We start from the raw sequence: 72,089 nt of genomic DNA, 5'->3' as shown, positions 1-72,089 counted from the left end.
TTGAAGTCTCTCAATGTTGCTCAATATTGGGAGAAGATCCAACTTCTCCTACCCAAACTACAAATTGACTCATACTATCAATTTAAGATGCTCATGTAGGCATGTCCACTAACTCCCTTTCTTATTGATCATGATATAGGGTTGTCCCCTTCTCAAACTTATGTAACTGAGGATCTATCTCATACAACACAACTGTGAATACCATTGAATGATATCCCACACTACTCTTCTTCACCATTGGCACTATCTGAGCTCCATGGTCTCTAATGATAAAAAGTTTATCCTTCTCCAACAAAGGAAATGTTTGTGTTGTCCTCATAAAATCCAAGCCCAAAATCATCGCATAATCCTCCAACAGTATAACTCTCAAATACATCCTACCAAACCATGAGCCCACTCTCATCAGTGCATCCTTGAGAATACCAAATGTTGACCTCATCTTAGAGTTCATTACTTTGTAGGCAAACATCATTCCCTTCAATATGTTCTCAGGTTAGTTATGGTCACTCAAACCATTGTTGTTGGCAGAGGATAGAATATATGAAAACACCAAGACAAGCCTACGATATTGACACTAGAAATCCTTGATCAAATCTCGCAGGAGAAACTTATACTACAATGGAAGTTTCTTATTACTCTAATGAACTTTTGAGCCATGCAAAATAGGTAATTTTCTCTTATCCATAGAATTTAATATTGATGGCATTATTCCCATATTCAATAACTATACTGGGTATTTCTCTAATCTAATCTGATATCTTGATATTCAAATGGCTGGGAGAATTTTGCAGCTTTTTGAGTTTGTTGACAAGTACTAAGGAAAGTATGACAAAAGTATTAAAATAGTGAGAGAATATTATGGGTCAATTATTGGATATGATGTAAGTTATTTTCAACTTGAAAGCAACATAAGGCAAACACTACTTGAACTACATGATTGACAATGCAGGTCCACTTGGTGAGACAGTGTGGGCCATGAATGAATTCAATTGCGATAACAAACATGAGTCTAATCAAATTAATTCAAACAACAGTAACTCCCAGATCTTCAGAAGAAGGTGGAAACTGACAATAGTTTTCCAAGTACAAATACAGTCATGGTAAGTGTAAAAACAAGTTATCAAAACAACAATCACTGATAATTTTGAAGACATACAACAAAATGATTATGTAGATTTGATTTCTCAAGGATACTAAAATACATGCTGATAATTGCCTGTAATAAAGCAGAAGTATTTTTTCCTTGTATGAAAGCATAATTTTCAAATATTCTTAACTAAATGCATGCAAAATTCTGCAAGTTGTTTCATCTATGGCAATAGTTAATTATGTTGCTCGTACAAGGAGAAGTTGCTTGAGAGTGACAAGGGGTGCCCAGCTGCAATGCCCATCATTAGATGAGGACAAGACAGGTGATGTGAATGTCAATAATGCCCCAAGGAATGTTGTTGAGGATGACCATGCGACTGAAGTTGATGTTGTCACACCATCACCCACAGAGCCACTATCAACAACAGTCCAAGGGGTAAGTTCAACTAAAAATATCAACGCTATAAGAGGGTGGAAAAAAGAAGAAACGTTAGTTGCAATTGATGACATAGAGTTTAATGGATACTCAGTTTAGGCATCTGCAAAAAAACGTGGTATTCCTCCCTCATCAATACATTATTGGATAAATGGGCTAACTCATACAAAACGTAGAGGGCCTCTTACAGTTATGACTGACAAGGAGGAGGTCGAGGTGGTTGAGTGGTGTAAAGAGATGGTCCAATTGGGGCATAGGCTAGAGTTGATGCAACTCAAATCCACGGTTGCTCAAATCGGTCAAGGGAGGCCAAACCCATTCAAAAATGGGTTTCCTAGTAAATCATGGTGGTTTGGGCTTAAAAATAGGCATCCAGACCTTATATTGCATACAATTGAGGGCCTTGACAGAGACAGAGCATTAAATTTGTGCACTACAGTTGCGCAGAAGTTCTATGACAGTGTTTCTAGTGCTTACGATAAACATTCTTATAGTTATGACTGACAAGGAGGAGGTCGAAGTGGTTGAGTGGTGTAAAGAGATGGCCCAATTGGGGCATGGGCTAGAGTTGATGCAACTCAAATCCACAGTTGCTTAAATCTGTCAAGGGAGGCCAAACCCATTCAAAAATGGGTTTCCTAGTAAATCATGGTGGTTTGGGCTTAAAAATAGGCATCCAAACCTTGTGGTTGAGTGGTGTAAAGAGATGGCCCAATTGGGGCATGGGCTAGAGTTGATGCAACTCAAATACACAGTTGCTCAAATCTGTAAAGGGAGGCCAAACCCATTCAAAAATGGGTTTGCTAGTAAATCATGGTGGTTTGGGCTTAAAAATAGGCATCCAGACCTTATGTTGCATACAACTGAGGGCCTTGACAGAGACAAAGCATTAAATTTGTGCACTACAGTTGCATAGAAGTTCTATGATACTATTTCTAGTGCTTACGATAAACATTCTTATGGAGCAGACCATATATGGAACTGCGATGAAACATGTTTACAGGCAGGGAGGAATTGTGGCATGTAGGTAATTACCAAGAGAGAGAGCCAAAATATGCCAAATATTTTGCCTAAGAGCAAGGAGTGGATAACTATTTTATGTTGTGTAAATGTAATTGGTACTTCAATCCCAAGATTTCATCTATTAAAACGTAAAAATCAACTGAAAAACTATACACATAACTGTGAACCAAGTGCATGCATGGCTACACATCCCCATGCATGGATGACTAAAGAATTGTTTTTAAGTTGGCTTTTTCACTTTGTTGCATCGATACCAGGCGGTGCCTCACCTAATAACATACACTTATTGATATTAGATGGCCATGGGAGCCACATGGTTTTACAAGCAATTAAGGTAGAAAATAATTTAGGCATAGACCTGTTGACATTTTCCACTCATACCACTCACAGATTGCAACCCCTTGATGTTAGTGTGTTTGGCCCTTTCAAGAAATATTTCAGGTTAGAGCATGTTGCATGGATGACAAAGAATCCAGGGGTTGAGGTGAAAAGGATTGAGCTAGCAGAGCTTGCAAGTAAAGCTTTTAAAAGAGCTCTGACACAATCAAATATCAAGGTTGGCTTTAGGAGGAAAGGAATCTGGCCAATGAATTATGATTCTCTTATGCATGATACTAGTTGTATCTAGGCATTTCATGTGGATGGTCAGGAAGAATGGCATGTCCAAACAGGTGTTGAAGTGCAAGAAGTAGATGAACAAGATGATGTGGTTGCAGTTGGTAATATGATTTCCCTCTCTCAAGAAAACTTCTATGATGAAGATGATGAAACTGTATGTGAAACACAATATAATCATGAACAAATTCATAGTAACATGGAGATTGTTCTACCAACTCAAGAACATGAAACTTCTATTGTTGATATTGTTAATGACATTGTTGAATATGAAGTTGACAATGACCAATTGACATTGCCAAGCCAAGTAACCCCATCGTCATGGCTAGCAGAAGCCATGATTAATATGAATGAGCATAGTGTCTCAACAACCAATGAACATGCCCTCACAACCAGCAGAATTGAACAGTGAACTTGTTCATTTTTTTGTGGACAATAGATCAATGGAAGAAGATGAATCACATAATGAGGCATCAAATGAAGCTAATTATATAGTTCAATCAGTTGTCTCAAATACTGAAAGGGAAGTACCAAGCAATGACATGAAGGTGGGAGGGGTGGAGAAGATACTTGGCTAGTTCCTAAAGCTACCAGTAAAGAGAGTATCAATGAAAAAAAGCAAGGTACACTGGGTAGTCTTCATTTGGGCCGAAGTTCATAGTTACTCACCTCAGAAGACTATATAAACTTGGTAGTTAAGTCTGAAAAAAAGACATTTGAAATGCAAGAATTAAAACAAAAAAATAAGGATCTAGCCAAGGAGAAGAAGGCATCAAGGATTGTTGCAACACAACGTCAAGTAGATGAAAGGCTTGAAAGAGATAAAGAAAGGCAAGATAAGGACCAACAAAAACAAATGGCAAGACAGGAAAATGAATCAAGAAAGACAGGGCAAATGATTGAAAAGGAACAAGGGATGATCAATATGGTTGACAATGATGCAAGCATAGCTGATGAAACAAGGATTATTTCAAACACATTGGATAATATTGCAGATAATACACCATTCTTCCAAGACCTCATAAACATGCAAGTGCCTCACTATCAAATTGAGGGTTTACCCACTTGCCTTATTCCTCCCAGAGGAGGTGTCAATTCTATATATGCTCATCACACACCTCCACTTAATGTAGGGGCTAGTAGTGCAAATGTGAGGCATGGGTACTCAATTCCTCCATGATTGGAAGATGCAAATTAGACTCAATCATATGGCAGCAATCAACCATTTCCTAATCAACCCTTTTTAGGTAGGCCAACCTACCTGGCTCAAGCAAGTAACTCAGGGAGTTTTGGCACTCAAGATTCTCAAGGCCATAAAGAATAGGGGTGTCATATGTTTTCGGTTGTAACCACATTATGATGTGGATAGGTTGTTTTATTTCATACTGTTTGCGGCATTGTAACCAAAATCCATTTTAGAAGGAACATCTATAGTCTATTATGATGTAGAAATCTTACCAAACGGGATTTTCTGCTATGCCTCTACACACCAATGATTTAAAATACATTTATAACTAAGTTGTAAATATGATGACAAATGAGTGAATAATGAAATCTTGAACAAGTCACTTATTTTAATACAAAAATTCCATAAAACAATGAACAACATAAGTACATAGCTATTAGTTTCATATTCACAAAGAACCTAGCACTCCATACATCAACAAATATGTCAAAGAACCTAACATTCCATACATCAACAAATATGTCAAAGAACCTAACATTCCATACATCAACAAATATGGAGACGTAGCAATAAATAAGCTCCTCAGGATGCCAAGTTACAAAAGGACAACTTACTTCCAATTAAAAAATAATACAAATGGGTAATGCATTCTCGGCATTGAATTTCCCTTATAACCCAATTTACTTCGAATCCAAACACAATGCAAAGCTGCTCTTACAAATCAATTTACCTCCAATTCTACCAACTATGGACATTGAATGACTCTTATATGTTGAAAATGCAACAAGATGATGGAGCTTAGTGAAAAGAAGTCGCCTTCACTAAGTAGGCCCGCAGGCTATTTTTGGCGCAAAGTCTATTTTTAGACTATGCATATTTTTAGACATATGGATCATGGTCTATGAGTTGTAGGATGCAATTTATGGATGATTGGTCATGTTGGTAAAAATAGATGGACCTCTATTTTTAGACATATGGGCGGAGTCTATTTTTAGACTGCCAGTCAAAAAATAGAACAGTCGAATATTATTAGCTCTTAATAATATTTGGACTATAAACATTATCTTATCCTCTTGCAGCACTTCAGTTCGAGCTACGGATGTGGCACATGCAAATGCCAAAAGGAAATATGCTTTTCCTATGGGTTAGTTGAGCTATTGCATGATGGACTTCAGTTAGAACTCAAGTGATTGAGTTTGGTGGAGTTGATTGAGGAGTTGATGGAGTTGTGTTCAGTTTGACTTAGTTGAACTAGTTGTATTTAGTCTAATTGCCAAATACACTAGTGATGAGTGATGTGAATTAATTATTAATTAATTCACTAATTATTAACTCATAAATCAACTAAAGAATACATCAGTTAACTCAGTGCATGGACAATTCAGTGGAGACAAGTGTTAGAGGTGGGTGAAAGGGTGAGACTACTATCAGTTGTGACTATAGCTGTGCATGAGACTTGCACAATCATTGATTGAGATTGCCAATGAGGATTGTGCAGTACAAGCCAAAGGAAATTTGAACTTGGATCTGATATATTCTCAACTTGGATTGCGCAGTAGAGGCAGGCAAACAGTGGAGGAGATTTGAACGCGTGACTTGTTCAGATCTGAGCTGGTTTGTGTGTAGCATGTGGAGATAGTACTGAGTACTTGTGAGGAGTATCGTACTATGTATTGTTACATGTTCTCTATCATTATAATGTATAGATAGTTGGGGGTTTTCAGCTGTATGCTTTCCCCATTACATACTGTGTTGATATGTGTGATTGATGTTTCAATGTGCGCATGCGATTGTTTTTTTTTTTATTCCGCAAATTGATGATCAATGGTAGAGGAGGTTATGTATTATGCATGCATTCCGTAAATAGTGTATAATTGGGATAATCTCTATGAATAAGTGTTATATTATTCAAATTTCTACATGGTATCAGAGCGAAGTTGATCATCAGATCTATTATTCAGAAAGTGATTACATTTTATTTCTTCAAGCAAAGTCTGTAATCGGGCCAAGTAGCCTCTGGATTCATCCTTCTTTTGGAAGGTGAGATATCCGGTAAATTCCCATACAAACAATCTCTATACGAGAAATACCTTGTTCTCACGAATTTTAGATCAGAAGCGGTTGAGTTTTGAGCTGGTGGAATTCAAATTTGCAGTAGTGTTTTCTTGGTGTCGAAGTTGAAATGTCTTTCAACTGATTGCGATTGGAGTATGCCCTTGAAGGCAGCTTGAATTATATTGCATGGAAAGACAGGATAGAGGTGGTGTTAGATGACAATGGGTTGAAGGAGTTCATAGATGCTGAGGTCCCAAAGCCTACTGATGCTGCTCAAGTTGAGGCTTGGCAAAAGAAGACAACAAAGTGTCGAAGGATTCTGTTGGAGGGAGTGAAGGATCACATTGTATCTGGCCTGCATGGAAAGGCTTCTCCATACTTGATGTGGAAAGCGTTGACAGATTTATTCCAAAGCAAGAGTGGCCAGAGGAAGTTGGCGCTCAAGGATAAACTCAGAAACATTAAGTGTGAGAAAGGAGATAGTATGCCCAAGTATCTCACGAAGTTCACCCAATGCCGGGATGAGCTGGGAAGTGTGGGGGTGACTGTCGATGATGAGGACTTGGTGAGCATGGATCTCCTTGGTCTTCCAAAGAGTTGGCATTCCTATCAAGACTCTGTCAATGGTCAGGAGAAATTTCCAGGATGGGATAGACTTTGGTCTGATCTTGTGCAAGAGAAGATCAGGCGGAATACCAGGGACGGATCTTCATCAAAGGCATCTGATGAAGAAAATTGCGCTTTGGCTGCCAAAGCAAAGAAGGGGAAGAACAAGAAAGCTTCTCATTCCAGTGCGAAAGGCAAGAAGCAGGACATGTCCAAGGTGAAGTGCTTTCACTGTCACCAGCACGGACATTATGCCACAAATTGTCCGTAGAAGAAGAAAAATAAGCAAGCTGCTAGATCTGCAGCGGGAGAGGCCTTAGCCTCGCAGTTTGAGCTAGATTTTTCGCTGATCGCATGCTTGGTATCAAGTGTGATGGGATCGGTATCGTTCTTGGATAGTGGTGCGTCTTTTCACATGACAGGAGATCGAGATTTGTTTTCTAATCTGGATGAGAAAGATCTTGGAGTGCACATCGAGATGGGCGATGATGGTAGATATAGTGCGACGGGTATTGGTACCATTTCCTTTGAGAGGGAGTCTGGTAAACTCTTCGTATTGAAGGAAGTGATGCATGTTCCAAGATTGAAGAAGAATCTTATCTCTATGGCGATGTTAGAAGACAAGGGATATGATGTTGTCTTAAGCGAGGGAAAGGCTTTCCTGCACAGTAAGACAACTGGAGAAACTCGGAAGATAGGGGTTCGAGTCAAGAACCTTTATCAATTGCATGTAGATGGTTGCGCAGCAATGGCATGCAAGGTAGAAGGATTGGTGAGCCGGGATGATGACGAGCTGTGGCACCAGAGATTGGGCCACCTTCACCATGGAGCCTTGAAGATACTGCAACAGATTTCTACTAGGCTTCCTAAAGGCACTCTTGCGTAGTCAGATCAGTGCAAGAGGTGTACTTCGGGAAAATTTGTGAAAGCCACCTTTCACGAGAAGGATAGTCATGCCACGACGATCCTTGAGATAATTCACACAGACGTGTGTGGACCTTTCTCAGTAGCTTCGACAGCAAATCACAAGTACTATGTGATCTTTGTTGATGATTTCTCTCAAAAGTGCTGGATCTTCTTCATGCAGAAGAAGAGCGAGACATACTCAAAGTTCTGTGAGTTCAAAGCACTGGTCTAGAAGGAATCGGGGAAGAAGGTGAAGGCTCTTAGGAATGATAATGGTGGTGAATTCATCTCTGGCGAGTTCAAGGACTTCTGCAGCATAGAATGGATTCGAAGAGAGCTCATAGCTCCCCATAACCCACAACAGAACGGGGTTGCTGAGCGGAAGAACAAAACGATCGTGGGTGCTGCACGGGCGATGTTGCATGGTCAGGGCCTACCCCTTCACTTGTGGGTGGAGGCATGCAATACTGCAGTATATGTGCAGAACTGTTGCCCTCATAAGATACTTGGCATGAGTACACCCAAGGAGGCTTATTCTGGTAAGAGGCCTGATATTTCCCATTTGAGGATTTTGGTTCTCCTGTTTACATGCACGTGACAAAGGATGCCAGGAAGAAGCTAGAGCCGACCGCAGAGGTTGGGATATTTGTGGGGTACACTGATATGCCCCACAACTATCGTGCGTATTTGTTAGACAGTAGCAAGACTATTGTGCGACGAGATATCAAATTTCAGGAGGAGAAAGCCATGAAGTGTTTGCTTGAGAGGGAGCCACACTTGCATGCAGATGAGGAGCTATTAGTTCCTAAGGATGAGCTTAAGGATGTGGATTAGCCACAAGATGAATTTCATGGAGTGGAAGAGACCACTCATGTAGCTCCAACCATCAGAGGGCGAAAGCGCACTACAGAAGCTGAGTGACAGGCTCAAGATGCAGAGAAGGTTGTAGGACCACCTATAGCACAACGCAGACAGAGACAGTCACCTGATCGATACACTGGATACATGGCTCTTGTGAGCAAATGTGTCATGACTGAGCAATCCTCTTTCGAGGAAGCTGTGGAGGATCCCGCATGGGTAGATGCCATGGTGGAAGAGTATGATTCGATTGTCACAAATAGTGCATGGGAGATTGTCCCAAGACCGAAGGGGAAATCAGTGGTGGGTTCGAGATGGATCTATAAAGTGAAGCAAGCAGCTGACGGGAGTGTGGAGAAGTACAAGGCAAGATTTGTTGCCCAAGGCTTCTCATAGATAGAGGGGGTCAATTATGAGGAGACCTTTGCACCTGTTGCAAGGTATTCTTCCATATGGACGATTCTTGCTCTCTCAGCGTAGATGGGGTGGCACATCCATCAGATGGATGTGAAGATTGCGTTCCTCAATGGAGTCATTGAGGAGGAGGTGTACATAGAGCAGCCCGAAGGTTTCGAGATTTTCTGCAGCGAGTCGCATGTGTGCAGGCTCAAGAGAGCATTGTATGGGTTGAAACAAGCACCCCGTGCTTGGTACACACAGATAGATAGTTATTTCACCGGACTTGAATTCTCCAAGAGTGAGGCGGATCCTAACCTATACCAGATTGTGGTGGAGGGTAAGTTGCTAATCATTGTACTTTATGTATATGATTTGATTTTGATGGGAGATGAGCTGTTGATACTTTCATGCAAGGAGGATCTTGCTAGAGAGTTTGAGATGAAGGACTTGGGCCTCCTTCATTATTTCCTTGGATTAGAAATTTGGTAGCGCAGTGATGGACTATTTGTTTCTCACGGTAAGTATGCCCGGGAGATACTAGAGAAGTTCAACATGCATGGCTGCAAGCCTGTTGATACTTGTTGTGAGGAAAAATGCCTATGCAGGACAATCCTATCCACCTAAGGTGTGACAGTGCCTTAGCAACAAACAGAAACAGTTATTCTAGTATTCTTCTTTTATGAATTAAGAATGAAGAGAGATGGATGGACTAATCGATGTCTTCCGTTTGTCCCTCGATCCGGTTTCTCCTCTCTTTGAGAGTTCCCAGCTACTTGCCTTCTCGCTCGCCTAGCTTCAACAGGTTCCTGCAAGATCACAAGAAGGGAACACTACACAAAGACATAGATTCATATTCATAACTAGTTCAGGATTAGAAATAAACTAAACATACTAATGCAATCATACATCAAAGATACATCAATATATAGGAGAAACCAAGATAGCTTTATTGATGAATAACAAGGTTCAGGAGGCGATACAACCAAGAGAGTTCCAATCCAGCATCTACCTCCCAGCGAATGAAATCCTTTCTTCACCTCCCTTCAAAGCATTAAGCACCCAATGATTCCAATCTCAAACCAACAGCAATTCTTTGCAATAACAAAATTCCAACCTCCTGGATCTCATGGAGGAGAGATCCATATATAGATGTTTGGAGAGAGGATGAGTCAGCTTGAGATCTGACTAGTGTCCTCTCCCTCTGTCAGTTCTTGCTTCCACTTGGAGACTAAGAGCCTCTTACTCATCACTTAGTCGAACTCATCAAGGCAAGTGTCATGGAGGAAGATTCTGGAAGCTTCCACAGTCTTTACACCTCGCACAAAGGACCCTGCCATTTGTCATTTCCCGCTCAACGCACCCTAGTAGTGCTTCTACCTGCGTTGCAATGCAACTAGCCAGTGTAACCTCTGCATTTCAACGCAGGCAGCTAGTGGAGCCTCTGAATTGATTCTGAATTGACTTGTTTTTGAGCAGTTTCTGGTGGAGAACCTCTGTGAATTGTTGTGGTTTGTTAGCCTTGTTCCTCTAGGGGTAGGAACAACATGTTTAGGGACTTTGGATCCCTTGGATTATGGACATTTCATGCTTATAGTTGTAAGGCACAAAAATGTCTATAACAGTTGCCCCCTAAAGTATGAGGCCGTTTATCGGGTGAAATGCTTTATTAGGAGGATCCAAAGTTCTTTCAATGCTGGGAGGAGACCTGTAATACAATACAATACAATACATTATTTTCATACTTTTTTCACGATCTAGCTGAGGCGGGCATTCCCATGCTCAGCTTTATAAATTCATTTTCATGTACATATAACAGACAATCGTCTGATGATAGACTGATGATTCTGATAGAGCCATCATCCTTTTGGTAGGATGATTATCTGTGCTGTAAAGCTGTACATTTCTATGTCTTTATTTTCTGAATATATATCGCAGCCCAGATGGATGAAACTAGATCCGGGGTCTTCAATCTCGTCCGATCTTCACTCTAAGTACAAGTCGATCCATGTGAGAATTGCTCTGAAGTCGAACATGGAAAGACATCGCTTGATTACCAATCAATGATGTAAACTGTTAACAAGCGCGAGAGGAATCACCGATAATGAAGATGACCCTCAAGGTACTGCAGTACAATTCACGTGGTGTGAATAGAGGACTTGGCGTCGAACACCACGCAAAATCTTTCGGTCGAAGGTCGTTGATGTGTACCTGTCGCCGGAAGTGAGAAACTTGCCATTGAGGCATGCAAGCTTCAAAGTACTGAAGGGGGTGTTCCTAGATCAACTTCTTGGATAATGAGCTGATGTCGGCAAGAAGTGATCCATCAAAGGAGGGCCTTAATGAATCCCACATCAATGACACGGAACAGAGCTAATGATTTTGGTGGAGGTGAAAACGATCTGATGACATATGATTCAGGGTGGCGGTCATGAAAGAGTATAATGTATGGTAGTGGATGGGACACAGGTGACTTCTCTGAACGACTTCTCTTGAACATATGGCGACACTTATGCGATGGATCGGTAGCATTACCCCAAATATGGATGGTATGGCGAGACCATGGTGATGTGACCGGTGAATGAAACAACCCAACCCGATTGTCGTACGGAGGAAAAGTGTCATGTTCAAGAGCGACTTGCTACCATCAAAGTTTTCTTGAGTTTCTCCCAATTTTTCCCCAGTCATTGCTGACCAGTACCTCTTTATTTTTGTCAAGCTTGAGGAGGATAACATATGCTTGTTCTATAACTTGCCCTTCGGGAAAGCCCATCGCTATGTTTTAACAAGCCTAGCGATAGTGAAACTCGTTCTCGTCTAAAGACAAGTTTGTCGCTATTTCATGCATTTAGCGAGTCTAACGACAAGGATAACTCGGTCCTTTTCATCTTTAGAGAGTTTGAAAAGGTACATAAAGTTAACTCCAAAATTCCTTTTTCGTCATCTAATCCCTTAAGTCCGGGAAAGTATAAAACAATACAGAAGGGATGGATTTTCGATATCTTTAACGAGCCGAATAAAACAAGCGCTCGATCTTCTTGTGCAATAATCCCTCAGGTCCAAAAAGATTAAAATCTAGAGGAGGGATAGCTCTTCCGGTCACTTTATCGAGCTGGAAGGCCAAAACTCGGCAATCTTTTCATATTTCACGAGTCAGATGAAAAGAGCTTAAAGAAGACTCGTCTTTTGAGGAACGAGTGATAAAAAAGGTTAGCAGTTGATTCCAGGGAAGGATTGGAATTTCCAAATCACGGCAGTGTCACAAGGATGGCTAGTGAAATCACTCTTCGCAGCTGTTCCTCAAAATGGGTGAACAATCATATGGAGGTGAATGATCGGCCAATGGAAAAGTGGAGGTGATGGGCAAACACGACCAAGGCTTTAATGGCTGATGATATTACATTCACGGTGGTTATTTACCGGAATAGTTCATTTTTTAACGAGCTTAAATGTGGGTGGAAACATTTGCTCGATCTTATGTTTATTTTTTAACGAGCATGAACTATGCGCTAAAACTGCTCGGATCTTGCGTTTATTTTTTAACGAGCATGAACTGTGTGCTAAAACTACTCGAATAACCCAGTCATATGATAAGAATGTCTCATTAAGATTCTATTTTTTATGGAGCTTCATCTTACAAAGCTTTGCTCTGCATCCTTTCTTTATGCAAGTTAGGAAACGACTAATCCAAAAAACAGATAAATAACCGCTCTTTGCTTGCACTCCAAAAGGTTTGCATGCCCCCAGGCATAAAACAGAGTTTCAAGGTTACCCCTACTTCATCTTCCGCCAAAACATTTGTTTTACCGAGAGAGGCCTACCTCTTACAGGTTACCCAAAGATTGTTCTATTTGCACCCCAAACAAAACACTTCTTCGGCGATGTCTACCGAAATAGACAAAGGTGAGCGCCAAACACATAACTTTGACAAGAGAATCTTATTCTAGAATAACCCCTCTTCCAACCACGGACGGGGTACAGACTAGTCATATTCTCCCGCGGAAACCTACTCTATACCCAAAGTTTTCCTGCCGAAGCAGACCACGATGCATGCTCCCTGGGTTCCAGTCATATCCTTCCGGATTACTCGCGCTCATCGGGAGGACGGACCGTGGGTTGAGACATTTCTTGAGCGAAGAGACCATTTAGGGATGGTATATGACTATTTGCGATGCGTGATCCGAGGAATGAAAGTTGATCCACGAGCTTGACCATTCTTCCTTCGTGCGGAAAACACATTACTCTAAAGAGTGAGGAGACGATGGCTCCCATGCAATATATATAGTCTCGTCCAAGGAGTAGGTTATAATCCAAGGGTCCTTGAACGACCATCACGTTCATTTGAACGGTCTTCCCTTTCAATGTGATAGGCACACTGGGGAGGATCCCTAAAGGTCGATTGGTTCCTTTATCGAAACCTGTCAGATTTCTCATTTCAGGCAAAAGCGCTGGTGAACCAAGCGCTTTCCAAGCAATAGAGGAAAGGATACTCACAGATGCCCCCCATCAATGATGGTGCCAGCCATTACCATTATGTATATTTGAACCATAATTCTGAATGGTATGCTTGCTGGTAAGCGGGGTCTGCCTAGTTGATTCCAGTCAAAGGATACAACTAGGTTGCTTGGTGGTGGGACCGAATATACGGCCGGGTATGACTCTGACGAAGTTCCTTCCTGCGATAAAGGAATGGGCAAATTGCCCCCTTGTTCGTCGGAGTCTGTGTTGATGAAGAGAATTTGGACGGTGTCGTCTTTATTCTCTTCTGTGATGGTATCATTCGAAGATAGAACCTCTGAAGGCAAGACTGGGTCAACTGCCGCTTCGACCTTTCGACTTTCGTCAGGTATGGATTCGGACTGTTCATCCTCAATGATAGGTGCTTCGGCTGACCACCTGAGCGGGCCAGCCGGGTTCTCAACTGGTGAAGGACTTGGCAGGAGTTTTTGATATCCAGGAGGAAGTCGCACTGGTAAAACCGGGCGATCTTCCAAAACTCTTTTAGCCTCGTCTAAGAAGGGACAACGGTGGATGGCATGGTCGCCTTCACACAGTTTGCAGGGAAATCTAGCTTTCCCTCTCTGTCCTATGGCTTCACTTTCACTAGTTGACGGTGTGCTGTCGACATGGCTATCAAAGGTTGACGCCACCGAATTGTGCAAGCGGGGAGACCAATCCCTTGGTATCTGAGGGATGCAAGGACAATCTCTGTGAAAGTGGTCTCCCTTGCATATGACACATGGCGATTTAGGCCTGGTCAGTGCAGTGTGTGGATTTTTGTTAGATGCCATTCGTTTGCCCCCAGTCGCTTTTGGCTCCTTCTTCTTTTTCTCTTTCTTCTTCTTTTCCTTCTTCTCCTTAGGAGCTTGGCTTTTAGCTTTGCCAGCTCCATCACGCGAAGAGGAAGGAGGAGAGGAAGAGTTAGAGGAACTGGAAGGCTGGTGGGCAGCTCTGGACTGGTCTAACTGCTGATTCGATTGTTCAGGAGTAGTGGTGTTTTGAACAACATTAGTTGAGAAGAGCCAGACAGGCAAGCTGATTGTCAGTCCTGGAATTGACAATGTGGCCATATGGGGCGCTCCAACATCTCCCCAAGAGGAGAAGGGACTAGGACTTCAACCAAGGGGAATTCCTTGGTTGGAGGGCTCCATTTTCCCAACTGAAAGATCAACGCAGGAATAAGGGTGATTTATTATTCCGTTAAAATAAATTTTAATGACGCTTTAGACACAACTTGTTTTTTCAATTTTAAAGAGTCGAGAAAAAACAAAAGATGACTCTAGTCGCCTTCGATGTTTTAACGAGCCCTAAGTTACAAATGCTCAGATGGACTTTTTCTGTTATAGAGTCTGAAAAAGGCCAAAAGGAACTGCTCTGGAGATCTAGGTAGAGGGTGTGCCGAACCAATCACAAAACTGCAGAATACGTTTTATGGTACGGCAGTCAATCTTCCCGAATGCTGTGTTCGGTGCATTGCGATCAGTAGGGCGGTCGACACGGCTTCCTAAGGATAAAGGTTTTAAGCCTATAGGGGTCTCCCAATATATACGCGACGGTACGTGGGAGCACAATCCGTACTGGTACTTTTGGTCCCTCAGGAGGAATCACCCAACCATCAGCGAGGCCAACAGATACCAGGTTTTACGACGCCGGAACACGTCTCTAGCCTAGACCTCTATGTTGTGCGTTATGTTACAAAGCGTTATTAAGTTCATTCAGTTTATTTTATGTTGATCTTTCTTAGAAGTTTGTCTTTTGAGGTTCACCACGAGATGTAGATACAACTCCTAAATGCAATCTAAAAGATGATAAGCAAATTTTATCTCTTTTTCAACAATGAAAATCCTAGCTACAAAGGGAAAAGAAAGACACCATCTTTTCTCAAAGAGCAATCAGCACACTCTAAATGCACTTTTCCTAAATCAAGCATGCAAACTATCAAGACGCAAATGCACAATGCAAGTGTTTGTTTTCCGCTCTCTTAATATTGATGCCTAAAAATAAAGCTTTTTGCACAACTTTGAATTTGCTTTTAAATGAAAAATACAAACAAGTTTACTTTTTCGAAATCAAAAAGGGTAGAAGAGAATACAACACTTTACGACTTTCGAAATGAACACTTGTTTCGACACTTAAAAGAGACAAACTCAAACCAAAAGCAAAAGTAAACATATAATCAACTGTCAACAGCCAATGAACTCTCTCCTAAGATCACAATCAACAGATCTGAATCAAGGGCTACAGGATAACTATTTCACTCTTGCAAAGGAAAACTGTAAATGACGCCACAAACACATAAAAACACTCACAGTCTTTTTGTACAAAAGGAGACGGAATTAAAGCAGAGAAAAGGAGTTATCAGACAGGTACCTATGCTGGTTACAGGCTGTAGAAATCAGAGATCAAAACAAGGCAAAACAGAGCAGAGAACCCCAGCTGCACAAGGCTTAAGCTGGATCAGTGCACCTGTATAACAGAGAAACTGAATTGCAACGCAGGTAGCCTTCACGGGAACTGCGTTGAAATGCAGAGTCTCTTCACAGAGCCTGCGCTGGAGCAGAAACGAGAGTTCTTCTCTGGGTTCTGGGTCACGGTTTGCTGATTAATCCACGGTTTCAGGCCAAATAAAAGCAACAAGCAAGGTACAATCAAAGGGATGATTTGAAGGAGGGCTAAGATCTATCACAAAGGATCATCAAATCATTTGTGAGTCCATTTTTCAGATCATAGATAAATCCAGTGATTGGATCAAAGCAGTAGCTGTCTACTTTGCATCTGAAAATAGCAGATGCAGTTCGATTGCTGCTCTTGAGTCTATGAAACAAACAATGATAGAGACACAAATGAAATGACTAAACAGATCTCCCCAGCGGAGTCGCCAATTTGTTGTGGGGAAAAATGCCTATGCAGGACGATCCTATCCACCTAAGGTGTGACAGTGCCTTAGCAACAAACAGAAACAGCTATTCTAGTATTCTTCTTTTATGAATTAAGAATGGAGAGAGATGGATGGACTAACCGGTGTCTTCCGTTTGTCCCTCGATCCGGTTTCTCCTCTCTTTGAGAGTTCCCAGCTACTTGCCTTCTCGCTCGCCCAGCTTCAACAGGTTCCTACAAGATCACAAGAAGGGAACACTACACAAAGACATAGATTCATATTCATAACTAGTTCAGGATTAGAAATAAACTAAACATACTAATGCAATCATACATCAAAGATACATCAGTATATAGGAGAAACCAAGATAGCTTTATTGATGAATAACAAGGTTCAGGAGGAGATACAACCAAGAGAGTTCCAATCCAGCATCTACCTCCCAGCGAATGAAATCCTTTCTTCACCTCCCTTCAAAGCATTAAGCACCCAATGATTCCAATCTCAAACCAACAGCAATTCTTTGCAATAACAAAATTCCAGCCTCCTGGATCTCATGGAGGAGAGATCCATATATAGATGTTTGGAGAGAGGATGAGTCAGCTTGAGATCTGACTAGTGTCCTCTCCCTCTGTCAGTTCTTGCTTCCACTTGGAGACTAAGAGCCCCTTACTCATCACTTAGTCGAACTCATCAAGGCAAGTGTCATGGAGGAAGATTCTGGAAGCTTCGACAGTCTTTACACCTCGCACAAAGGACCCTGCCATTTGTCATTTCCCGCTCAGCGCACCCTGGTAGTGCTTCTACCTGCGTTGCAATGCAACTAGCCAGTGTAGCCTCTGCATTTCAATGCAGGCAGCTAGTGGAGCCTCTGAATTGATTCTGAATTGACTTGTTTTTTAGCAGTTTCTGGTGGAGAACCTCTGTGAATTGCTGTGGTTTGTTAGCCTTGTTCCTCTAGGGGTAGGAACAACATGTTTAGGGACTTTGGATCCCTTGGATTATGGACATTTCATGCTTATAGCTGTAAGGCACAAAAATGTCTATAACAATACTCCTCTTCTTGGAGGTTGGAGGAAGGAGGATGCTACTTCAGCGGAGGTAGTGGATGCCACTGTTTATCGACAGTTGGTGGGGTCGCTTATGTATCTGGTCAATACACGACCGGATATATGCTATGTTATTAACCAGCTTTCACAAGCTATGGTTAAGCCAACCAAGCTCTTCTGGAAGGCATGCAAGCATGTATTGCGTTATCTCAGAGGCACATCGGGATATGGATTGTGGTACAGATAGGAGGATGAGGTGAAGCTATGTGGCTTCACGGATGCAGATTGGGCAGGGAGCCCAACGGACAGAAAGAGCACATCTAGAGGGATCTTCAGTGTCGGGTCGACAACAGTTTCTTGGTACAACAAGAAGCAAAGATCCATGGCACTCAGTTCAGCAGAGGCTGAGTATATGGCAACAAGTTTGGCTGCATGCGAGGCTATATGGATGAGGAAGATCCTGGTCGGGTTGTTCGGGTCACACTTGGAGCCTACTGTGATTTATTGTGATAACGAGAGTTGCATTAAACTCTCACTAATCCAGTATTTCATGATAGATCCAAGCACGTCGACATCAGGTACCATCATATCATAGATTGTGTGCAGTGGAGAATCATGTTACTTTCATACATTCCCACGGAGGATCAGGATGCTGATATCTTGACAAAGGCGCTCACGAGGAGCAAATTCGAATACCACAAAGGTAGGATAGGGGTTGTAGATAATCCATATCTTGTTGAGAGGGAGTGTTGAAAATGAAACAAGATGATGGAGCTTAGTGAAAAGAAGTCACCTTCACTAAGTGGGCCCGCAGGCTATTTTTGGCGCAAAGTCTATTTTTAGACTATGTCTATTTTTAGACATATGGATCATGGTCTATGAGTTGCAGGATGCTATTTATGGATGATTGGTCATGTTGGTAAAAATAGATGGACCTCTATTTTTAGACATATGGGCGGAGTCTATTTTTAGACTGCCAGTCAAAAAATAGAACAGTCGAATATTATTAGCTCTTAATAATATTTGGACTATAAACATTATCTTATCCTCTTGCATCACTTCAGTTCGAGCTACGGATGTGGCACATGCAACTGCCACAAGGAAATACGCTTTTCCTATGGGTTAGTTGAGTTATTGCATGATGGACTTCAGTTAGAACTCAAGTGATTGAGTTTGGTGGAGTTGATTGAGGAGTTGATGGAGTTGTGTTCAGTTTGACTTAGTTGAACTAGTTGTATTTAGTCTAACTACCAAATACACTAGTGATGAGTGATGTGAATTAATTATTAATTAATTCACTAATTATTAACTCATAAATCAACTAAAGAATACATCAGTCAACTCAGTGCATGGACAGTTCAGTGGAGACAAGTGTTAGAGGTGGGTGAAAGGGTGAGACTACTATCAGTTGTGATTATGGCTGTGCATGAGACTTGCACAATCATTGATTGAGATTGCCAATGAGGATTGCGAAGTACAAGCCAAAGGGAATTCGAACTTGGATCTGATCTATTCTCAACTTGGATTGCACAGTAGAGGCAGGCAAACAGTGGAGGAGATTTGAACGCGTGACTTGTTCAGATCTGAGCTAGTTTGTGTGTAGCATGTGGAGATAGTATTGAGTACTTGTGAGGAGTATTGTACTATGTATTGTTACATGTTCTCTATCATTATAATATACAGATAGTTGGGGGTTTTCAGTTGTATGCTTTCCCCATTACATACTGTGTTGATATGTGTGATTGATGTTTCAATTTGCGCATGCGATTGTTTTTTTTAATTCCGCAAATTGATGATCAATGGTAGAGGAGGTTATGTATTATGCATGCATTCCGAAATAGTGTATAATCAGGATAATCTCTATGAATAAGTGTTATATTATTCAAATTTCTACATTATAAATGAATATACAATGCGAATGGGTTGGTAGACCAGCCCACTATGAGAATCAATTTACCTTAATAAATCAATGCACTTCCAATTAAAATACAATACAAATTAGCAATGCACTCTGGGCATTGAATTTCCCTTATAAACCAATTTACTTGAATCCAAACACAATGGAAAGTTGCTCTTATAAATCAATTTACCTCCAATTGAAACACAATCAATTGGGTTGTCATCTATGGACATTGAATTACTCCTATAAATGAATATACTACACATCAAATGCAATGCAAACACTTGACTTGATGGCAAAATAATTCCCATATTCATAACTTTACTTTTACACAAATGTAGAGCAGAAAGATTTGTCCAAGTTGACAATGATTTTTCCATATTCATTGCTTTAACATAATGCAATAATACATAAATTGCAGTCCTTCTATTGGCGACTGTGTATGTTACCAATTTTTGGGACAAATTAAAATCCCTAGGAGTTAATGACTACAATGATCATGGAGAAAAAGAAAATTTGACAAAGAGGAATTCGGTCCAACAAGCTCAAAAAATTTGTAATGTAATTAAGAGAAGCATTGAACATTTTAGGAATAAGTTCAATAATATGAGAGAAATGGTTATACCAACTTGTGGATTTTTCTCTTTTTATAAATTGTAGCACTTGAAATTCATTAATATATAAAAGTTTCATATTCACAAAGAACCTAGCATGCCATACATCAACAAATATGAAGACAGAGAAATAAAGAAGCTCCTCAAGATGGCAAGTTACAAATGGAAAACTTAGATCCATCTAATATAAACTCGATAAGACAACAGAATAAATATTACCAGAACCAAAACAGTTCCAAAATGACATAAAATCCAGATTTCTCCACAAACTAGATGCCACAAAGGAATGAAACAACAATACACAAGTACATTCGTTCCAACCCAAACATCTTTTAACTGTACATTCGATCCAACCCAAACATTAAGTGCAATTACATTGTTTAACTGTAAGTGTTATAGAAGAATGAATCAGAAAATGAATTTCATAGATTAATGTAGTCATTGCATTTAAAGTATCTGCCTAAGAAGTTCGAATGTGAAATCTCTACATATTATCATAGACTCTATTCCAAAAAATACATAACAGAATTAAAACACAATGCAAATGGGTTAGTTTGCCCACTATGAGTATCAAAATACCTTTATAAATCAATGTACTTCCAATTAAAACATAATACAAATGGGTAATGCACTCTAGGCATTGAATTTCCATTATAACCCAATTTACTTCGAATCTAAACACAATGCAAAGTTGCTCTTATAAAACAATTTACCTCCAATTCTGCCAACTATGAACATTGAATGACTCTTATAAGTGAATATAGAATGCAAATGGTCTGGTAGACTAGCTCACTATGAGCATCAGATTACCTTTATAAATCAATGCACTTCCAATTAAAACACGATATGAATGGGGAGGGTCTTCAGCGATGGCCAGGGTTTAAGAAGGAATGAATTGCATCGCCGCCGCACAGCAAACCAGAGATCTGAGCTGTAATGGAACAACAAGGAGTTCAACGGCTGGGATAGCTAAGCATGTTTCTCTGTCAATGTATTGGCCTAGATCTGAATCAGGAAATGATTCCCAGGGGGCAGCTCGACTCATACATAGGCCAGGGGAGGGTTCTCTCTTCCTAGCTCAGGGCGGTTTATACTGGGTGGAGCAGGGATCCATACCTCTGGGACAAGGAATGATAGATTTACCTCAGCATCGATCAAACCCTATCCTCGCTCGAGCCGCTGTTCAAAATGAAGAGGGAGAAACAGTCAGGCAAGGTAGGGCTGCACGCAATGGGTTGAAGGTTATGCAGCTTGTAAAACCCCCGCCCTCCTTCAGACTATCCTGTCTTAACCGAACCGTCGTTCTCAGGCAAAACAACAAGGGAGAGGTCGACAAGCAAGAAAGGGGCGTGAATAAAGGGTCGAGGGTCATGCGGCTTGCTGCACCCCTGTATTCCTCCGGACAGACTTGGGCTGATGACATCAAGGGGAAGAAGAAACCCATGACCGGGACCCTCCTTATCAAATCTGCCAGACATCGGGAGGTCAGGGCTTCCTTGATACAAACAGGAACTCTGGGCATTATGAATGGGCATCTGAAAAGTGACCTCGGAGAGCCTGAACAATTCACTGATTCAGTGGCCGAAATAGCAGTAGGATCCTGGCCAAGGACAACCCTAGCCACCAAGGACTTTGGCCAGGAATTTATTCAAATTTTTATCATAACCTTGTGAGGGAGAATGATATGCAAGCAAATCTAGAAGGGGAAGCTGATAGAAGATTTAAAGTATGAAATACAAGCACATACAGGCATATTATAAAACATACAAAGCTTGACATATGCAAGACAAAGTTTACAAGATCAATACACTGTGCAGGACTATGGAATTGTGCGAGACTCAACTATCATACTAAGCATGAGGCTGAGAGATGGAAGCTCTGGTTTCAGCTCAAAGGGTACAACTTCTTTCAAGGATGCCGTCAAAGGGAAGGGGGAAGCCAACAACAAGCCATCATCACCACAAGATCTACCTGGACCTTATATTGTGGAGCAAAAAATGCAGACTCTAGTACTGACAATCACTCTGCCTGAGGTAAACAAATTTTATATTGATTTTTCTACAAAGGCTATCATATGCAGATTCAATGGCTTTTGGCCTAAAACAGATGCATTACATCAATGGATCTGCTCCACGTGGACAACAAACTGTGATATCCATTTATGCTCCAAAAGGATTTTTTAATGTCAGATTCGACATGGTAAAGGAAAGGGAATATGCCCTCCATGAGGGTCCATGGTTCTAGGGCAATGCAAGACTCTTCATGACTCCCTGGTTCCCAAGTTTTGATGCCAATACTATGGTGGTTTCCAAAATGTCGGTATGGGTTAGGTTACATAACCTCCCGCTACACTTTTGGCTTCCCAAAGTCTTCGAAGCAATGGGGAATGCGATAGGAAAATACCTCAAGCAAGACATGGAAAGAATTACAAGAGGTATACATACTTTTGCCAGAATTTGTGTAGAAGTAGATCTTAGCCAAGGCTTACCTGACAGCATAATTCTGATCCATAACAACACACAGTGGAATCAACCACTAGATTATGAGAACATGGCCTTCAGGTGCCATGGCTGTCAAAAAACAGGTCACCTTCTTAGCAACTGCCCACAAGCCAAAAAAGAAACTAGAAGAAACAAGAAACAAACACAAAAACCAAGAGGCTGGCAGCACATAATGAACCCATATGAAGCAGCAGAGGATGAGGAGTCAACTATCCATCCACCAGATCCTGATGATGTTCCTATTGAGGAGGAAGCTACAGAAACCATCCCCAAAGCAAACAATCAGATACACAAGAGGCCAAAATCACAAGAATTTGTGGTACAGGAACTGATGGACTCTTTGTCGGAGAAGATACTAGATACAATGGACACCAGTGGAGCCAAAAGACAACATTCTCCAGAACACTCTGATTCTGACAAGGAAAATCATCACCTTGTGGAGGGCACTTCTCTCATACTTTATTCATCCTCACTGACTCAAGGGAAATGGCCAAAGGTTGAGAAGAAAAAATGGAGAAAAGCATGATTTCCTCTCCATTTGTACATTACATTTTTGGTTTTTCTTTTGATAGCAGTCTTTTGATCTGCTTTATGCATATGTGCCTTAACATCTACAGAATGTAATTTTGTTATCATTAATAAAATTACTATTTTTCCTTATGGGAAAAAAAAACACGATATGAATGGGCAATGCACTGTGGGCATTGAATTTCCCTTATAAACTAATTTACTTGAATCCAAACACAATGTAAAGTTGCTCTTATAAATCAATTTGCCTCCAATTGAAACACAATCAATTGGGTTGTCAACTATGGCATTGAATTACTCATATAAATGAATACACTATACATCAAATGCAATGCAAACACTTGACTTGATGGCAAAATAATTCCCATATTCATAACTTTACTTTTACACAAATGTAGAGCAGAAAGATTTGTCCAAGTTGACAATGATTTTTCTATATTAATTGCTTTAACATAATGCAATAATACATAAATTGTAGTCCTTCTACTGGCCACTGTGTATGTTACCAAATTTTAGGACAAATTAAAATCCCTTAAAGTTAATGACTACAATGATCATGGAGAAAAAAAAATTGACAAAGAGGAATCCGCTCCAACAAGCTCAAAAAACTTGTAATGTAATTAAAAGAAGCATTGAACATTTTAGGAATAAGTTCAATAATATGAGAGAAATGGTTATACCAACTTGTGGATTTTTCTCTTTTTATAAACTGTAGCACTTGAAATTCATTAATATATAAAAGTTTCATATTCACAAAGAACCTAACATTCCATACTTCAACAAATATTTCAAAGAACCTAACATTCCATACATCAACAAAAATGGAGACAGAGCAATAAAGAAGCTCCTCAAGATGGCAATTTACAAAAAGACAACTTAGATCCATTTGATATAAACTTAATAAGACAACTGACTAAATTTGACCAGAACCAAAACCATTTCCAAAATGACATAAAATCCAGATTTCTCCACAAACGAGATGCCACAAAGGAATGAAACAACAATACACAAGTACATTTGTTCCAACCCAAACAATAAGTGCAATTACATCTTTTAACTGTAAGTGTTATAGAAGAATGAATCGGAAAATGAATTTCATAGATTAATGCAGTCACTGCATTTAAAGTATCAGTCTAAGAAGTTCAAATGTGAAATCTCTGCATATTGTTGTAGAATTTATTCCAAACAATACATAAATGAATTAAAACACAATGCAAATGGGTTGGACTGCCCACTATGAGCATCAAAATACCTTTATAAATCAATGTACCTCCAATTAAAACATAATACAAATGGGTAATGCACTCTCAGCATTGAATTTCCCTTATAACCCATTTTACTTCAAATCCAAACACAATGCAAAGTTGCTCTTACAAATTAATTTACCTCCAAAAAAACATTTGACAATAAAAACAGTGTTCCATCTCACACTAATAAGGTTGGGTAATTAGTTGTGTGATTTTTTTGGGACCTCCATTGGATACCATAGAAAGTAAACTCCACCATATACAACTCAGATAACCCTTATAACAATTCAATCCAAATATCCAAAAAACACCATAGAGATGAATTGCGCATCAAAATTCATTACAGAGCTAATCAAACCACAAAAAAACAATTGCCCGCATGGATTTGAAGGCAAAGAAGGTCTAAACAACACAAATCAGATGAACCACAGAGCATTTCAATCCCAAAACAGATCATAGGGTCGAGGCCACCCCTTGGATACCATAGAAACTAAACTCCACCATATACAAATCAGATAACCCTTATAACAGTTCAATCCAAATATTAAAAAAACACCATAGAGATGATTTCCGCATAAAAATTCATTATAATCAAACCACAAAAAAAACAATTGCCCGCATCAGATTTGAAGGTAAAGAAGGTCTAAACAGCAAAAATCAGATGAACCACAGAGCATTTCAATCCCAAAATAGACCATAGGTTCAAGGCTACCCCTTCACACCCTACTTAAATCACATCACCCTCGAGTGGAGCTTTCAGCTATAGGTTCCAGCGTCGGATGGGGGTTTATAACCCCAACTTATCAAATTGTAGCCTACCAGAGGAGCTTCCTAAGCGTATCAAACACTTTAGACTCAAAAAATCACTTGAGATTTAGTGGGTACATGGGCTAAACCTAGGGTCAAATTAAATCAAACACTGCGCCCAAAAAATTAAGAAAACAACTCATGTTTCGAGGAGGGTAATAGAGCAAGTAGAATTGACAAAAATCATAACAGAAATCAGAAGAAAATGCAGAAAACATGCAATAACAGTTAATTTCCCAGCAAATTCAAGTGTTCAAAAACACAATAGTGTAGTAAGAGCAAAAAGAACAAAAATCCCAACAACAAGTTTAGGTGTTGAAAAACACAGTGTCTGGTAGGATTTAGAATCCTACTTGATAGACGCAGAAGCCGCCACCGTGTTCAAACGTCCCCTAGACCTCGCCATACCTTTTCTGCAACAACCACATAAATTACCTACAAACAAAACTTGTAAAACATGAAAAAATTAGCAGTTGGCAAAAACATACAAACAAATTACACGCAATTCGAAAAAAACCCATGTATTTAGAAATTTACCTTCATGGACCTTGAACTAGTTAGAATTTCACACTGGCTCCTTCCCAAACAACAGGTCGCGACAATGAAACAATGACCAAGGTATTTGTAAACCCTTGACGGTGTAGAAGGAACAACAACGACGACATTTGTAAACCCTCGATGATGCAGAGCATTTAACAACAACAACAGAGTTAAACCCCCCTCGAAACAGTTAAAGCAACAAAACCCTAAACCCTGAACAACAATGCTAGGCGCAATTAAGCGACCACACCATAAACCCTAAAATGCTAATGAACCACTACAAGCAACCTCGCCTGGTGAGCAGCTCAAGAATGGCGGACAAGGCGAACCAGTATTGGAGCCATCCCAAGCCATCGTCGGTGGAGCGCATCGCCCACACACCGGACCCGAACAAAACAACACAGGGCAGAGAATACACTGTACAAAATAGACGGAATGAAACCTTAAACGATGAGGTAGCTGCAAACTTAAATGCCCCCACCCACCACAACACGTGGCAGGCTCCATTAGGCAGGTGTCATACAAGGTTGGCAAGTGTCTATGTGGAAAAAGTTGAGGTGGATGGTAGGGCACACAAGCAATGGCGTCCCTCCCCTATAAGCAAAATTTATTTAGCAAAATGGTCCATTTTACAATAAGATGTGTAATTCCTTTTTTTTCTTTAGTTAAAGTTGACCCATGTCAAAACTATAAAGGGACAAATGTCAAATGGAGATGAAAAAGGTAGACAATGCATAGCTTGACCAATTTCAAAAAGGGACACCTTCAGTGTAACTAGCTTGACCAATTTCAAAAAGGGACACCTTATGTGTAAAAATGCAATCTTTAAAAGAAATACTTCAATAAAAAAATATTAAAACTACAATTTCTTTTAATTCAAATCTTTATCTTTGGTCATAAATTGACATTTCTTATTGTCTCCTCTATATCAATGGATGCAATTTTAAATATTAACCACCTTGCATCTCTAAATCCATATTTACCTAAAACATTTATAAAATTACTATACAAATTTTACATCGGGCTTGACAAGAAACTGCAACCCAAAAACATTTACGCTGTCAAAATCACTTGAAAATCTTGCTAGTCACATCAACTCTTAACATTGCTAAATCTTTGAATACGTAAATTAATTTTTTTATTTTTTTTTAACAAAATCGGCTGCTAGATGTATTCAAAAAAGGAAGGGGAGACTAAGCTCCGGTGTTACATTGGAAGAGCTCATAGTATGAGCTTGCAGCTGAATTACATTGAGACATTCCGCTGGAATGCTTTTATATTCCGATTGAAAGATTCTAGCACAAGTGTAGATTCTGATAAATTGAGACAAAAGCAAACTGACTTTACAATACATCTAGTCTATACTTATGTGACTGATCTGTCGAGCAGTGGAATCCTCCGGGTGGCTGTCAGCTTCTGCAACCTTTATACTAGAGGAACTGGTACTTGGGGCGTTGAGCTTGTCCATCATATACTTGAGAATATCAACAAACTCCTGAATGTGCGCACAGGTATTTGTTAGAGCGTTGAATTGCTCCTGCAGAGAAGAGATGTGATGAAGGAAGAGGTTGAGATCGGCCTCATATTTAGCTGTGATAATCCTTGTAGCAACATCGATTTTTTTGTCCAGGAGACGCTGATGCGTTCTGACTTGTTCAAGTTCAGCTTGTAGATCACGACAATGAAGGCAATCTTCACTGCGATCCATCCAAAGAGCTTCAAAACTGGCCTGGAGCGACACTGGAAGAGGGCTCTCACAAGCTGTTGCGGCGACACTGGGAACCCAAAGGAGGGTCAGAATAGCAGGGGAGAGAGTTGAAAGAAATCTCTGTGACTCGGGAACAGATCTGAAGGAAATATCAGACTTTAATTCAGGGGCTAAAACAGGGCGAAAGGAAGCATTAATGGGCAAAACAGAGATGCAGTGAGGCGAAGAGGCGAGCCTTATCAAAGCGGAGAGGAGGGATCGGGCATTAGGGAGCCTGAGAAAAGAGGCGTAACCATTAAAAGAGATCGTAAGCCGACTGTTAACCACTGAAAAGAGAGCAAAGAGATCAACGAACATGAAGATGGGGGCTTGCAGGTGAAGGGGAGGCTTCCTGGAATAAATAATCGGCGGGCAGAGACCTATGAAGTACCGGATCACGTGAAAGAGGCATGGGTGATCACGGATTTCACAGGAATAGCTTAGGTTCAGAAGAACAACAAAATCTGCAATGAGATACGGAGGGATTTTCGGCGGCTTGCGACAGTATGCATCGGGTTTACTGTGGATTTGATCAGGGTACTTTTTTGCAGAAACGTGGATCATTTGATATAAACAACTTAAAACAATCATGGAAATCAAGGGATGAAATGGTGTAGGTCCTCATTGTTGTAGAGAATGCTTCCTTTAGGCCGAGAGCAAGCTTGACTGGCCCTTTTGTCAGCTTCTCGATTAATGGAACGAAGGATGTGATAGAAATGGAACTCCTGATCATGAGATATCAAGACTTTGCATCGACTGATGGTTTGCTGCAAGAAAATGTTGGAAGCTTGCCGCCTGCTGTTCATTAAATTAATTATGATGGCAGAGTCGCCAAAGATGAGGGCTTTTTTGATTCCCTGGGCCTGTAACTGAAGAATGCCTTGATAGAGGGCCAGAGCTTCAGCCCTGTTATTTGAGAGGATTCCCAATCCCCATTCAAAGGAGACTAAGGGTTCACCAGAAGGGTTGTAGATAATGCCCCCTGCTCCCGCAGCTCCCGGGTTTGATTTAGAAGCTCCGTAAAAAAATAAGGAGTGGGAGTTACTTGTGCGAAGCCAATTGCTGAAGTCGTCCTGCTTTAAGCGAATTTTCCAACTGTGACTGTTTGTTTTGCCCAGATTGCTGCAGACTTTCACTGTTGGTGGGATACTGATCTTGTCAAGTAGATTTCTTATAAAGTCTCTTTCCTCAGCCCATAGACTAGTGATGTCAATTTTTTTGGTAATCTTAGAAGCAATAGTTTCGATCGCCAGACTTTTTGCCTTGATATAAAGGTGCCTGATCGAAGTCTCTTTGTCTCTAAATATCATGCTGTTCCGAGCAATCCAGATCCTCCATAAAAGAGCAAATGGGAGGGCGTCCCACACTCTCTTAGCTGGATTATGTTTCATGGATTGCCAGGGGTAATTTCTTTTCCAATTATTTAGAGCTTCGCCAATGGAATGTTGAGGATTCCAGATGGGAGGCGCGGAAGGATTGATGTTGTTCCAGCATGAGACTGCGAAAGGACATGAGATAAAAAGATGCTGTATAGACTCCTCTGCTTCTTTGCAATTAGGGCATCTGGAGGGTCCAACAATACCTCTTTTTTTGAGGTTCTCTGCAGTGAGAGTTTTTTCTTTCAAGAGAGTCCACATGAAGAATTTAACCTTAGGAATTGCTTCTGCTTTCTTTAAAGTCTTCCAGTGTATCCATGCTGGCGCTGGGTGTTCCTTGTTGTTTAAGTAATCATAGCCTGCTTTAATTGAGTAACTGGTTCCTGTAGGGTCCCATCTAAATTCATCCTTGTCATTTTTAAAGGTGGGAGCAATGCTGTGCAGATGTTTGCAAAAATTGTCAAAGCTGCCTTTGAGGCGATGAGGGATGGGAGGAAATTTCCATCGCATCCAAGCATGGGTTATTGCATCCCATTGAGAGATTTGGTCTAAATTACATATACCTTTACTTTGGAGAAAGAGAATTATTGAATCCATACCTGGGAGGCTGTTGATTGGTGGGTTTCCCATGATTTTATCAGTGCCGATGTTGACTTTCATACCTCCTTTAGGCACCTTGGAAACGTTTTGCGCCATGAATGTGATGGCTTTTTTACAAAGCTTCCAAATCTTTGTGCAGTTTCTGTTGGGAATCTCAGCCGTAAGCAGATGCTGCCTTGGTTGATTGAGGTATTTTGCCTCCAAGACTTTTTTCCACCAGGCTGTTTGGTTTTCCATGAGTCTCCATATCAACTTTCCACCAAAGGCTAAATTCATGAGAGTTGGAGATCTAATGCCAAGGCCTCCTTTCTCTTGGTTTTGGGTGACTTGTTTCCATCCCACCAGGTTGAATTTTTTCTTCTCATTCTTCCCTCCCTGCCAGAGAAAGAATCTGAGAACACTGTCCATTTTGCAAAGAAAGGAAGCTGGAGCTTGTGCCAGGGAAAATTGATAAGGGAGAAGAGAGGAAAGGCCCGATTTGAGAAGCACCAGCCGCTCAGCTGGAGTGAGCCAAGAAGTTCCCCACTTCTGAACTTTTTTTTTCATTTTGTCTAAAGTTAGTTCCCAGACATTTGCCCTTGCATTCCCTATACTCACCGACATTCCCAGGTAACTGAAATAGTCCCAATTTAACTTACAAGGGACACCAAAAATGTTAGCAATACTTTGAATCGTTTGAGCTGAAGCATTCCATATGTAAATACAGCTTTTGAGATGGTTAATCTGGCCCCCTGAGTATCTCATGAATTTATCTAGCAAGGATTTGAATCTTCGAGCTATGATTGTGGTCGCCCCACCCAACAGCAAAGTATCGTCAGCGAATTGGGAATGGTTGATATTTTTTATGCCATCTTCAAATTTAATGCCAGTGATGAGGCCTGCCTGCCTCTTATGGTCAAGCGCACAACTGAATGATTCTGCCATTAAGATAAAGAGGTAAGGAGATAAGGGGCAGCCTTGTCTTAATCCTCTTGAGGATCGAAAGGAGGGTCCAGGTCTACCGTTGATAAGGGGAGCAATCCAAGGGCCAGAGATACAGGCTCTTATGATGTCAAGAAAGAAGGGAGAGAAGCCCATTTTCTGGAGAACCGCAAAAAGGAAAGAGTGCCTTACCCTGTCAAAGGCATTGGCCAAGTCTAATTTCAAAATAAAGCCCTTTTCATTCCTTGAATGGCTAGAATGAATGGCTTCCTGGACCAAGAGAATAGAGTCTGAGATTTGTCTGTTAGCCATAAAGCCTCCTTGGTTTTCAGAAATTAACATCGGTAAGAGAGGTTTGAGACGTGAGGCAAGGATTTTTGTGAAGATTTTGTAGGAAGAGTTGCATAATGATATTGGCCTGAAGCGGGAGAAGTTGGAAGGGCGGTTCTCCTTTGGAATGAGGGCCAGGTGAGTAGAGTTTGTATAACCTCCTATTTTTCCTTTCCTCTGAATCCATTTGAAGTATTTAATGAGATCCTTTTTTATCAAATCCCAATATTCTCTATAAAAACATATTGGGAAACCGTCCGGTCCAGGTGCCTTGTTAGGCTGAAGGCTCCAAATTGCTTCCTTAATTTCTTCCTCTTTTATCTCTTCTGTCAAATTTTTATTTAAATCTGCTGTGACTTTGGTTGGCAAGTGCTGCAGGAGGTCATCAAAGAGTTCTTCCTCCCCTGTTTCAGTTAAGAGCTCCTTGAAATGGTCTGAGGCAGCCCCTTTGATATCTGTTTGGTCAGTGTGTTGGGTCCCTGCATTGTCTATGATGACTGTTATGTTGTTTTTGATTTGCCGAGCAGTGGCTTGCTTGTGAAAGAAGGAGGTATTCTTATCTCCGCTTTTCAACCAGGTTTGCCTAGATTTTATACGCCATTTTTCTTCCTCCTCTCTTTTGATGCTGCATAATTGATTGTATAGATTTTCTTCTTGAGTCTTTTCATTCTGATGGTACTCTTGATTTTCTATTACACATTGAAGGTCTTCAATTTTGGATTTCAGCTCTCGTTTTTTTTCCTCTGGTTCATTATACTGCGTTTTGGCCCAATTTTTGAGCGCTTTTTTCACATTTTTTAATTTGTTCTCCCATATAAAGCCTGGAGATCCTTCAACATGTTGACCCCAGGTTTGCTGGATAATATTTTTGGCTGCTTGGTAATCGCTCCATATATGATTATATTTGAATGGAAGAGGCCCAAGAGGGCAATGCATATCCATGGTTAAAGTAATTGGGTAGTGATCTGAGACCGCAAAGGGCAAAATGGAGGCGTTGACAACTGAGTAAGAGGAAAGAAAGGAGATATTAACCAGAAACCGATCCAGTCTCTCCATTATATTGCTGCTACCCAATCTGCGATTACTCCAAGTGTATTTTCGGTTTTTTGGAATGATGTCGATCAGATCACCGTTTTGCATTATGTTTTCCAGCTGATTTCTGAATGGGTCTGGCGTAAAGCTTCCCCCACGCTTTTCATTGGCATGTAAAATTAAATTGAAATCGCCTCCTAAGATGATGTTGCTGTTGTCTTCTTCCATTATGTTCTTGCTGAGAGAATCCCAGCAAACTTCTTTGTCCCTGTAATGATTAGGGGCGTAAACATTAAAAATCACAATCTGTTGTTTGCTCATGTTGTTCCTCAACACTGTCTTTATCCAATGTTGTTCTATTAGTTCAGCTTCACTGTTCCACTCTTCCTGGCTCCAAATGGTAGTAATCCCGCCAGAGGCCCCTCTGGCTTCACATGTACATCCTTTATAACGCTTATGACAGTCAATGATCTTGTTGATTTCTGACTCTCTCTGTTTTGTTTCCTGTAATAAGATAATGGATGGTTGCTCTTGATTTATAAGATCCTTTAGGGCGTTGGTTTTGGAGGGGTGCCCGAGTCCCCTGCTGTTCCATGAAAGAATTTTAATCATTTCAAAACTGTGATTCGAGGAGGTGCTCTCCCTCCCTTATCTTTGCTTGCTGTTTCTTGATCTTTTGTTCCCTGTATGTAAGATTCTATAGGATTCTGGAGTCCTAGAGCTATATCTTTTTGTGCGTTCTCATCCCTGTGCTGTTTGGAAGTCTTTCTTCCCGGCTTCTTTTGACCATCTAGAGAGGACCCCTGATCCTTGGAGTTGCTACGAGTGATTCTAGGAGGGAGAGGATCTGATGATAGGTGGGAGGGAATGATCATGGAATGGGGGGAAGAGGGGGGCTCAGAATGATTCAAAGGAGCAGGATCATCTTCGGGGAGGGAAAGGACGTGGAAGGGGTTGGAGGAGGGAGAAGAAGGAAGAGGTTTCAACTGGAGGTCAGAAGATTGAGGTGGATGAGGGGAAGAAGGAAGAGGGGACGAGGGCGGGGGGGAGGGGTTATGAGAGGTGGGAGGGAGATGATTGGAAGGTCCAGCTTCATTGGGCAGTTTGTGGCCAGGGGCTGTTTTTTTCTTTTTGACCACTTCCCATTGCTCTTCTTGCGTATTATTATCAACATTAGAAAGCTTAGTGCAACGGTTAGCAAAATGACCGTACTCGTGACATACCTTACACTTGAAAGGGATCTGCTCATAGTCGAGTTGCTGAATGTGCGACCAGTCGTCAACTTTGAGCTTGATGGCTTCTGGAAGACCTTTACCCAGATCAACCTCGACACATATACGGGCACATGCCTGCATATTATCTCTTGGCTCGCTCCGATCAATGTATTTTCCGACCGCATTTCCAATGGCACGCACTGACTCATCTCCCCAGCAATGCAATGGGAGGTGAGGGAGACGAACCCAAACAGGAACCGCATTAGGGATATCTAGCTCCGGGTCGAAGTCCGGCGTCCATTTGTTTAAGTACAAACCTCTGGAATCCATGAAGTAAGGGCCATTGCGAAATATCAAATCCTTGTCTTCCTTTGTCTCAAAATGAAAAGTGAAGTATCCCTTCCCGCAAAATCTGATAGAAATTTTCCCTTGAATTTTATCTGTCCAATTCCTTTCCACCCACCTCTGAACAGTTTTTGGTGAGGGCCAGAGACCTGTAAATTGCCCTATCAGTCCCTTTTCCGCCAGAGCAAGAGCAGCCATTTTGGGCAAAGTAGGAGGGAGAGTGACTTCCTGTAACCCCTCGATTTTTTTGACAAACTTGGAAATCGAAGGGCGAGCACGTTGGGGCGGTAAGGAGTTTATCAGCGCAGAAAATGCTTGTTGTTGAGCTGCCTCCTCCGGTGGAGCCTCCGGAGGGGCCATCTGAGCAGCTGAGGATCGATCCGAAGAAGGATGCAGGCGGTCGCGCGCGCTAGGATCTTCAAACAGTTGCAGGAAGCGGCTACAGCAGGAGCACGCGCGCTAGGTCTTCCCTAAGTGTTTATATTTATTAGTTCGTAAATTAAAACTATTTAAATATCAATAATGCAACACTTTTAATGACTACGTTACTAACTTTCTTTCTTTATAACTAAATTATGAAAAAGTTGTCCATGTGTTATTTTTTCAACCATATATATCAATTCATTTACACTTCTAAGTTGCTGCAAAAATCAATTAATTGTCAACTCTTTCGTAATTCTGCTCATTTATAACGAAAGTTAAGTACTAAAACTGCTAACGATTTTCACTTTCGACTCCTTTTATGAGATTTCAGTTTGCCATTAACTGTCCATCCCACTGTAAAATAGATCTATTTTCCTATACAGTAATGGACTAACCGTACCGGCTCACTATCAATTTACTTAATACCTCGTCCTGATCAACTATTTTGCACAAGATACCTAATCTCATGTCTTATCGAATAGCCATGTTTTCCAATTACTTTGTTCCATCCTTCGGATCTCCTCTTCATCACCTGGCTGCAACATTATTCCCACCATTTCCACGGATTGTTTTGTTGAAATCATTATGGCTCTCTACATGCATTGCTGGTAATGAGAGACCCACAAGTTACCCAGTAGCAGAGAACACATGCCCCATTTCGGATTTCTTACTCAACGAATGCGGGCTGCACCAGTCTGAGCTTTCAAGAATCCTCAAGAGAAGGCCAACCCTTGTTGGAATTAGATCCACTTCTAGAGCCCAACAAGCCATTCGGTTCTTGAGAGATTCAGGACTCGCAGAATACCGGGTAAGGAAGCTCATTACCAGCAACCCATACATTCTCACTTGCAATGCTGATCTGGTGAAATGCAGGATTGAGTGGATGAAAAAGTGGGGTCTCACTGCCCAAGACTGTGAAAATGTCTTATGTCGGGCGCCCAGATTGTTAAGCAACAGTCTAGAGAAAACTCTGTGTCCTAACGTCCGGTATCTTCACAGTCTGTTCGGATCAGAGGCTGATGTTTCCAGGGTTTTCAAATGGGCACCTCAGATTCTAGTGAGTAGTAATATGCCTCAACTTTTGGAAAAGAAAATGAAGCATTTGGCAAGTTTTGGCCTCCTGGAAGATGAGATCAAGGAGTTCGTTAGGAGATACCCACTTATACTAAATGTTTCCATGGTCAAGGTGCAGAAGAACATGGAGTTTTTCATGCATACTGTAGGGCTTCCTGCAAAGTTTGTTTTATCATATCCTTATTTCGTGTCTACTTACAGTTTGGAGTGTAGGATCAAGCCTCGCCACAAGGTGTGGAGTGCTGTTAGTGCAATGCAACCTTCCAAGCGTCCTCCTACTCTCATTTCCGCGCTTAAGTTAAGTGAGCGGAGGTTCCTCGAAGAATATGTCCATTCCAGTCCTCATGCTAGTGATTTATTTGAAATTTACAGTGGCAAACCTGCCCTCCTGTAAATGACAAGACACTATCGTTTCTGGTTTGGTCAGAGTTAAATTGTATTTCCTTTCTCTTGGTGATTGAAAGAGATTAAGTACATTAACCAAGGGATCATCTGTCTGTTAAGATCTAGCGTGATGATCCCTGTTTGTTCGCCAGTAATGTTGCGAGTATCATGGATTGGCCAGCCCCCATTTACTTCTATTTTGTAGAAGTAAATGCCAAAATCCCATGGGCGTGTGGGGACGCTTTAAATTCTTATATCTAATATAGTCTTTACAGTGGCATGAATTGTTTGTTTTCTGATCAGCCATTATTGTTTTATGAGTTTATACCAATTAGTTTTGCTTAGGCACTATTTAATATAGCCATGCATTTGTTGGTCACATCACACAGCCTTTAAAAACTTTATGCTCAAATGCACCTGCTATGTTAGTAGCTTGCAAGAACTAGGGTAGAAATATGGAAAAGAAAAATGGATCGTTATACTAATTTTTGGTAACACTGAAGCTTCAAGTGCCGAATCCTTTAACAATCTCCAGCTAGGTGTAGCTTCTCTCAATTAAAAGAGCGTTGCTTGTTTGATATATTTCCGAGGGTGAGTGCTTTTGCTTTTTCTGTTGCATTTGTGAATTGTTTTATTTTTTCTTTAGATAGGAGAAAGCTCAATGTAAGAAAAAGATGTCTTTTTTTATTTACTAGAAAAATCTAAAACCCGTCAAATTGCCTTCAAATCAACCTTGCAATAAAGTGGTCCAAAATACTGTTGATCTTAGGCAACAGTCTCATACATACTCTCTGTTGGCTTAATGCTTGCTATCTAGGGCTGACACCAGTATGCCAATTAGTAGAATGGTTAAATCTTATAGAAATTTTCGCTCAAAAGTTGTTTTAGAGGAACCATGGACCATAACAGCCTTTGATTTCTTCTCACTGGCATATTGTTCTCCATATACAAATCTGAATGCAAACAGATATCAATAATCAAAGAGGCAATAGAGAACATATGTAAATCTGAATGCAAACAGATATCAATAACCAAAGAGGCAATAGAATTTGTGATCAGATTTTGGGAAGTTGTATTCTGTACGCTCATTAATGAAATAGATCAAAAACTATAAAATCACCATGTAATATTTGACAAGTGGCTGGATTGTCAGCTCCTGAGAGGGTAGTTAATGTTTACAATTTTTTTGTGCAGCATCATGTGGGTGTCTAAACCTGAGTTTTTTAACTTCAATCTTCTTTCTTCTTTCTTTTCGAGCAATATGAAACAGAAAAGGAAGAAATTAAGGATGGACAAATCCTGAGAATAAATTCGAATGCTTGGTTAGGTTTTTTCATATCCCAAGGAGTGAACCACACATTTCAAGTATATTATGATAAAATACAGTGACTTGAGGAATTGAAATCAGCATGCTTTCATGGACGGGTTGTTTGCTTAATGACTTTTAATTATGGAAAACCTATGCCTGTTGAATCTTCTCATCAAAAAATAGCTTTGATGCTTGAATGTAGTCAATGCCATAGCCCAGCATGCGTTGGTGCGACAGAAAATAGCAGATAAGAGAAAATCTGACAGATACAGGTAACAGTTCTCTGAACAGTATAATGGAAGTGAAAAGCCCCTACTTCAGATACAGGTTATAAACTTTATAGCTTCATAAATTCTAGGTCACTACTAACTTTTTGTTGAGGTCCACCTGCAAATGAGATAAACTATCTCACACTATCCATCACACACTCCCTTTGTATGATAAAAGTGATGTCAGTATCAATTTGCACACATGAATTGGTAGATTTCATTTCATTTGATAGTGTATGTGGTGGACAGAGGAAATAAAGAGAGTTTTTATTTTTTTGTCCTTTTCATATTTGGCATTTAATCTGCATTTTTCTCTTGTCCTGAATCCCAACTAATTACTTGTTCATTTTTTGTCTTTCAATATTATAATTTATGGGGTTATAAAGCTTCTGCAGTTTTACCGAGAAAAGAGACGCCAACAGACTCTAAAGTCAGATCATTATCTAGTATGTGACATAGATAAAGGCTAATAATCAAAGTTATTTCCAGCATTCCATTATGTGCAAGAAAAACCAAGAGGCAACACTGCATTTCAATATGAACGTACATCCAGAGCACCAAATGTTATGCACAAGCATCACATAGAAAGAACCTTGATGACGAGATTTTCTAGTATAAGTTGTGTTGGAAATAATACTGAGAGTGGGGGGGTGAATCAGTGTTATCTAATCAATGAAACTTTTTCATTTTCATACTCATATTCATATACGCTACTTCAGTTAAGTATACCCGCGTATATATGCGTCTATGTCTATTGCAACTAGCGTATAACCATTAAACTCATGATTCAGTTATGTGATCTTCAATGGGTGCATCAGAACATTATTAGACATATTAATAGTCAACAGTAGCAGTAAAACATATAGATCAACACACATAAGCAACACACATGAACACCATGATATAAGGTGGAAACCCAATGTGGGTGAAAACCACCTGCTGCAATTCGTTTCTATCTTCCTTTATTAAGAAACTTCTTTTACAATGTACTGGTGCAGTCCTTTACCAGCACGCAGGCTACAACCTGCAAAAGGCTACAACCTTCTCTCGTTCTCCAAACTCTCTTGGAAGGGAGCTACAACCCCCTTTGCTCTTGTACTAGCTAAGATACTAGTGCGTAGGCACTGGCCTACAATCTTCTCTCCTCCGGGTACCATGTTTCATACATTTTCAGACTGGATACTCCTGAAGCACAACACTATAATCTGAAAGGCCACGTTTCATCCAATTTTCATACTGGACCCATAACTATCATTGAAGCTCAAAACAATCACTACTAACATCATCAATCTCTGAATCACTAAAACACTGAAACCCTGTCAATAACACAGTTACCAGAACAGACTACAGAACTCTGCCATAACAATCAGACCCATCTGCAGCTTCAAATATTATATTTCATAATGTATACATTACTACGATGAATCAAACCTGCGTACATACGCGCTTTGCCAAAGACAACCCGCGTACAGATCTAAAAATATTTTCTTATAACTTTGTAGCTGTACCAGACATCAGTCATACTCATAACATTTATAGTATATTACATGCGTCAGTATGCAGATCTAGAATAAGCATCATAAAGATAGTTCATTTCAAACCATTAGATCCCGATCTCTCCTTAGATCTTGTTCTCCATCAACCGGTGAGATCCCTCCTTAGCTCAGATCAAGCAATGCATCATCAACCCATAACCTGCATACTGGATCTCATCCTTCATAAGATATTCAAGACTTTTCCGATCCCTTGCCTAATGATCTTCTTCTCCTTTTATAGTCTTAGGCCTTGCTCAATACCACGGTCCAAAACCATAATAAATCAATACCAAGAGCCCAATACTTGGGATCAACACACTTGTTGAGATACCATGGTCCAAAACCATAGGTTCAAATACCGAGGACTAACTACCACGGACCAAAAGTAAGCTTTCTGACATGTACGCGCTTTTCCGTGCATGAAACTGCGTGTATACCCTACTTGGTATATAGCGAACCTACGTATACGCGACTTGGTATATAGTGAACCTGCGTGTATACCCTAGTGCGACTTGGTATATAGTGAACCTGTGTGTATACCCTACTTGGTATATAGTGAACCTGCGTATATACTCTTCTTTCTTCATTCTTTGTTGTCTGATCATCAATTTTTTGCTACTGACCTGCTGCACTATAATCTGTCATTTTTCCATCAAGGACAACACTTGTCTCATAATGCCAACAATCTCCCCCTTTGGACTTGATGGCAAAGCTAACTTGTCATACTTAGAACTTGATCTTCTTATTCCTTTGAGCTGTCCTGCATCCCATGCATTTAGTCACATCTGTAGATTGATGTAAGTGAGATGTTCTTCTATGAGAGGGTTGCCATCAAGTACAACACATGTATCATAATGCCAACAATCTCCCCCTTTGGACTTGATGGCAACAACACCAAATCACTCTCCCCCTTTGACATCAAGGGCAAAGGGTGGACCAAGATATTCTCTTTCCTTGATAAACATTATGCTATCCATACTCCCCCTGAGCACCTGCTGAAATCTCCAAATGTGCTCCCCCTTTGTATATGCCAAAGTGTACCAATCTGTCCATGCTCCCCCTGAGTACATGCCAAGTCTCTGTATTGCTGAAGTGTGTTGTTCATGCTCTTCCTGACTGAAGGCAAGATCTGCAAAAAGATGTTCTTCAAGAAGAACCATGACTTATACATCATAAGAGACCTTCCTATCACCAAAAGACTCAATACATACATCCATTTCCCAACCACGTGGGGATATACTAGAATTGACTCATCCACCCAACCAAGTGGGGATACATCAAAAGTTTACACATGATAAAGCAAGAACATTACATCTTCATCCCAGGCATAGTGGGGAAACCAATATAGGCCGTTACATGACCTTGACACCATGAAAGAGATATCACAAAAGAGATATATGACCGAAATATCTAGAGCAAGACTTTATGAAAGTCACCAATAACTGATATCGCCAGCATCTGTCAATCACCATTCAGATCAACAACCAAGAGATCCTTCTGTTCTCCCTCTGCCTTTGTTTCACCTGAAACCAACAACAACTGTGAACTAGAACCAAAAGCTTCTAAGATAATGCCAACAATGCATCATTGGAAGATTATCTGCTCCCCCTGAACCTATGCCAAATGGTCTTTGTCAGACCTATATCAGAATCTTCTCATTCTGAGTTTGGCCCACTGATTTTATTCAAACCAACATATACGCGACTGTATCCACAGAAACTTGCGTATATACGCGGATACTCCTTATTAAACTCGCGTACATCCAATTTCAGATCAGCAACCTGTAAATGTCCTATGACAGGGTATAATCAATTCATCCCTTTGAACATAATTCTGCATATACAGACTCATTCACATTTTATCATATGTGAGAAACACCATAGCCATCCAGATCTGCATGAACCAAGTATCATCAATTGGGAATATCTGCATCAATCAACATATGTACAACCTATCATCATATAGGTAAGAACTCATCATCATCATGTCTCCAATAATGCAATTTTGAATAATCATCCATGTATCCAGCCAACAATCCTCATCCATATATGTGCCAAGAATAATATGATCCTTATGCATATGATGACAACAGCATATGAGTGACTCATCATCAAGTAAAGAAGATGTGAATTCAAGCTATGTACTTCTCCTTATCTTTATGAATATCACCATGTAAGCACCATTAGAGAATCAACCACATATCTGATCTAAAAATCCAAGAATCATTTGAACAACTCATAACCAAGATATATCATTTAGCCATATATAAGCATCATCACCAAGGACTATTAACCATAATGCCAACAATGCATTATTAAAGGCATATGCTCCCCCTCAACCTGTGCCATCTGTTAGATCTAATCATGCATATATCAGCAATAAGCATCAAGACATCATCATCATCTAGTTAGGATCAAAACACTTCTAGATATCTTACAAGTATCAAAACATTTCCACACATCCTCAGCAGACTGTAACTATTAACCAATAGAGCAAATAATGGACTGAATCATATCAAATCCTTTTTCTGAGCATGTCCCCACTACTTTTCCTCAGACTGACATATACGCGACTTTGCAGTGTCTAACTCGCGTATATACGCAACTTCCCTTTATGGAACTTGCGTATGAGATTCAGGATACTGAAGTTTTACATTTTCAGCTCCCTCTGATTCTGTTATGTCTGTGCTGTGCTGTGTCTGAGTACATTGTGCTGTGCCACATCTTCCTGACTGTACGTCCTTCTTCTTCCATATCTTCAAGTGTGATGATGTTTTCTCCTTTTGGTGTGATGTCCGTCCTTTGTTCTTGCATTCCTTTGCTATATGTCCAAGCTTGTTACATGCATAACATCTTACATGTTTCATATTCCTCCTATAGCAATCAACAGCTTTGTGACCAAACATATTACAAGAAAAACAATATCCATTAAAGTACCTGGAATGTGATGATCTTTCTGTGTGATGATATTGAACCATCCTTCTTCTACATCTAGCTGCAACATGTCCAAGATTATGACATTCATAACATTCAATATTATTCATCTGAGTAAATGGCTGACTATTACTTCCATAGTTAGGAGTAAAAGATTTTCTTTGAAGAATCTCTTTCCTTGATTGTTGATGGGGTTGACCTCTCATCTCTCTTATCTCCTTGTTGATCATTTTAGATTTCTCTTTAGAGTTCCTTGCCTCACCTTGTGAACTAGATTCACCTTCAACAGATTCATGAAAACCAAGACTAGTCTTGATAGCAGGAGACCTTTGACTACTAAGAATATCATCCAAGGCTTTAGTACTATCTTGAAATCTCAACAGTTTATCCTTTTCTTCTAATTTACCTTTCAAGATATTTACCTCAACTTGAAGTTGTTCCTCCTTTTCTAGACATTGCTTCTTCATGTCTTCTTCAGCTTTCCTTCCTTCTTCCAACTGATACCTTAGTTTGAGAATCTCCTTTTCTTGTTCTTCATTCAGATCCTACTGCATTTGACGAATTCTGAAGGCACATTCCAGCTGAGATTTTAAGCTGATAACTTCATTTACCTATTTTTCAATAGCTTGGAGTAGATCTTTATTCTGCTTCTTTGATTCTTCAAGATCTTCCTTTAGCGAGCGGTTCGTGGCTTCAAGACTTTCATAGTAACTGGATCTATCTCTAAGTTTCTTGATGGTTGTGCTTCTTTCATTGACTTCATCTCTTAGTGATGTTGCTTCATCCTGCAACTTTTGATATTTGTCCTTGAATAACTTCCTTACCTTGTTTCCTTCCTCTAGTTGGGCCTTTAGTTTGGTAGCTTCTTCTTTGAAGTCACATTCCCTTTTGCTCAATAGATCTTGTTGAGCTCTGATTTTATCTGAAAGCCTTTTAAATTCTGCCTCTATTTGGTATCTTTCTTGTTCACCCATAAGAGCAAATTCAGTTGTTTCGCTATCACTTTCATCTTTTCCAAATCAATAGATAGTCGGGACATCAGAGGATAGCAAATTCATACCTAATAGTTCATCTTCGTTCTAAAATGATTCTGAATCTGAAGAGCTTCTTATACCTAATCCCCAATCAATTCTCCCACTGTCATAGTTCTTCTGAGATGTCTTCTTCTTCTTAGGTGCTTTCTTCTTAAGCTTCTTTCCCATAGTTCCACGGATCTCCTTCAAGCGATCAAGCTTCTACCAAAGGACCTGCTCTGATACCAATTGTTGGAAATAATACTGAGAGGGGGGGGGTGAATCACTATTATCTAATCAATAAAACTTTTTCATTTTCATACTCATATTCATATACGCTACTTCAGTTAAGTATACCCGCGTATATACGCGACTATGTCTATTGCAACTAGCGTATAACCATTAAACTCATGATTCAGTTATGTGATCTTCAATGGGTGCGTCAGAACATTATTAGACATATTAATAGTCAACAGTAGCAGTAAAACAGATAGATCAACACACATAAGCAACACACATGAACACCATGATATAAAGTGGAAACCTAATGTGGGTGAAAACCACCTGCTGCAATTCGTTTCTATCTTCCTTTATTAAGAAACTTCTTTTACAATGTACTGGTGCAGTCCTTTACCAGCACGCAGGCTACAACCTGCAGAAGGCTACAACCTTCTCTCGTTCTCCAGACTCTCCTGGAAGGGAGCTACAACCCCCTTTGCTCTTGTACTAGCTAAGATACTAGTACGTAGGCGCCGGCCTACAATCTTCTCTCCTCCGGGTACCACATTTCATACATTTCCAGACTGGATACCCCTGAAGCACAACACTATAATCTGAAAGGCCACGTTTCATCCAATTTTCATACTGGACCCATAACTATCATTGAAGCTCAAAACAATCACTACTAACATCATCAATCTCTGAATCACTAAAACACTGAAACCCTGTCAATAACACAGTCACCAAAACATACTACAAAACTTTGCCATAACAATCAGACCCATCTGCAACTTCAAATATTATATTTCATAATGTATACGCTACTACCATGAATCAAACATGCGTACATACGCGCTTTTGCCAAAGACAACCCGCGTACAGATCTAAAAATATTTTCTTATAACTTTGTAGCTGTACCAGACATCAGTCATACTCATAACATTTATAGTATATTACATGCGTCAGTATGCAGATCTAGAATAAGCATCATAAAGATAGTTCATTTCAAACCATTTGATCCCGATCTCTCCTTAGATCTTGTTCTCCATCAACCGGTGAGATCCCTCCTTAGCTCAGATCAAGCAATGCATCATCAACCCATAACCTGCATACTGGATCTCATCCTTCATCAGATATTCAAGACTTTTCCGATCCCTTGCCTAATGATCTTCTTCTCCTTTTATAGTCTTAGGCTTTGTTCAATACCACGGTCCAAAACCATAATAAATCAATACCAAGAGCCCAATACTTGGGATCAACACACTTGTCGAGATACCATGGTCCAAAACCATAGGTTCAAATACCGAGGACTAACTACCACGGACCAAAAGTAAGCTTTCTGACATGTACGCGCTTTTCGTGCATGAAACTGCGTGTATACTCTACTTGGTATATAGCGAACCTATGTATACGCGACTTGGTATATAGTGAACCTACGTGTATACCCTACTGCGACTTGGTATATAGTGAACCTGTGTGTATACCCTACTTGGTATATAGTGAACCTGTGTGTATACCCTACTTGGTATATAGTGAACCTGCGTATATACTCTTCTTTCTTCATTCTTTGTAGTCTGATCATCAATTCTTTGCTACTGACCTGCTGCACTATAATCTGTCATTTTGCCATCAAGGACAACACTTGTCTCATAATGCCAACAAGTTGTAACATTCCCACTTATCATGTAATTTACACAGTATCTATAGTTGTTGTAGGTAAAAAAAATTCTTTGATTGGAAATTGATTATCATAAAAACAATTATGTTTAAGCAAATAAGAGCATATGCAGCTCATTTAAATGGGTCTGCCATGAACTTGTTCAAAACAGTATCTCTGCTAGTATACAATATGTCATCAACTACATTTATTGCCAATGCCTTATAAATAATGCATATCTATAATAAAAATATAATAAGAATCTCCAGAACAAAACCAGCACAAAACCAAGAGATATCTTTTCGAAAGATGAATACCAAGTAACTAATTGGGATAGAGCAATTTTCAACTCAACTGTAAGTAGTCCTTTGTTGACAACACCACATAATTGGGTTATGAAATCAACAGCATGAAGGAAAATTCAAGATTCTATCGAGTTCTTTTTCCAATCCCAAAAAGCATGAAAAATCAACCAAGCAACCCACGGCCAATTTCTTTAATCAGAACAACTCTGGTGCTTATAATACCTTATCTCACACAACACAAAGAGAGGATTCAAGAGGAGGATTCTTCTTTCTCTGCTTAACATTCCCTTAGAAGTTCTCCCATTTGGTGCCCTTCAGATTGGGCTTATAACAGTTCAAATTGTTGTTCACTCCAAATTGAACTTCAACAGAATTTTTTCTTGGTTTGTGGGTATTTTATGATCAGCCTTCTTCAAGGATTGAAGGGATATCTCTCTAATAATTTCGGCCTATATTGCTGCACATTATTTAATTCTCATCTTCTGTACGGTTTCCTGCCATTTTCCTCCTCACAAGATTCTAATGGTTTTCCTTGAAGGATTTTTTAGTTCCATAGTATGGTGACACTCTTTTCCCAGCTTCTGCTCTATTTTCCTATTTTCTATGCTTTCCAAAACAGTCTCTTTCTCTAATGTGCCCTAGTTCCAAGAATGGAGGAGCAAGTTGCTAGAATGTAGGAGGTGATTCCCTAGATGTAAAAGTTGGTTACATTCATTTCTCTTATCTTCAATATAGACCAGGCGTTAGGCTTAACATCATAAAAGAATGAAGGTTAAAGTAATGATAAAGGCATATAATAATTTCCCTAGACCCCCTTATATTTCCTCTCTTGTAGTATCATAGCCCTTTTAGGTGTTCATGCTCAGTAAATCCTGGTTCTTTGGTTAATTGCAAATAACAATGTTTACAGGTACCCCAAATTACTATGGGATATGTACTTCATTGTGTGAATGCCCATGGTAATAAAATATCTATACAAAAACGTGGAAACATAATTAAATTCAAATTATTCCAAAGAGTTGAACTCGAACATTACGAACACACATTGCTAACAGCAATCGTTGTTGACTTTGCAAAGAGGGTCTTTTGATTTTGTGGTGAACTGTGATAGACTTCTTCCTTGATAATGTATTCTTTCAAAATTGTTCATTTAGGGTGAACATTAAGGTTGTGTAGGTGTTTATTCTCATAAACTCTTATTTCTTTCATATTTCATTGCAAGTGTCAAGCAGTGATTGAGTGACTATAAATAATTGAAGCTTGTTGCAAGTTTTGATTTGTTCAAGTTACAAGGTGAAAATAAGTCTCCCATTTCTAAGCATTTTTCTAACTATTCTGTCTTCTGTAGTATAGTCTTGCATTTTTTCCTATTTGTTTTTACAAGAATGGTTATGCAGCTATATAACAATGTAATCTTATTACGTGTGTGCATTAAATGCAACATTATCAGCAGGGTAACTACTAGATGTAGCCACTCACCCAATCTAGTCACCCCCTACAAATAGTTCCGCCAGAAATATATCTGCATGTGGATATTGTTCCACCCTTAGGAGAATTGTGTCACTGATATTGATAATAGATGTGATCTACAAGTATAAATTTGGGATAATTAAAAGATTTGCTGTGGCCTTTGACTGTTTATTATGTAATTAGAGTGTCATATTTTGTGTTTTTGTTCATGGTGTCAAAATAATGAAGTTTCAGGGCATGTGAGGGCTTTGCTCCATGCTAATCCATGGACAGTACAAATGTAAATGTCCGTTGCTTAAATAGGACTGTAAAGTGTGTATTGTTGTGATTGTGTGTATAGATTATGCCATTATTTTAGCTGGTTTCTCATTGTATAGAGCGTGCTACTATTTGAATTTTTTGTTGTTGTGTTGTTTAAGTCTTTTCTATGAGAAGTGGAGATCCTTTATTTTTGGTCCCCCTTATAATGATTATGAAATGCCCTCAAAATTTTGTTTGCTCCCATTATAGATTAAGATGGGGAAGGAAACCTTTCTGTACAATGCTAAGGGCAAGTTTCTGGCTCATTAGTGTGGCCAACTAATCTTATTCTGGACAAATCTGTTACCTATCTCCAAATGTGTGTTGACTTACAGAGAACAAAAATTCTCATCACCCCGGAGACGATTGGTGTAATGTCTTGTAATACCCAAATTTTTTTCCTTTGGAATTATGCAGATTTAATTATATAGATGTGTGTATATGCCACATGGCCTTTATTTTTTCCTGGGTTTATAGCCATGTGGTCTAAGAAAATAAGCACCTAGTTTCATATATTTTCTAGATTTATATACAGGATATATGTAATGTGAATGCACTTTAACGATTAATAATAGAATAGTCCATGGAAACCATTGTTAGTAGGGAGGGTCTATGATGTGATAATAGGGGAATTGAGGGGGATTTATGTTAGGGAAATAATGTTGCCATGTGTCTTTGTTAGAAACTTGGTTATACTTGGGAGGGCGGATGAATCATTGTAATGTTATTTGGATCAATATTAACCAATTTTTACTTATTATATAATTAACTTTTTCATTAATTAACTAATAGAACATATGAGCAGCAGATCAAAACACAATACATGAAAAGACAAATTCAAACCACATTAACAACACTATCATAATATATGAACACTGAGGATTTTAGGTGGAAACCTTTCCAGGAAAAAAACCACTAAACGCTTTGTCTTCTTATTCTTCTTAAATGTTCTTTTACAATGTACTGACACCAACCAGTATGCAAGCACCAACTTGCAAGATATGCGAGCACCCATTCACTTTTTACATGAATTTTTGTAGGCCTATACCTATAGGAGGCTTCAAGCTCACTTTTCTTCTGCAATCCACAACTTGCTAGAAGCACCTACTCCCACTTCTTACAGGGTCCAACTTGTTCTTTTTTAGGCTACTACCTAAAAGGAGACACTAATCCCTTGATACATCAAAATTTTAATATGTTGGCTTACTTGGTCTTTAATTATGAATACCAACTTTTGTACTCTGTATCTGCCTCCTTTACCACTGTTTATCTCCTCTGTCTCACTTATGCTCCTCTTCCACTTTCTATTTCTCTCTCTTGCCATGTAAAATGTCAAATTAGGTCTCACAACAATTCCATCAACTAACCACTCTACATTACAATATCTATCTTTATATAACTCATTGGCCCTTTGTATTCCAACATAGGGATTTGAAATTGAAAAAATGTCTCTTTGTATTCCACCTATTCGTTTCATGTTCTTCCAAATATTTAAAGATCAAGTCAAGACAAATGGACTTCGAAATATTAAAAAAACTGGAGTAATATAAGCCAACAACAATGATTGCATAAGCCAATTTTTCATTAACCATGATACAAGACACAAACATTAATTACCCACTGGTAATCTGGGCTTGCCCACTTGCAATCTAGGCTGCAAACACAAATTTCTAATCTTTAATTTGTGTCTGTTCCCTAAATTAGAGAAAACTCAAAATTCTTCTCCCAGATCAGTAATACTTGCTTCAAGCTATCTCTGTTATGCATTCACAAGTCTATTCATCACAGATCCTAGAATTGAAGGATTAAACTTACTAGCTCGTGGCAAGGCCATACCTCTGTTCAACAACCAATTTATTTCTCCATTTCTCTCTCCAGCTGGGGATCATATGTTATCCCATGAAGAAATTTTGAAGACATTTTTGTTGATCATTTGTTAGTTGTAGATATCTTGCTTCAAGCAATTACTATGAAAGAAGTTAGAAAACAAAGTACAATGTTGAATTATAATGATATAAATCTATTTATGCCATCAATGGTACTGTTAAGCACTACACTTCTTCCCATGAATATTTTGCCTATACTTCTATCCAAATGCTCATGTCTCGGGCTATCCAACAGAAGACTCAGTTTTTATGTTTTCATAAATAATCACAATCTTTAATCTATGACCATGAAAGCTCATGCAAGCAGCTTTATATGACTTGGGGAATGAAAGAACCAACCACCTTGTCAAGCAGTAAAATACATTGATTAGAAAGCAAAGCACAACATTATCCAAAGCCATTTCTTCCAACAAGTTTGTCAAATGTCTTTCTTGACCTAAACCCCAACTAAAACTTTTGACATTAATGCCAATTCTGCCATCAATCTCCCCCTTTGGCATTGATGGAAACTTTGATTTGGTCCTCCCCCCTTTTGTCCTGAGAATAATTTTTCCTTATTTCTCCTTACCTCCCCCTTTGAAATCAATGGCAAGGGGATAAGTTTATAATTAAAATCAACAAGGAGAGGTCCCTCTTACTACTGTTGGTGATGAAGAAGACTGCAAAATCCCGCGTTTGCCCAAAAAGGGTAATATATGATCATCCGATTGATGTATCTAGCTCCATATACGTAAAAGGACTGGCTGGTGATAAAATATTTGTTTCAGGTTCCATAAACAAGGCTTGTATGAAAGACAAGCATGATAGGACATTGAATATTAGTAATTTGCAAAAGAGTATTGTTGCTCCAAGGAAAATTTGATGTGACTAGAGGACATTCATGGCAACATATTAGGCACCTTAGGAACCATTTAATCATGATCCCAGTAGACCTGAGAACATATATGTGGCTAAGGCAAAAAATGGCATCACGTTCATGATCATCACCAACTCTACAACAAACCACATCACTATCAAGGAACAAATTCATGGTTCAGAGTGCATAGACAAAATTACTAATCATACAGGTGACAAGAAAGAGAGCAATTAGGACCAACGCCAAACAACCATTCACAGTTATCATCATTATTTCTTTTTGATATACCATTAAAAGATTTTGTTTCAGTTTTGTCCCTGTCTCGTTTTGTCTCAACTCCTGTCTTATGTGCATATTGTGGATAGCTTATGTGTAATATTTCAATTGCTTGCTTTACATAATTCTCGCTCTTTGCATCTAGAGCACTGGTCGCTTCATCAGAGACTAAATTTGTGGGTTCCCTAAGAACTACTTTAGCAATCACAATACATCGGTTCTAACCCCTACTAAGGAACTTATGAACTCATGCATCACCACCAACATTCTACGTTTCTTTTGACCTAGGCAATCATCTTTCGATCCATTTACATAGGCATTCACCTGTCAATCCATTCACCTAGGCATCACCATCAACTTCTAGCCTATTCTACTTTCTTCTGACCTACGTAAACCATAACTCATATTTAAAGCAATATCCATGTTGAGGAGGTGTGGCTCCTGATGCACAACTTCAACTTTTGATCAGAACGACTTCACATCAAGCTCGTTCGGGGGAGTAGCATTGATCAAAACCTCTCAAATTCCAATCAAATGGTTTGACTAGGCTCAAACCATACGACATACAAGGCTTCAGTCTCATGAAGGTATTCGTTTGCTCCTTTGGCATCCTTAGACTCTGACTCTGTCTTTTGATGTTGGAATGCTCTAGATCTGCATACTTAGCTCTATACACTGTGAATTCGTTGAAGTTCCCATCGGGTTCACCATATGATGATTTGTAACACTCCAGATCCACACTTGTAGATATATCTTTGGCATGTGCAAGTCTTCAAGCTATTTAACACATATCTCAGGTTTGGCATCCTCTGATTTGATTCCTATGACACTACTTTGTCATCCTTACCTTGGCAAAGACTTTATGTAAGGTAGACTCTATAACTTTCCACATAGTCCGCACACTTGTTGCATTCCACAAACTTGTAATGTTCTGTAGACTTGTAACGTTTCGTAGATCTGCACTCGTAACATTCCACAGGTCTGACTTGTAACACATATTGCCATACCATAGGTTTGCTTCAGGTTCTGGCATAGCATTGTAACATTGTCAGGTCTAGACTATAGTGATGGAAGGTTGGACCAGTGCTGTTCATGTGACGCTTTTGTCACACCATCGATCCCTATCTATGTTTGGCATACCACTAGTACGCACCTTGTAACTGCTCTGAATTCCTCACTCTCCCTTCATCAATTTATATTTATGTTCTTCGTTGTTGAGGTTCCTTTAGGTCATCATCTTACTGGCATTATTAGCCGAATGTTGCTATGTTGGTTCATCATGAGCACATTCTACGGTTCACAGACGCCAATCACACAGAGCACATTCTACATTCCCTTTAGACCAATCACATAGAGCACATTTAGCGTTCCCTTTAGGCCAATCACAAAGAGCTCGTTCTCACCCTATCCATTTTTTATTCACATAATTTAGATTTTTGTATCAACTGAACTGTTTCATGTACTGCAAAGATCTTTCAAATACTTGTAACACTTGGAATTAGGGATCATTAGTTTTTTCCCTAACTTGTTCTATTTTTCTGTCTAGGACTACCACAACTTTGGAACGCATAAAATATTTTAGCTTTCAAAAACTAATATTTTTTATTTGTTTGAAGTCATTGTCATGTTTGACAAAATCTTGCGACTGCCAACCTAGTGAAATAGGTTTATCTCCCCTGGGGACTATCTCTCTGTATAAATATATGGACACATCGTTGGCACTATTAATAACTTATATATATATATATATATATATATATATATTCAATTCACGTGATTGTTGATGTTGGATTCATAAAGTGACCGTACATGAATGATGGTTGAGTTTAATATAATTCATATATATATATATGCAATTCATGCGATTTTTCATGAATCCATATATATATATATATATGCAATTCACGTGATTTTTCATGTTGGATTCATCAAGGGACTGCATATAAATGATGGTTGAGTTTAATACTTATTGTTGTTGCGCTGCATGTTGATCTTTGTGATCTATGAATAGGTGTTTGGTTCTTTATCAAATCTTTGTTTTAATTCTTCAATCTTTCTATACTAGTGAATGATAATCAAGCTTAGCTTGATTTTCATTTGATTTTTCTTCATGAGAGTGAGGCACATTCACACATGTAGAGGTTTCATTTAACTGAACACTTTTCTTTTGACAAGGTTTTTCCTCCTTCCTCTTTCTCTTTTCTTTCTCTGCAGTGCTGCTGCTAGCCTCTCCATGCATGCGCTGCAATCTATCCAAAATTTCTTTTGCAGAAGTTAAATCTATGATTGTATCAATATCCTCATTATGAAGATTGTTATACATGACACATGTTGCTTTAGCATTCCATTGTTGTTCTTGCAAAGAGGGAGAACATTTGCAGTAACCATCACATACTAGTTTCCATACACTAGGTCTGTAAGATATCAGTTCAGATTTTACCTTATCTCTCCATTCATGAAAGTTTGTTGCACTCAACATAGGTACACTTTGATAGTCCATGACTCAACCAGATCTACCTTCAACATGTTAGGCTTATATAGAAGGAACCGACTCTGATACCAATTGATGAAAACTTGACTAACTTGAGGGGGGGGGGGGTGGGGGTGAATCAGTTTAGTATATTCATGAACATTAGAATTCTTTTCTTTAAACTCATTAACTGGAATATTACATGAACAACTTAACAAATAATGACCAGCAGATTGAATATGTGAACATCAAGTAATAAGTAAACCAAAACATCACATGAACACATAGTAACAACACATATTGACACCAAATATAAGTGGAATTCCATAAAGGGAGAAAACCATGATTTTATTATTGTTGTGATGCAAAGGCAAGCTCCTACTCCTTATTAAATATGATTTTCTATAGGCTCCAACCTACAGGAGGCCATTACCTCAATTTTCTGCGCACTGCAACTGTAAGGAAGCTCCAACTCACATATGTTTTATGTAGGCTACAACCCATATGAGGCTCCTACCTCAATAGGTTCCAACCTAATGTTTATCAAGCCACTGCTTGAAAGGAGACTACCATCCCCTGATGCAAACAAGAAATAACAATGTGCTGGTTTACCTAGTCATAAATTTTGCATATCTCCATCTTCATTTCTGCATCTTCTTCCCTTAAAATATGCTTCACATCAACTTCACAAGTGCCAGGTAACTAATGCATAATAGCTCAATCAGCTCCCTCACATTCTACCATTCTCTAACCTCTTTTATGCCTTCTAAAATCACATCTTTTATAAAGATATTTTGCTGTTTGTTTGTATCCGACATAGAAATATGAAGTGAACAGGCTTGACTCTTTGCCTTCCACTCATTCATTTCCAAACTCTTCATATCTTGAATATTAGAGAAAAAATAATTAATCCATCCAAGATTAATTTCAACCACATGTAATGATTAAATGCATCAAACTAATGCTAACATCAAATAACGATATTTATCATTATTGCATCACAACCATCTTTGCAACATCTTTGCCTTTGCCTTAGAGTCTTGCCTTTGCGTCACAACAATTCAGCTCAATCAACAATTTCACATCACAATAAATCCTTCAATATATCGATCTTTGCAACATTATCAAAACATTTCAATGTATCACAACTCCTCCTCTGCGCCTTTGCATCATCGATCTTGTTCATTAGTGTATACGTTGCTTTGTTGTTTCTCCTTTACCTGTTGTCGTTCCTTCATTGTTCCTTGCTATTGCTCCTTTGCCTTTGCTGCTCCTTCGTTGTTCCTTGTAGCTGCTCCTTCATACCTTGTTGCTCCTTTGCCTGTTGTTCCTTGTGCTACTCCTTTTCCATCAATGATAATATTGCCAACACCCCCTTGCAACCATACTGACTTCAATTTTTCATTGAATTCATTTGTTGCTCTTCTTATATTTCCCAAATTTGGTGGGCTTCCTTCTGATTTATGCATCTCCTTCTTGCTTCTTGTTTAATTTGCTTTAAATGACCTCCTCCATTTGTCTGAATTGCTTTAAAGATCTAGGAAACTTGCAATCTTTGGCCATATGGCCAAGATTTTGACATCTCTAACATCTTGTGTGACCAATAAAGGGAGGAAAAGACTTGTCCTCTTGTACTATTATCCACATATGACTTTACCTTGCATACAATGTACTCCTACTCTTCTTTGCATAAGATTTGCAATCAATTGCCTTATGGCCAAAAATATTTCATGAATAACAATAGCGATAGAAATAACTTGTGTGCTTGATGGTTGATGATCTTCGTGAGGGGAGCGATCTTCCTTGATTACTTGCTTGAGAGAACTTCCTTTTCAAATGCATCTTTTGCCGATGAACCTTGATTTGACTGCTCCTACAATCAGCTGCAATATGTCCAAAATTATTGCATAAGTAACATTCAACACTATTCATTAGGGGAGCATAGGAGTTAATATTCCTCCTTTGGAGCCTTGCATAGTTTCTAAATTCATCTCTAGAAGTAGATGAAATTCTTGTTGAAAACACTATCTTTGGCTTACTTAATTATTGATTCTCCCTTACTTCCTTGTTAACCATGCTGCTGCCATCTTCTACTATAGGCCTTTTGGATGCTACTTTATTATCTCCTCTACATGCCTTTGAGCTAGATTTTCTCTTTTCTACCTCATTTCTTGTTGAAAATACCTTAGCTTCTAATCTTTCACATTCTTCCTTTCTTTCCTTCTACTGGTTTCTCATTACCTCTTCAACTCTCCTTGCCTCCTCTAACTGGATTTTCAAGTTAATAATTTCTTCTTTAAAATCATGTTGTATTTCTTCAAGTATTTGAAGAAGTTTCTTCTGATATCTATTTTTCATTGAGAGAATTTCTATTTCAATCAAGGTTGAGTCAAGCTTAGCTTCCTATTCATCTGTCTTCTCCTTTTGACAATCAACTATTTTTAGACTAGGAGAATAGATCTCATCCGACTTAAAAATATCCTTCTGAGAGACCATTTTCTTCTTCTTTTTCTTCTCTATTTCTCCACTATTGCCACCAGTATCTCCCTTGTGTAGGACATGAAAATTGTCCCATATATCTTTTGTAGATTTGACATCTATTTCCTTCTCAAGATCCAGATTGTGAAGTTTGTTGTAAATTGTGCATTTAGCCTGGGCATTCCATTGCTAAACCTGTTTTGAATGGGGATATTCACAATAACCATTAGTAACTACCAATCATACTTTAGATCCATGAGAAATTAATTCATATTTTCCCTTCTCTCTCCATTCTTGAAAGTTTGCGGCACTCAACACAAGAACACTTTGATGATCCATGATTCAATCATATCTACCTTCCAGTGGTTAAGCTGTACCTAAAGGAACCAAGCTATGATACCGATTGTTGGAAACTTGGTTATACTAAGGAGGAGGGGAGGGGGAGTGGTGAATCAGTATAACAATGATTGGATCATCATCAACCAATTTTTACCTCTTATTAAATAATTCACTTATTGATTAATTAACCATTATAACATATGAGAAGCTAATCAAAACATAATACATGAAAAGGCAAAATCAAAGCACATTACTAGCACAATCATTGTTGGAAAAATGCAATATGACAATTATTAATTCAGATCTTCCTTAACCTTAATAATTGCTTGTGAACTTCATTTACCTTCTTGTGTTTTCTTTATTAGTTCTTCTTTTTCAAACAATTATCAAGAGCAAAATAGTAAAGACAATGCACACAAAAATTAGGCTTCAAGCTAGGGAAAAACCCCTCCAAGGGGAAACCCATAAAATTTCTTCTCTTCTTATAGAATCTGCTTCAAATGAGACAACAAAGACCCAAACCCTAGACCAAGTCCTCCTCCAGGAATCTCTTTCAAGTAGATTAGATCAACAAGGTTCGGTTCGGCTTCAACTAGCTTCCAGTGTCAATTTCGACCCACATATTTAACCCTGCAGCTTCGAACCTATAACTGCTGTAAAAATCCTAATTTGGGCACAAAACAATTCTTCAAGAGATCCTCCTTTGAGAAAGATAATTTCTCCCAAGGTCAATGGAGTCAAATTAGGATACTCTCTCTTCCTGCAATTTTGGCCTTCCTTGACGCTGCATAAATCTTAGTTTTCGCATGTGAGAGAGAGAGAGATCCCAAAAATAATATTTCCTTCTTCTTCTTGGATTCTTCTTTCCTTCTAGAACTTTGTTCTTCCTTTCTTCTAGCTGTTGTCTTTAGATCAAACTTCTTATGAGAGAGAGCAAATGAATGACTAATGAGGTCAAATCTGCATGTATTTATAGCCTTTCCAAGAGGTCGAATTCCCTCTTTTAGGCTGACTTGCAGCTACCAGGGACGACTTGTACTTCGAAGATTTCTAGGACTTTTTAGACTCAAAATAAATTCTCTTACAAGGTACATCTTTCTCGGAAGCGTCTTATAATCATGATGTTGGCTCTCTTGACTCATGAAAATAAATGCTATGACCTAACAAACCCTAGAAGCATGAAGAACATGCTTTTATCTAGAAGATCATCAATAAGAAACATGAAACCCATGCTTTAAAATAGCAACTTTTCTTTCTTCTTTTGTTTGTTACATAATATATACATATTGAAATAAGTACAATAACAATTATGAAGACCAAAACTAGTTACATTTTCCAACGCTCCCTCTTAATTAGGGAGGTATTCATAATTGTACAACCAATACAACATCATTCTCAAATTGAAGAGCTCTCATAAGAAGAGTTGGATTGATAAGCCAACTGTAAGCACCAACTTTATAATCAACACTGTCTTTGAGGCCTAACTAGATAAGCTCAATTTCATTCGAGAGAATTATGTTGGGAGGCTTTACATGAGATACTAACACTACCTCTAAGGCACATACCCCATCCAAATGTTCACTAGGTATGTCCTTTTAGGACTATTCTTATCTTGTATTTTTAACCCTAAATCCTCAAAGAATATCAATCCTCTTCAACCACTCTTATCTTTTATACCTATATTATGCTCAAAGAGTGTTGGTACCATTCCTTTCTTGGATTGTCTATCCTCAAGGAAACCACATATGCTTATCCAATCTTGCACCATTCTTTCTCCATGACCTTCACTTAGACTTACGGCTATTAGTCCTGGTCAAGTGTATGACACATGAAGAAGAGAATGCATATGTGATGTCCATCGTTACTCCCTTTCAACCATAGAGGATATTCTGATTCCCTCTTGATTAGGGAATATATCCTTGCTCTTGTTCAAGGAGACTCCTTTACTCCCTCTAAAATCTAGGGGAGATTCCTGAATTCCTTTTTCAATTTAAGAATTCATAACCACAATGTATCTAGCTTGTTTCCATAAGAGTTTCAAATACCTATTATTTATGGATATAAATACATGGATCCCTCTTTCTTTCGCATCTTGAGCTTTCTTTCTTCCTAGGTATCATGGAGACATCTTCTTCCTTCAACCTTGTGACAAGTTTCAGGCCATCACTTTCATCTTGTCATCATCAATGAAGGCATTATATTGAGCCTTACTGGACTTCAAGCTAATCATAGCTTCGTCATGAAAGTGATCTCTTGTTGTTGTACAAAATTGACCTTCAGTTTATCTTCTCACACTACTACCTTTTAATCCCAAGATCAAAAATATCTTGACTTCATAATTGCAAAAATCATATGTTGAGCTTTTCTCAACATTCATCATATATTCCTGCAATATCTTTCCAGGTAGCAAAACAATATGTTGACCAGATAAACAATAACAAAAATATTAGACTTTCCTCATTGTGATGGCCTTCTCATCAAAACATCAACATACTCATGGTCCATATTCATAAGAATCTTCCTTCATGCATCAGAGTGCCCAAGGGTCAAACTTGATTACCAAGTTACAATTTTCTTCTGGAGACTACACTAGATGATGATCACTATTCTATATAATCTAGTGAGAAAGTCTTGATCTTTTATTCATTCTAGAGTAAGAATCAAATTCTTCTTTTAGGCATCATATAATCACATGGAAGATTCACTAAGCATATTTTATGACTAATTTCTTTTACAAGATTCTATACATATGAATCCTACCCAAGAGAAGAGTTACTTCAAATATGCATTCCTATTCTTCCATACAATCATCTACTTATATATGGTAAAATGAGTCTACAACTTGATCAACTCGATTCCTTCATCCTTTAAGATTATTGTCTCCATACTATATGGAATGCATACTAACCTTGTCATAATCCTTCTTCCAACAACCTTCCAAAACAATGGTTCTTATAGGATCTTGATGATCCACCTTAGCAAAATGACTACCTCTAACATAATGTTAGATAATGCTTGTATGAACAATACTATGCAAAATGGTTCTAATCTTCTCATTCTTGTAAACTATATGATTCTAATCAAATAAAATTAAGCAAGTAGACTCTAATTCTTCTACTATCACATGCTTCTATTCATGACTGTATCAAGACTCTTCGAGAGTAAACAACAATTCATGCTATTCTAAATGAAAGAAAGACAAACTTCATAAAGAGCCTAACAAAGAGGATGCCTTCTTCAATAGTAAATATATTTGATATCTTCTCCCTTCAGCTTCTTCTCAGGTTCTCCCTTCTCTTTAGTTGTGTGAACTTCACTTCTTTCCTTTCTTTTGTTGTTTTGTTTGTTTGGACAATCCCTTTTAAAGTGCCCATATTCGTTGCATCCAGAGCATTGAACATTGGACATATCTGGCTTCTTCTTGGAATTTCCAAACTTTCCCTTCTTCAACTTCTTGGTTCTTACAATGAAGGCTTGAGATTGTTCATTCAATTTAGTGTCATCCTTCGCCTTGATCCTAGTCTCTTCCAAGATGCATTGATCCCACAACTCATCAAAGGGAGTAGTATCTTTACTAGAGTAGATGCTAGTTGTAAAACTGCTCCATTCTTGTAGCAATGCATTCAATAAACAGTTGGTCATATCATTGTAAAAAATTGTCTCCCCAAGCCCATGAAAATGATATCTTATTTGTGAAATCTCCATCTAGTAGGAGGCCATGTCCTCATCCTTTGATTTCCTTATTTTGTATAGTTGGTTTCTCAAGGAAATATTTTGACCTGATGTACTTATAGAGTACAACTTTACTAGCTTAGCATACATAGCCTTAGACGTATTTAAATGAGCAACAAAGGGAACATGATGATCCTTAATGGATTAAAAAATGATCCTTTGTGCCCTCACTTCTCCTTTCTTGTATTTTTCTAAATCTTGAGCCTTGTCTTTGCTACGTTCAACAACTTCACCGAGAACATATTCCATTACCCTCATGTTCTGTAAGTTCCAGGTCAATCCTTTTCTTCCATGCTAGGAAATTTGTTGAGCCAACAAGCTTATTTCTTTCCTTGCAGAAAGAACCCGTATGACCTGTAGATTTAGACATAACGTAACAATATAATACTTACTTTTCAACCAAGAGTCTTATTTTCTTTGATGATTTCTCCCACTATCTTGATGCTTTCAAGTTCTTCAAAGAGACTTCAATGATGTCCTTCAATGTTGTCTTCTAGAATACCTTCAACGACAACTTCCAAGAGTGATGGATGATACCAAAATGCTTTGATGCCTCCTTCAAAGATGTCTTCCAATAAACCTTTAAATATATCTCCTTCTTAGAGAGATAATAAAATTTCTTGTAATCTTCCTTGATGAGAGCTTGATGTAATATTTATCCTTCTACAAGTTATTTCCCTTGGCAAACCCTTCTTTGTGTCAACAAGATGATATTTTCAGTTTCCTTCTCTTGTTCACCTTAAATCTGATACCACGTAGGAAAAATGCAATATGAAATCTATTAATTCATATTTTCCTTAACCTTAATAATTGCTTGTAAACTTAATTTATCTTCTTGTGTTTTCTTTATTATTTCTTCTTTATCAAACAATTATCAAGAGAAAAATAGTAAAGACTATGGACACAATAATTAATCTCCAAGCCAGGGAAAAACACCTCGAAGGGGAAACCTAGAAAATTTCTTCTCTTCTTATAGAATCCGCTTCAAATGAGACAACAAAGACCCAAAATCTAGACCAAGTCCTCCTCCAAGTACCAAGTCATCCCTCCAAGAAGCTCTTTCAAGTATATTAGATCAACAAGGTTTGATTATACTTTAACTAGCTTCCAACTTCGACCATGAAACTTCGACTTGCAACTTCAGCCCTATAGCTTCTACAAAAACCCTAATTACAACACAATAGAGTTCTTCAAGAGATCCTCCTTTCAGCAAGAAAATATCTCCCAGGTCAACGAAATCAAATTATGATACTCGCTTTTCCAACAACTTGATCCTGCAACTTGATCTTCTTGCAATTCAGACCTACAATTTTGGACTTCCTTGTTAGGTCCCTATAATACTAGTGTATTCCCTTATTATTATTGTCTTTATTATTGTTGTTGTGCCCATGTTGTCCCCATATTTTTATTATTGTGCCCCATAGAAGCCCACTATTGTTATTGTTGTGCCCTTACATTATTATTGTTATGTCGACTCTGATTATATTGTGACCCCTTAGACTCCTATATATAGAAAGGAGGTTGTGTCATTTGTATCATCCAAGAATTTTTCATTTGTGTAATGTAAAGGAGGTTTCCCCCTCGAAGAGGTTGATTTTGAAGTCATTTACCTATCTTTTCTTCTATTTTGTGAGTTGGTTGCATAACATTTGGTATCAGAGCTTTGGATTCTAGGGTTTCACTGCTCCAAATAGAGCTTGTTTCACTATATTTTTGGAGATATGGTCCAAGGAAGTTAGGGTTTTTGCAGGCTCCCAAATTACGTACCAAACAAGTTTGCAGGTCGAAATAGTGACACGTGGCACGTCGTACAAGTTCGCTTTACTAAAGTAGTATATAATCAAGTCATTGTGGGAGATTTGGAATAACTCTTCCTTGAAGAATCCAATCTTGATAAGACTTGTGGGGTTGGAAAGAGGACTCAAAGGGATACCACAAGACAAAATTTCAGGCCTTGGAGATCCAAAATTACAGAGATAAGACAGATTCAATATCGAGCTCCTACGAAGCAAAAAAAAGGTGTGTAGTCTTTTTAAAAATTTGCATAAGTTTGATTTGAAAAATTAGTTTGAAGTGATTCAAAGGACATAGTGAAGAATAATTATCATTAATTGATGCCCTGAAGAAAGAAAATGGAAACACCTAATAAGAAACTTGAAATCTCTAGCGTGGCTCATGAAGAAGAGGCAAAAATGCAATATGATATATCAAAATTACGAGACCAAGTGCAACAAATTTCACTCTCACAAAAAGTAACAAAAGCTAAGATGGATGGTTTAAAGAAAGGCATAATGGATGGCGTGGAAGCTAAGATGGAAGCTAAGATGGATGGTTTAGAAGAAAAAATGAAAGGAAACATTGAATATTTGAAGAAAGACATGGAAGGTTTGGCCAAATTGATACAAGAAATGATTCCTAATGGATAAAAGGTAGTAGAGGAAACTCATAATGAGAACAAAAGAAATGTTAATCATGATTTAATAGAATCTAACGTTGGATTGAAGACTCACCATGTTCCAAAGATCGATATGAGGAATTTTGATGGCAAGGATCCCGTAACATGGATACTATAGATAGAGCAATATTACGATCTTCATAATGTGCAAAACACACAAAAGGTACACATTGCAACTTTATATTTGGAACCCAATCAGTTTGTATGGTATCGATGGCTTTTCTCTCATAAACAAATTATCACTTGGGCAACTTTTATGGAGGAAATGATAGCACATTATGAGGATACAAAAATCAACACCTTCTTTAGCCAATTGATAAATATCAAACAAAAGGGTTCAATGGTGGAGTACATTAAGGACTTCCAAAAATTGAATATAAGGGTAAAAGATATTCCAGGGGAGCATAGGATTGATGTGTTAATAGGGACTTTAAAGGATAACATCCAACATGAGGTTCGCCTTTGGGAACCTGATTCATTGGAGGAGGCATTTAGATTGGTAAGAAAAAATGAAAGAAAAATTATGGCAACAAGGAAGCCTACCACTCATAACTATAAATATGAAAGTGTTTTTGCCCCTAGCCTTCCACAAACTACAAGGTTGACATCACAACAATTGGAAGCAAAAAGAGCAAAAGAGCTTTGTTACAATTGTGATAGAAAATACACTAAAGGTCATAAGTGTGATGAGAAGAAGTTATTTTACATAGATTGTGAAGAGGAGGAAGAAAAGGAACAAGAAACATCAAAAGAAGAGGATGTACACTAGGAACCAACCCTAGAGAAAGAGTAAATGAATCCTACCATATCTTGTAATGCATTTGTAGGAATTACCATTCCTCAAATCCTCAAGATAGAAGGACATATCAAGAAGAAAAATGTAATAGTGTTGATTGATTTGGGTAGTGTTAGCTCTGCTACATTTTGTGACTTTTGATGGATAAAGCAGGTTGGGCAATGCTAATTTTGGCTGCAAAGGAGCTCGTAGCAGTTCATTGTATTCTTTCTCCTTCATTTGCCTTATTCCCTTATAACTCCCGTTCCTTGCGTTTCCTCCTTCCCCTTCGTTTTCCTTACCCTCCTTTAATCCCATTATCTCCATTTTCCTCTTTAATTCTTTCTAAACCCCATGTAAACCTTTTTTCACAACTTCTGGGCATTTTTGTTTATAACTCTTTAAAACCCCGAAAGTCTGTCAAAACCCGCGTAAGCCCATGTTTTTTTAGCACGGGCGTTTAAAACATGAACCTACTCTATTTAACCCTCTGTCGTTTTTTAAATCTCCACCGTTGATCACCCCGATCTAATGGTCCCTATCGCCCTAGCCTGCGCGTTAAACTTTGCGCTTGTTCCCTGCCATTTGGCCGTGCATCGCGAGATCAACGGTGCATGCTTCCCCCGATCACGTGACTTGCGCGCGCGTTAACCCGCGGGGGTGGTGGTTTTAGTATGCCACATGTCGCAATATTACAGGAGCGCGCGGCGATTTACGGAAACCGCTTACCCCCGATAGGCGGTGCAGGGAAACTGCCCGCCATGCAAAACTACCTTTCCCCGCTCGTTAACGGTTGCGCTTCTCTGCCGCATGATAACCGTTGGATCTGCTATCGGCAAACCTAACGGCTCTCGATTGCCCTCCTTCTGCTTGTTAAATTTCGATCACTTCTGCCGCCCGATCGCTGTCGGATCTGCCCGACCGCGATCCGACGACCCACATTCGCCTATCCGCTAAACTCCCAATAGCTTCTTCCGATGTGATCTCCACCGTTCATCTGCGGATCCGATGACCATTATTTATTCTTGCCCTATGCACGCCTCCGCCATACTATCTTTATGCCTTTAACCTGTTTTGTGCTCCCGAAGGAGAAAGAAGGCAAGATCCAGCACTTTGCGCCATTACTCCTCACCAACTGCATTTAAAGAAGAAAATGGCCGAAGGACAAACAAGACAACCTCGAGCAGTTAACACAATTATTAGCTTGTATCAGTTAGTACTTCACCTGCTCAAGAAGGATAACAGAATATCCAGAAAGGCCGATTTTGTCCACTAAAACATTCAGAATTGCAGCAGAGGCCCATTTCAGATTGTAAATGTGGTTGGTGGTCCATTATGACCCCTCCACGCATAGTTTAGCAGACTGTTTTTGTAAATCAACCTCTATATATATCCACAAGACAGAATGTAATAGATTAATGAATGTTATTTTGTTGTAAGCTTCAACTTTTGGAGACTGTGACTGTTATGATACCTGCAGCGTCTGGTCTTCATTTCCAGCTAATGCAAGCTTATTTCGCTGTTAATTGCTCACTTTCCACTTCTTCTTCTTTATTCCAGGCTGTGCCTGTTATGCATTTATTCATTTGCTGTTGATGTTTAGCATTAGAGGGGCTGTCATCCCACCTCTGTGTTAGAATTTAACATGTATTATTGAATATGTATGCAGGTTTTTATTGTTTTAATGCCAAAGAGCTGTCATCCTGTCTGTGCATTAGAGAATAGATTTACAGACCTTTTAAATGGTTGCAGTTGGCCATCACAGGGTCTTGTGCATCTGCTGGCGTGGTCAATCTTCTCCATCATCACATTTTCCTTAAACTGTGAGTAATTTTTGGTCTAAAGCCTTGCAGTCTGGGGGTGTTCACCCATGTCTGGGGTCAAGCATAGTAGAAGTGGTTATCTGGCTTGAATATGCAACATATCTTTCATTCATCCACCATTTTTCCAACATTTTTGTTGAGTTTGTAATGTTCCCAAGCATCTCTGATATACAACCTAGGAGAGTTTCTTGGGGTGGTAACATTAATTGGCGCCGTTGCCAGGGGGAGGAGAATCGAAGCTCAGGCTCCCTGGGAGAATGGCACAGTTCCAAGCTTTGATGATAGACAAGGTTTGGATGCATATTTTGGTTGTAATCATCTATCTGGCGACTCCACTAGAGGAAGACCAAGCTTTGGTGACTCCACATTGCAGTTCTGGTGCAGTTGGTGAGGCATGTTCAGAGATATCTTCAGAAACCATCAGCTAAACCAATTCCTGATCCTAAGAAGATTGTTCAGCAGAAGAAAATATCGTAGTAAGGAGCATCAGGATCAGGGAAGCCTTGGAATTTTTATGTATCTCTACTAGTGTAGAAATACCTTCAGAGATTCATACAGCTCCTTGTTAGTCATTTCCCTTTCGTACCTCAGTTGAAAGAAGCATCCATGCTGTCCATTATATTCCTCTATTTCTGTTATCCTTTTCATTGATCCATTTCACGCAATCTACTAATATCCTTTCATATAGCCCAGTCATGGCAGGTCAGCAAGTTCTTACAAAGATAGAAAAATCCATTGCTGCTAGGTATGGACCCTTGGTCTTGCCTGTCCCTTTGAACGTCATGCCTGCAGGAGATTATCAAGAATTTATGCCAAAGTTTACTGGTACAAAAGGAGTATCAACAGAAGAGCATTTAGAGTCATTTTACAGCTATGCTAATAACTTGGATATCAATGAAGAGGATGTCTGGATGAGGGTTTTTGTTCAAAGCCTAGATGGGGAAGCTAGAAAATGGTTTAGAGATTTACCCGTTAGGTCTATAGTAGATATTGAGGCCCTAGATGACGTATTTTTAAAGCACTGGGGGAATAATAAAGATCTGCACTTTTATCATGATGAATTTGGGAACTTGCAGAGAGAAGATGGTGAGCCGCTGTCTGATTTCAACAAAAGATTCAATCATATGTACAACAGAATGCTAGCTGAAGTAAGAACTACTCCTGCTTCTGTCATGCTCACTTATGCTAATGCCTTTGATTCTCAATTCTGCCTGCTTTTAAGAGAAAGAAGATGCACTTCTTTGGCATATATGCAAACTGCAGCCTTTGAAGTAGAAGCAAACATCATTGCTGCAGAAAGACTCGAAGGAGATGCTGAAAGGAGAAGACAGGGAGGTGAATCCTCATCATCCTCAGAGCCCGAGATTGATGAATTAGCTAGGTTGATTGAGTTCTTGGCCTCTGAAGTTTCCAAACTAAAGGCTGAGCAGTGTTCTAAAGAAGCAGGAGTTCCTTGTGAATTTTCTCTTCCAAAGCCAAAACCATATAGAGGAGCACAAGAGAAATTGCAGATTTTGTAGAGAAATCAGGATACAAACAAAGATCAAAGTATAAAAACCTTTTTTCAGAATATAGTAATGAAAGAAGAGCTATTTGAAGAAGAGGAGGAGGTCCATGGTTTGGAAGGTGCTCCTTTCCTAACCAGAGCTGCCTATGAAAAAGCATTATCAAGAGGCACTGCTTGTCAGTTTGTTGTACCTGCAGAACAACAAGCTTATCAGCAGCAACAATCAGCAAAAGGCACCTTAATCCTCCAAGAATCTGTGCCCGAAGTCAGCACATCTTCCCATGGCTATGCAGATCTGCCAATTTTCCAGCTTGCTTTTGTCCCCAGTGCAGTGATTAAAAAGGGAGAGGAAAGCTCTCCATCATATTTTGTTTCTTTGTCTGCTCAAAAGAGAATCCCTCACAGTTGCCAATTAAACACTGAGGAAGAACATAATTCAATGCTCAAGGCTGAAACTAATCATCTTAGCCTTGATATTCCGAAACCTGCTTAGATGACCTCTACACAGCTTGAAAGGGAAGCTTTCCAGATAACAGAGGAAGAGGATGTGCAGTGTTGGAATCCATCCTTGGATGTGGACTGTTTCAAGAAAAATGAAGGAGCAGATAATGTCTCTGTGTCCCCTGAACAAGAATACAATGGTGCATTTTTCATATTAATTGTGCAGGCCACCGATGACAAAGACAAGTACACAACAACAGTGATTATTCAGCAGGTGTACAGAGGATCACATGAAAAACATCCAAGGAAGAGAGCACACAAAAGGGAGATGAAAGTTGATCCATATCCACCTATGAAGCTCAAATGTCCTAAACTGCTTGAGATAGATGATCAAATTAATCCTGTTTTGCAGCTCTATGATGAAGGGGCTGAGAGCAGGAGAAACAATTTTGGGTGGCCCAGCAGATGGGCAGTTTTTAAAAAAGTTTTAAGTTTTCAGGCCTTAATGATTGTAAGCATTTTCTTTTACAGGTTTTAGTCTACACTTGGTTTGAATCCATGCCCAATGGATACTAGGCAGTGTTTTAAAGCTGATTTTGTATGAAGGCATTAGTCTGCAGTTCTTGAGACCTCACAGGTGTTAGCCTCCTTTGCAACAGGGTTTCATTTTTCATGATTGACATTTTCACATGCCAAATATGTCATACTTGGCAAGCTGCAGTGTTCCATATTTCCAGAAGATGCCAGGAAGTGTGCAAGTCCAAATGCCACTTCTGTGTTCCATTTTGATGAGTTGTTCCAGTTTTGAAGAGTTTTTCATTTTTAGGGAGGTCCAAACAGTCTAATCTTGGTCTCCCTAGATTTCAATTTCCTGTTGTAGAATATAGAGAATGCATCTGTCCAAACAGTTTAATCTTGGCAGATTTGTAGATAGGTAGAGAATCAAAGGGACCCAACTGTTTAATCTGGGCCCTGGCAGAAATAAGTGCAGATCTAGATAGGAAAATTCAAAAGAAAAGGTGTGAATCTGGGTCTGCAAGTCTAAGTGCACCCAAAACAAAAAGAAGAAAAAATGTTAGGACAATAGGCTGGGTAGGTAGCTGTTTGGTGGCAGAATGATGATTGTTAATCAATTTTGTGTCTCACAATGTCTTATCTTTTCAGATCACAATTATCAGGCAGTTTTGCATTTTAGGGGGATACTCAAGCTGGAATTCACTAACCTCCCCTTCTTCTCATTTCCCCCAAGTCACTTACTAACATCCCCCAAGAGGTCAAGATCTGCTTGTCCCTCTCAGTTTCATCATTTCCATACCAATCGCCTTGGTGAGGATCTGCTTCACCCAAGGATTGCTCACTCATCTTCTGTGAGCCTTCTTTACCGAACAAAACCTAAGGTCTCATACCTTAGCGCCCTCCTTTCATCTCCATATTAACTACTAACAGTATTATATAATTCCCTAACAGTTTTCCCCTTCCTTTATTAAAATCATGTACATAAAATTCCCCTATGTAAATAGCCCCCTGGCAATGTAGCCATATATCCTATAAGTCCGGGAAATCACAGTCCATCTGGGGCTGTCTTTAGCCCATCCGAGTCATTAAGGAGCTAGTTTGACATCTAATCAGCTAGTAACCTCATCCCTAGTCCAAAACCCCAAAAAACCCATGTTTTCACCTTTATCCCAATGTTTGTCATGTAAATATATACCCCCGGCGCAAAAACATCAGAAAACCCACTCTCCGCGCCTTTTCCCAAAGTCTTACCCCTAAAAATATGAAACCCGCGCCTTTAAAAACCCCATAACCCGCTAAACCATAGTTTTACCCACCCGCGCGCATTATTAAAAAAAGAATATTCTTTGAATATTCCCCCGCCGTATCTCCCCGTCGTATTACCCTTGCCGCCAGCCATTAGATCGCCCGCCCCGCAGATCAACGGTGGGCAGGCCGTCCCATCTCCAAAGTGCTCGAGCTTTAGCGTCCGGGAGATGGGCGGTATTACCGCCGTACTCCCGCCACGCGTCAAGCATTGGGCTGTGGCGGAGCCCCTCCCTCCGAAACTGCTCTCCCCTAAAAGCGGTGCGCCCGATACCACTTACCGCCTCCTGCCTGGTGATGTCACATCCTACGTCACCCCCTGCATAGTCACATCCCACGTCACTCCCCTGCCCAGTCACTACGTCGAGTCATCTGCCTGCGTGGCCTCTTGCCACGTCACTGCCGCGTGTACCTGCCACCGTATCTACCACGTCATCGTCCGTACAATGTCACATCATGCTGACGTCATCAGCACTTTTTGGCGCGAAGGGCAAAAAATCGCACTTCGGAGCCCCGGAATCCAATTCTGAGGCAGTTTTTGATGAGCGAAATCGCTCATCGCAGGATTTTTTAGGCCGAAATGGAGAATCTTCAGGGAATCTTTCGTTATGCAGCCCCCAGGAAGCCCAAAAGGCGCAAAAATGATCCATTTTCTTCACAGAGCATACCGGAAGGAGCAGAAAACAATTTCAGAGGATACAGAGGCCGAACAGTGGCCATTAAATGATGATTTAAGCCCACAACACATCAGAACAAGATCGATTTATTGCCAAAGAGTATCAGGGGAATAAGAAAAGCCAAAGATTTTTTAGGGGCTCGAAGCACTTGTACATTAATGAAGCCCCCAGAAAGTCAAATCAAGAGGCAGAAGCCCATCCTTACCCTCAAATCACAATTAAGGCATTCAAAGCCACAGGACAGCAAAGAAGCAGAAACCCATACGCATTTATTTCAGAAGAACCTGCACCAAGCCACCGAGGACTGCATAAGTTATTCAGTTTTGATACGGCCGCCCTCAGCGCAGCCCGAGTTATTTCAAGCATTTATTTCTGGTAGAGTTAGGTCAGTTAATTATGACCTGATTAGGTCAAGATGTAATAAAGAACTCTGTATATAGTTTTGCCCTATATATACCACCCTCAACATTGTTTTAAGGGTTGGTCAATTGAGAATTTCACTAAGAGACTCACATTGTATACCTAAGTTTTTCCATAATCAAAGATTGCTGAAAGTTTGGAGAGCGAATTGTCTGTTATTAATCAATGTTTCGGAGGCTGAAGATGGAATTCCTGTGCTGCGGCCTGAAGCAATAAGTGCATCTTACCTCTGTTTGTTGTTTATCGCCGTCTAAATAGCAGAAAGAAAGAATAGCCTAGAATTAGTTTAAATACTCTCTATGCTCAATTTCTGCTGTTTCTCTGTGTTTTCCTCTTAATAAATTGGTTATGAATATGAATTCCTCTTGGCTCATGTTTACCCCAATTCACCCGTGTTTGCCAATTATCTAGGGATTCTTAAGTGCCCCTAGGTAACGCTCTATTACCTCCTCTGTTAAGTCGATTGAGAGATTCTTAACTGCCTCTCATTACTTAGCGTCTCTTTCCGTCACTTAAACCTGAAAAATTGTTTCAAGTGAAGCTATCTTGCTCCATTTTTCCCTCACTATTATTAAAGAAACGTAACAACGGTTTTCTCCTCGACTCCACGCCCAATGGTTCGAAACCCTTAGACTATGCACTGCCTCTCTGTCTGAAAAATCAATTTTCCCACCAAAACAAAACAAAGAACCCCCTGAACCCAAGACCTAGCCTAAAATCCTTTCAAACAAAGCTAAATCTAAAAGAGAGAGCCCTCTTTGACTGCAGGCAGGCTAGAACCTGCAGTCCAAAGTTGGTTTTGGTTACCTCGGCCGTATCATTTTCTGGAGCTTTAAGGACAACCTGAGTGATAACATAATGGCGACTCCACTGGGGACCTAATCCTCAAAAAGTTTTATTGATTAAGTTGGAAAGCTCCACTGGGGAATTTCCTCAGTCAAGTTTCACAAAGAAGGTTGGAAAATCCCTGGAAAAATCGATTTTCTAATTGCTGTATATTTCTTAAAACTACAGATGAAGCCTGAATGTCAGCTAGGAAGCCTTTGAAACTGTTTTTGTTTTACATTAACAGAAGTAAATAAAAGCTGCTTCAGTCAATATTCATGCTAGTTTTAAGCCATACACAGCCTTTCCAAAATTTGATTCGTCCCTTGTTAATTACAATAATATTCCCATAAAATATCAAAAACAAAAAACAATTCGGAAGCTGGCTCCCAAGAAGAATCCACGATATACAAGATCCAATCCAAATCCCAATCCTCCAACTGTTTTTGAAAACCCTAACATAATCCCAAAAGTTCTTAGGAAACAAGAAAGACAGGAAAATTTTGCTGATCTAAGCCCTGAAACATCTTACCCTAGCTGTATTCCGACTCCTGTCAAGGTTTTGTTCCGGTCAACCCCTATTTCCATTAGTTCATCATCTACATCCCGTAGTACTCCTTCCACACCTCCATCCACTGCACATATTCCCATTACCACTGCTGTTGTTTCCACCGTTCCAGTTACCCCTGTTGTCCCTGTAAACCCTGTTGTTCCCGTTATCCCGGCCAACATGGCTAATAGATATGCACCCCTGCAATTACCTGCTAACGCTGCGGCTTTACCTCAAGATTACCAATCCAAAATAACATATTTTGATAGTACCGGTCCCCTCACAGCCCTTCAACATACCAAAAAGATGCAAGAATACTTCGAAAACTATGAAATAGATGATGATAGTGTAAGAATGAGAATTTTTGTTCAGAGTCTGACAGGCGATGTTAGAACTTGGTTCAGATCACTTGCTGCAAATTCCATAACCACTCCTGATGAGCTTTACCTATCCTTTACCAACAGATGGGACAAAAAGAAAGACCCCTTTCACATACTAGCTGAATGTGACACGATCAAACGAGGTCCTCAAGAGACTGTTTTGGAGTATTGTGCAAGATTCAATAACGTCTACAATGCAATACCACAGAATTTAAGGCCTCCACCTGATCTAGCCTTGTACAAATTTCCTGACGGTTTTGACCCGGATATGGCATACCAGTTAAAAGAAAGAGCCCTTACAACTCTTGAAGACGCGCAAAAGGTTGCTGTTACCGTAGAGGCTAACTTAATTGCCAAAAGAAACAGAGCGAGAATGGAAAAGAGAACCACCTTTAAGGAAGAACCCTCAGCCTTTGACCAAAAGCTTGATGCTATCATCAATGGCCTGCAAAGACTAGGAGAAAGAGTAGAAAATGTTAAGAGAAAAGCATCATGGGAAGGACAACAGTCCAATCCCATAAAAAACCCAAATTTTAGGAAAACCCAGAACACAAATGCTGCTAGGTCTAACCAAGACCATGACATTAGACCCCCTTTTCAAGACAACTGTGTAGAAGGATCTACTTCTAGTCAACCCATAGAAGACGATCACATGAATTTAATGGATCTAAAGGGTGAGCATCAAACTTTCCTGACACAAGAAGACCAAAATGAACATGATTGCAATCAATTTCAGACTAAAACTGGTGAGTCTTTTGATTTCAAACAGGGTTATGATACTGCTGTGTATGAAGTACACAAACAATATAAACTCAGAACTAGGACCATTGACACCTCTGAGCCTAGTAAAACAAAAGAAAGCAAACAACCCAACAAGATTAGAAACACAGCTGTTGTAACCCAACCAGCTGATACAACTACCTCAAACTCAAATCAAGTGACTGTAGAAGACATAACCAACACGCAGCCTGCTGTTGAGCAGCCTCAACCACCTCCTTTCTCAAAACAAAATTTAAACAATGTCCCAAAAAGTACTCCTGAAGTTGTAAAACCGCAAGCAAATACTTCCCATGGCACTGATAAACGAGAACAGATCGCTGATAATTCAAATGAAAAGGAAAAAATTGCTGTTGTCAACACCAAAACTCCACTAGAAAAGCCTTTTAACTTAGAGGCAGAAATAGGAAAACTCAAGATAGCCATTCCTCTTTCAGAACTGGCTAAACACGATGTATATATGCAACAAATTCAAAAATCACTTCAAATACCAGAAGACAAAGACGATGTAAATGTTTTGGATGATTCCCCTGAACTGTTGTTTGGACCAGAAGTTAACGGAAAATCAACACATGGACCTGTTCCACCCTTTTATATCAGTTTGCATATACATGACAAGGTCCTACACAACGCCATGTTTGACTCAGGGGCTTCACACAATCTGATGCCCAAAGCAGTTATGGAAAAAATAAATCTTGATGTTACAAGACCTTACAAGGATTTATACTCATTTGACTCAAGTCAAGTGAAATGTCTAGGCCTCATAAAAGACTTGTGTGTTTCCTTAGTCCAATATCCTAACAAAACCATCCTCATGGATGTAGTGGTCGCTGACATCCCACCAAAGTACGGTATGCTCCTATCAAGATCATGGGGAGCAAAGCTCCAAGGATCCCTTCAATTAGACCTTTCCTACGCCACCATTTCAGTCTTTGGGCAACCAAAGAGACTGTACAGAGAAACGCTCATGAAATACGTGGTAAGTAGTGACAGCAAACCGGAAAATTTTCCCATTTATTCAATCCATTCCGATATGGATTCCTTCATTCTATTTAATGATGAAATAAATATGCCCACTGATGATAAACCGCGGGTTTTAGAAACATACGCACATATCAATGAAGAATCAGTTGCCCACATGGACGAAAATGTCACAACAGCAAACGCAACCAGCATATTACAAGAACCTCCCCAAACAGAAATTTTAGATCTGCCCAATCCTGAAACAGCTCAAACTCGTAGCACTATCCACAAGCCAGAAAACACATGGTACCTAGAGTTTGATGGCTCTGTTAACAAGTCAGGAGCAGGGGCAGGTGTCTGGATTCACAATACACATAATAACCATGCAGAAGGACATGCCTACAGACTGAATTTCAAGTGCACAAACAACATGGCAGAGTATGAGGCTCTG

General features: G+C 39.4%; 2 protein-coding genes across 2 annotated transcripts; one reads left to right on the top strand and one right to left on the bottom strand.

Annotated features, from left to right (window-relative positions):
• Window positions 1-28,074: 28,074 nt before the first annotated feature.
• On the bottom strand, window positions 28,075-33,656 carry LOC149239716 (uncharacterized). The gene is made up of 3 exons (XM_089369947.1): window positions 33,415-33,656; window positions 32,961-33,270; window positions 28,075-32,241 (listed from the first exon to the last, which is right to left on the bottom strand). The coding sequence occupies exons 1-3, from the start codon at window positions 33,654-33,656 to the stop codon at window positions 28,075-28,077; spliced, it is 4,719 nt and encodes a 1,572-aa protein (XP_089226073.1).
• Window positions 33,657-34,203: 547 nt separating this feature from the next.
• On the top strand, window positions 34,204-35,187 carry LOC149239715 (transcription termination factor MTERF15, mitochondrial-like). The gene has a single exon (XM_089369946.1). It carries the CDS (start codon window positions 34,204-34,206, stop codon window positions 35,185-35,187), a length of 984 nt encoding a protein of 327 aa, XP_089226072.1.
• Window positions 35,188-72,089: the final 36,902 nt, after the last annotated feature.

The sequence above is a fragment of the Pinus tabuliformis genome, chromosome 8, assembly GCF_031772625.1.
Source record: "Pinus tabuliformis cultivar Carrire ecotype Pingquan chromosome 8, CPIR1, whole genome shotgun sequence".
Taxonomy (NCBI): Eukaryota; Viridiplantae; Streptophyta; class Pinopsida; order Pinales; family Pinaceae; genus Pinus; species Pinus tabuliformis.
Note: the sequence above shows the minus strand (reverse complement) of the source record. Positions and strands in the feature narration are given on the sequence as shown.

What these genes read in the sequence shown, in the direction of transcription:
- LOC149239716 (XM_089369947.1), bottom strand. Translation starts at nt 33,656, where the DNA reads ATGGCCCCTCCGGAGGCTCCACCGGAGGAGGCAGCTCAACAACAAGCA. An exon ending in TCACCAAAAACTGTTCAGAG is followed by an intron (nt 33,271 to 33,414) that starts GTGGGTGGAAAG and finishes CATGGATTCCAG; the next exon opens with AGGTTTGTACTTAAACAAAT. An exon ending in AGATCCCTTTCAAGTGTAAG is followed by an intron (nt 32,242 to 32,960) that starts GTATGTCACGAG and finishes ATCTTATTACAG; the next exon opens with GAAACAAAACAGAGAGAGTC.
- LOC149239715 (XM_089369946.1), top strand. Translation starts at nt 34,204, where the DNA reads ATGTTTTCCAATTACTTTGTTCCATCCTTCGGATCTCCTCTTCATCAC.